General features: G+C 33.1%; 1 protein-coding gene across 1 annotated transcript; it reads right to left on the bottom strand.

Moving 5' to 3' along the window:
* Nucleotides 1–26747: 26747 nt before the first annotated feature.
* On the bottom strand, nucleotides 26748–37306 carry LOC132548958 (neuronal acetylcholine receptor subunit alpha-9-like). Its single transcript, XM_060212860.1, has 7 exons — nucleotides 37222–37306; nucleotides 29960–30099; nucleotides 29499–29543; nucleotides 29202–29311; nucleotides 28428–28963; nucleotides 27273–27475; nucleotides 26748–26987 (listed from the first exon to the last, which is right to left on the bottom strand). The coding sequence occupies exons 1-7, from the start codon at nucleotides 37304–37306 to the stop codon at nucleotides 26748–26750; spliced, it is 1359 nt and encodes a 452-aa protein (XP_060068843.1).
* Between the last annotated feature and the right edge of the window lie 34783 nt (nucleotides 37307–72089).

Here is a 72089-nt window from a genome sequence, read left to right as displayed (position 1 = left end):
AGGGGTAAGGATAGGGTAACGTCATTTACAATATTAGGTCTTAGGATGAGGGTAACGTCATTTACAATATAAGGGGTAAGGATGAGGGTAACGTCATTTACAATATAAGGTCTCAGGATGAGGGTAACGTCATTTACAATATAAGGGGTAAGGATGAGGGTAACGTCATTTACAATATAAGGTCTCAGGATGAGGGTAACGTCATTTACAATATAAGGGGTAAGGATGAGGGTAATGTCATTTACAATATAAGGGGTTAGGATGAAGTTTATGTCATTTAAAAAATTAGGTGTTAGGATGAGGGTAACGTCATTTAAGAGTTAGGATGAGGAAAATGCCATTTACAATATAAGGGGTAAGGATGAGGGTGACGATGAATGTGTTTTGTGCTCGTTTATTTACCTGTTGGTTCCATTGTTGTATACCTTGTTCTCATTTGTGAACGTGACAAAACTTATTTGGATTGGCCAGGGTTTACATAGCGAGTGATTTCAATGAACAGAAGACACTTATTCTTCCGGAACACCTGGTCATATTATCCTAATACTTTTCTCCGTGTAAGTAATATTTTGCCGTTTTTTCAACTAAGAACTGACATGCTGGAATTTTCTTGTTGTTTTCGATAGCGTATAAATTTTTTCACACTTAATATTCAAAACAAGTAGAGTATTGTTCAGAAATCATCTGAAATTTTATCTGATTGCCTTGCGTTTAAATTCGGATGGTCAGTAAATGAATTTCAAATAGGAATATTTGCATTGTTGGCTGATTTTGAACTGGTTTATCAACTTTCAAACATTGATACGATGTACTTAGTGATCCGAACTCGACAGTCAAACGGATACATGAAGTCAGTCTGAATAGAAACCCAGTTGACTATAATTAAGTTTTGACGTCGAACTATTGGAATCTAACAGTCAATATGATTATTTAAAAACGAATTATTTCCCCATGGTGTCATCACGGTGAGATCTAAATGACAAAATATAGACATTCAATATGTTTCTTCTTCACATTAAATACTGGTTAGAGACTGTTGCTTTGATCACTAGTCTCATCTTGTTTGAAATTAATCGCTACAATTCGGTCCTATTCATCGCTTACAAATTGTTTTATACTGATCAAAGACCAAACATATATATAATATTTATTTTCTATATTTATCGCACATTTAAATATATGAATTTTTCTATTAAGTCGGACTACATAAATTGATACATGCCGACAATCCCTGGAGCCCCTGGTACACAGGGCGTTTGTGTATGATAGAGTATAGGACAATACCAGTCCATCTTACAATCATAAAGCGTTATTGAGTACTGGAAGATGTCTTTATCGCCTTGTAATACCTATAAATCGACTACACCCGTTACCTATAATTTGACGTAAATGAGGAGATTCCCGGGCGCCACTTGCCCAATGTGTTGACTTTGTAAATCATCGCCCAGGCCAGCATGTAGTGATTTCTGTCCCTTATGACTGCAACTTGCTGGGTCAAACCGTGCATACGATTTTTCTCGTTTGATTGTTAATTGTGTGTGTGCTTCCATGTAACGTAATGGTTACAACGAACCGATATAATGAATTTAAATTTCCACCACTAGGATTTGTACCTAGTGTATGTAATATACACCCCGTGACCCGTTTTAGGACAATTTAATAGTTTCCAATGAATGTTGTTGATAAGAAAATTATTTCACAATAATACATCAATTTGCGTATATGATAAAAAGCCGATAAAATAATTTGATTGATCATCTTCTGAATAAAAGAATATTTAGAGTTAACGTATTTTTAATAATATAGTTTATTTAGATTTCCGTAGATATTGCTGACGTTGTAAAAAAACTAAAAGTATCTTAATTTTGGATTCTGTAAAAAAAGATACCACTAATTAAATTTTGAAATAATGATATGTCACATGACAAAGATATATGGGCGTAGAGCAACAAAAACGAATAAGACTAGGTTTATACTAAATTTAGGAAAGGAAATGTAAGCATATTAGGCATTATGATGTTTTGACAAAAATTGATTTCGAGACAACGAATGATTTTCCCTTGCTTTACAATTGAAGGGTCTGGAAAATCACTTCGTCCCAAATAAAATTCCGACTCAATGAAATTCGAGTCATCCGAATTAGTTACAAAGATATGGAAGGGGCAAATTCGGGACTTAAAGATTATTTTGATCTTAACGGAATTTCGACTCTACAAGATTCAGCTGCACATGTAATTCGAGATGCAATGACATTTTCATGGAATATTGCAAAGAGAATTATCGAATATCTTCGAATTGGCTTATCTATGTATATCTGGACCATGGGCCGGATTTGCAATGCAACCTAAGAAAATTTATACTTTAAAAACATATGAAAGAAATTGCAAAAAATAGACTATTAACGTATAACTTAAAAGGCTAATTCCATGATATACAGGGAAATTGAAGTTTCAGAACTAATTTCATTTGCGAGTACGATGTGGGAGGTGTACGTGATTAGATTATCTCACAGAACTAGGAGTACGATGTGGGAGGTGTACGTGATTAGATTATAGAACAGAACTAGCAGTATAAATACGATGTGGGAGGTGTACGTGATTAGATTATAGAACAGAACTAGCAGTATAAATACGATGTGGGAGGTGTACGTGATTAGATTATAGAACAGAACTAGGAGTATAAATACGATGTGGGAGGTGTACGTGATTAGATTATAGAACAGAACTAGGAGTACGATGTGGGAGGTGTACGTGATTAGATTATAGAACAGAACTAGGAGTATAAATACGATGTGGGAGGTGTACGTGATTAGATTATAGAACAGAACTAGCAGTATAAATACGATGTGGGAGGTGTACGTGATTAGATTATAGAACAGAACTAGCAGTATAAATACGATGTGGGAGGTGTACGTGATTAGATTATAGAACAGAACTAGCAGTATAAATACGATGTGGGAGGTGTACGTGATTAGATTATAGAACAGAACTAGCAGTATAAATACGATGTGGGAGGTGTACGTGATTAGATTATAGAACAGAACTAGCAGTATAAATACGACGATGTGGGAGGTGTACGTGATTAGATTATAGAACAGAACTAGCAGTATAAATACGATGTGGGAGGTGTACGTGATTAGATTATAGAACAGAACTAGCAGTATAAATACGATGTGGGAGGTGTACGTGATTAGATTATAGAACAGAACTAGCAGTATAAATACGATGTGGGAGGTGTACGTGATTAGATTATAGAACAGAACTAGGAGTACGATGTGGGAGGTGTACGTGATTAGATTATAGCAGTATAAATACGATGTGGGAGGTGTACGTGATTAGATTATAGAACAGAACTAGCAGTATAAATACGATGTGGGAGGTGTACGTGATTAGATTATAGAACAGAACTAGCAGTATAAATACGATGTGGGAGGTGTACGTGATTAGATTATAGAACAGAACTAGGGTATATGATAAAGTTGTTAACTACATGTGTAGCTCTCCGTTTCATTTCCTAATGTCAAAATCAAACGTCACGTTTGAAACAGATAACATGTTTCTCTTCTCCAAAGAGTAGGTATAGAGATAGTTGTAGCTTTAGCCCATTGTCAGAATGATAGGGAAGGTATGGCGAGCTCGTACCCAGTGACATTGACTGACTCGTACAAAGTGTGGACAAACTTGTACCCAGTGACAATGACTGACACGTACAAAGTGTGGATGAACTTGTACCCAGTGACAATGACTGACACGAACAAAGTGTGGATGAACTTGTACCCAGTGACAATGACTGACACGTACAAAGTGTGGACAAACTCCTACCCAGAGACATTGACTGACACGTACAAAGTGTGGATAAACTTGTACCCAGTGACAATGACTGACTCGTACAAAGTGTGGATGAACTTGTACCCAGTGACAATGACTGACTCGTACAAAGTGTGGATGAACTTGTACCCAGTGACAATGACTGACACGAACAAAGTGTGGATGAACTTGTACCCAGTGACAATGACTGACACGTACAAAGTGTGGACAAACTCCTACCCAGAGACATTGACTGACACGTACAAAGTGTGGATGAACTTGTACCCAGTGAAATTGACTGACATGTACAAGGTGTGGATGAACTTGTACCCAGTGATATTGACTGACATGTATAAGGTGTGGATGAACTTGTACCCAGTGACAATGACTGACACGTACAAAGTGTGGATGAACTTGTACCCAGTGATATTGACTGACATGTACAAGGTGTGGATGAACTTGTACCCAGTGATATTGACTGACATGTATAAGGTGTGGATGAACTTGTACCCAGTGATATTGACTGACATGTATAAGGTGTGGATGAACTTGTACCCAGTGATATTGACTGACATGTACAAGGTGTGGATGAACTTGTACCCAGTGACAATGACTGACACGTACAAAGTGTGGATGGACCCACTCACCATATAAAACTACAACTTTGTCATTAAGGAAATTTAAGTAAATTCAGACTTTTAAATCTACAAACTGACCGTACGCTTTCAAGTGACCGCTACAATTTTCCTTATTCTATGATTTAGTTTTGATTGCGATGTTTTGGTCAAGGGAGAGAACTCTAACATAAACCAGGTCATTTTAGATGGATACTCCGCACAAGTTCGGATTTTATAGCCTGCTCACGATGAAATCTGTACAAAATTTACATGTCTTCTTATGGGTAATTGTATACCTCAATTTGCTCAATAATCTGTGCAAAAAGCTAGGATAGAGTGTCCGTTCAATTACCGGATTTCCCGATGCGCTATATTTTGGCGGTTTGGCTGGAAACATTCCCAATATAATCGCTTGTCAAAACACACCGCAGGAAATATATTTTGATGTTAACAATAGTTTTAAAGGCATGAAGTGCAGGACAGTCAGAATTTTTGCAACTTGGACGGAATATCCATTTAACTGATAGCTTTTTCACGTGTTTTATTATATATATGATATCTGTTATCGGTCTGTATTGACTGGAAACAATGACAAATTCGTGAATAATTTCACCTATTTAATACTAAAATGTTTATTTTGGCAGCATAGTAAAAATTTAAGCCCGGTAAGTAGAAATTGTTAAAACATATTCCAATGTTCCAAGATTCTATGGAAACTCTGATTAGATTCCATCGAGGGCTGAACATTTCTTCGGGAGAGAGTAGCTATTCAATTGTCCACCTCCATACTCCTTTCAAAGGACGAGTATGAATCTGAAAGGAAAGAAGATGATATTAATACTAGATAGAATTGGCTAGTCTTAAACAAAACAAAAAAATCTTTTTAATGGATTTCATATATGCTCGATATTGCACTGAGATTTAACAACATGTCAAGGATATTCACCGAGTCTATTTGATCATCAAAAACGGACCTGTTTCTTCTGATGTCTACTCAGTTTCCCTCAGACACCAGTCGTCTCTGTAGAGGAAACAAGGGAAGTCCCCTGGCAAAGCAGGGGAGCAAGCTGGAAGGGAAAAGTTGAGAATGGTCAGCGACCTTTTCATTATCAATTATATACTGCTTATCACATTTTCCCATAGTCTAACAGTTATTTCACATTGACAGGATGTTCATTGATATTTTTATGTCTTAAATTAAAATATGTTTAATAAAATACCATGATTGTGCATGTTTTCGTTCTTCTATCTACAGGCTGCTTTATCGTTGAGCGGGCGATGCCACTCCTCCACGTCGTTGTTGGTACGTGTAGTCAACAAGGCAGGGTAAAGATGTCACTACTGATCCATCTACGTTCCGCGTAAGGCCCTTCGATGTGTCAACGTCAGTGTTGGCCTTCAGTCTGAAACGGAGAATATCGACTAAATGAAACGATTTAAAATTGCAACTATGCATCTTTTGAAACAATTCGGCAAAAATGAAAAATGCCAAAATTATTTCCAAATTATGTGTGAATACTGTTTTCTTTGAAGAACAGCTCACATACCTGTTGAAATCTACATGAGTGACAGTAACTGGCGCACGAACATATGTACCAATCCTCGCTGCCTTTAAAGTCCCTTTAAAAATCAAAGTAAGAATGTTTTTTTTATATAGGAAGTAATATTATCATACAGAATTGTCCTTCTATGTGAATGTACCCCCTGGTCTTGTCTTTGATGTTATAATTTGTAGAACTTTAAATGGTTTATTTACATTGCAACCTTGATGGCAAGCTCCAGGGACTTTCTGTAGAGAGCCCGTGTCTAGTGAAAGGAGCAGTCCTGTATCTGTGCTCCCGGAAATGCATCCCTGCAAGCTTTCCATATACTGCTCCCAAAATTCAGGATGATCTTTGTGATGGCTTGTGGTGTTTGTATCTTCTCCAGGAGAACAGGACGTATGATTTAAAATTTGTATTAAAGTAGAACCAGCTTGACGTATGGCTTCTGTTATCTGTATCAAAATGAATTCTGTTTGAAATATGACATTGTGATTTGTATTAAAGTGAAGTAAGTTTGACGTATAATCTTGTGATCTGTATTAAAATCAAGTCTGTTTTCCGTTTGGTGACATTGTTTTAACTACTTTAAATGTTACTGTAAAAACTGATATATTTAAAACAACTTAACAAGACACTGTATTATTTAAATGATTCTGATATAATTTCTACTTGAATTAGATTTAACCATTATTAACTGTTTGTGAGTTATACTTTGCAACAACAGAATTCTAATCGATTGGACGTCGAAAGCAAAGGAAGGGAGGCAATGTAAATAGGCTTAGATTATCATAAATTTTAAGGGGAGGTAACTTGTACATCCTTATTTTGTATACCTGTGTATTATGAGAGTTATCTCCCATTCGCAATAATTAAAAAAAAAAAAAAAAAACCAGACAGTAACAAATACAATTTCTGCCCTTAACCTTAAAATGTAAAATCCTTTAACTATCTATTTAAAGAGAGAAATAGTTGTATCGCTATTGGAATCACGTTGAAACAAAACAAACCTGTTAACAAGATTGATATATATATATATATATATGTAAATCTTTTGTCGTTGTTGTTATTACAATAATTCAGAACTTGTATGGAGTTTCAAACACCTTTTAATATGTGTATGAAATATGTCGAGAATATTTTCTGCAGAGTTCCTAAATAACAACAAACATACACGACATCACATTGGGAACTATCAGAGTTACTTCCCTGCATTTAACTCAAACAGATGGTATAGCGATAAACTTGATATCTAAGGCAGTTTAAGAATACAACGTAAAGATAAGCACAGTCCAGGAAAACAAAAACAAAAACACACACACAAATAAAAAAAAAAAGACAAAAAACAAAAGAAACAACAGTGGTATGTTTTATCACTGTTGTAAAATATCATAAATGTCATATATTTATATTATATTATATTATATTATATATCACAATATTATACAGCAATCCACATATGATAATGAGAAACTATTTATTATATATCATAATGTTACAGACCGGTCGTGTCATTTACACAGAATACTGTAACTATTCCATATACATAAATGTATATATCAGACTGGTTAAGGTATCATTATCAAACACGCGCCTTTTTAGAAGTCAGTATCACTATGGTAACGTATATAACCAGCGATTGACGGACGATATTTCGTTAACTTAGAATTAACTTTTCTATTTTGTTTCGGTAACTGGTGTATAACTACTATTTAACTAGGTAAATTGAATACATGTTAACTGTTCAAGTTCGGTTGCAGTTCAGCCCCGTGTGAACGTGTGTATGGTATATCTGTTCAGGCAGAAATGTGTATTTTGCATCCATTCGGATACATTTTATTTCTGAAACTATGACAGTTAATGTCATGATAAACGGTATGAGAACTGAAAATATATTTACACCTTAAGTTGTTATAAATACTATATATAGTGTTGTTTTCATAGCACACCGGATACGAAGGAGTGGCTGACCAGCACCTAAGGATATCCATACTGATATGGTAACAACACTAGACAATGATGTTCCTTCATATGCTACAGTGAAAAGGTGGGTGGCGGAATTTACGCGGGGCAGACAGAGCCTTGGGGATGATGCCCGTCCTGAAAGACGGTCACTGTTGCAACCCCAGAAATGGTCAATAGAGTCCATGATATTGTTATGCCTGACAGGCGAGTTACAGAAAGATATAAAGCCAGTTCAGTTGATATTTAACAAAAAAGTACATCCCATTCTTACGGAAAATCTTACAATGAGAAAGCTCTCATATCGTTGGTTACCAAGACTTATGACAGCTGATCAGAAGCACGCCAGGCAGATTAAATAATTATGAAAAAATTTATAATTTTCATATCAGTATTTTCTATTGCGATTGTAACGCAACAAGTGCGCTGTGGTGGCTACAAGTGTGTCCAAATGCTACTTTGATTTAAAATGTTTACATTGGAATTTAGAAAAGATGGGGGTAACAAAACCTAAAAATATGAGAGAGTACGGGAACCCAACAAAAGTAAGTCCTTACCAATTGGCTGATGGAGGAAAAACCCAGGGAGCCACACGTGGTCACACCAAAGGCCCCAGATGTCGCATCAAATTCCGCAGCAAAAGATGCGGAACGCACAAATGTATTGCACAATCCTATAAAACTGAGGCTTATATTATAAATCTGTAGTGCCTTGTATTTATTCAGATATATTTACGTGAAATCTATAATTGTCGTAACTAGTTTTAGTTCAACATATTCGATTGCTTCTAAAGCAAGCAACATGCTTGAACATACGTTATTACAGCTTATAGAATTCCCTCCCCCCTACACAATTTAATTCGACAATAGAAAGAATTTGGGATTCCGAAGAGTGAAAGAAGAAACGTGATGAAAGTACAAGGAAATTACTGGAATGTCATACAACAATTGCTATCATTTCAACCTGCGAATAATGCTAATCTGTCCAGGGCAATGCACCCAGGTTCTCTGTTACAAACCCACCCATGCAATACAGGCACGCGCGCGTAGAACTCTGACGTGTTCCTTCCCGATTGACGTCATCGCCTAACACAATGTATATACACGTGTGTACACACAGCTATTCGCAGTGACTGTTTGTATTTTGTTTAATTTTCTATGGAAAACTTTGTTTGTGAAGTCTAGGTACGCCGAGAATTAATTTTCTCTGGCAAGTTTACGTTTAATTGCATAGTGAAAATAAGATTTTCTTGTAATATGGCGTTGTTGGTAGTACAATGCCGACGTCTGCGCCTACCTTTTAGGGTATTTTAGAAAGAGATATGAGAGGAAGATATTCTGTATTAGGTGAAGGATGGGGCATTTCACCCTCAATGTCACAAAATGTTATAAAAACCTCTGAAAAGTCTCGGATTTTACGACATTTTGTGACCCTTCTGGTAGAACATCCCTATCCTACACCCCAATAGTTGAAATAGTTTTATAATATATTGCATAGTGATACATATTATGTAATTAGCAAAACCAAATAACATTGAGTGAAACTCTATATAACCCATGGTGGATGTGACTTCAGTAAATGGATATGTTTAATATCTATGGTGTCTCGTTAGTCTGATAAAGCTGGACATTTCAATAGATCATAAATATCATATTGATGTACTTAATATTTATAAAACGATTTACAATTTGATAAAACATTATTTATTTTATGAGATTGTTGATATCCTTACATTCAGCATATATGATATCGAAAGTCCAAACCTGACCTTTTTCAGTGTTCCTGTAAGGACTTGCTGAGGATATACAACGCAAACAGTTTATAAACCACACCTATTAATTAACGTGAATAAAGCCGTCGCTGTATTAACTGCTGGTGTGAATGAAATGTGTGAAACTAGGGAATGACATTCCATGTCTTCAACATTAGATATAAAATGAGAACTTTATTTTTTTGAAAATTTATCACTAATTATCCCTTATCACATTTCAAAATGGTCTCTTTTCTTTTTCTTCCTGTGTGGTACGTTTCATTTCCTGTTATAGTTGAGTCATACTGTACATTATTACAAGCATTGCTACATTAAAGCTGATATGACAGTTATGAAATATTTGACCATTTCTGTGTTTGAAGCAAGGAAATAAATCTTAACTTTACATTGATAAAGGCATGTGATATGATACGACGTAAACAAAACAAAATAATAAAAATTAATTAAAATGATAAAATTAGGGAAAAAATGAAATGAAATGACGTCAGCTGGTGAGACGTACCTTTTATTAACACGTGATGACGGCGACCATGGCTGGAGCAACACGACAGTCCTAATAACACAGAAAATTCTTTAATATGATATTAATTATATTGATATCCTAATAAATGTGATAAAGTCGGTTATACATTAACATAAAAATGTGATGGTGATAGATAGTATGTCTTTCAATCTCGTTTATTGATTCTACAAACCCCACGAGCTTTAGAATGTTTGTGTATTTAAAAAAAAAAATCGAGAATGAAATACGTACCATGCATAACAACATCGAGTTTGCGTGACCTGTTTCTACCACAATAGAAATATATTCCAATGATGACTTGACCTGTTCTGTGCCCAGGTGTTATTTGTTTACAATATAAATAGTTATATCACTTACAATAAAATGACACGAATTGACACGAAAAACTGACAATATTGGATAAATGTGGAAACATAATGATTCATCACAAATTTCAACAAGTAATCAACGGGGTGTGGTTCCTAAAGATCATTAAATTTATAAAAAAAAAAAAATGAAATTATTACAAACACAGTCACAAACGACCTTTTTGTACGGTTTAATTTCTGCGAGAGCATGAATCTTGAATGATGTCTTGAGAATTTAGTAACGTTCACCTGCCGTGGTCGAAATATATGCAAAAGAAAAACGTCAAGAAAATGCCAAAATAGCAACATAATCATAATCCAAACTCAAATTCCATAAAATTGGAGGAAAAATAAACAAAAAGAAGGATTTACAAGGAAAAAAGCACAAAGGGAATAAGACCAGGTGTTACGGAAAAGTAAGCGTCTTCTGCTTTATCGAACACACCCGCCATGTAAATCTTGGTCAATCCAAGTTAATAATTATACAACAGCGGAGCCAACAGGCAAACTAACGAGCGTCAAACAAGTCCAGCTCCATATCACACAAAGAATTAGAATAGTTTTCAATGAGATCACTTTGGCAACCATAAAACTTCCTCATAATTTTTACCAACCTGTACTATACCTAAGTTAACTAATGCATGAATACAAATATGCTTTTACATTCTGACACTTGATATCCTTCAGAAACCATCCAATTATACACTGTAAGTGGTGAGATTTGTCTTTTGGCACTCAAAATTTAAATGACATTTCGCATTTCCATAAGCTTGCCTGAAATTTCCTCTTATCTGCCCTTGAATACATTTGTGTTGTTGTTTGTCACATTTCATTATCGATATCCAAATCACATAATTATGCCCATGTGAGAGATATTATGTGTATGTACAGATGTACTGATATTCTATCACAAATAATTGCCCATCTTGTCAGTCTGATTTAAAACGAGATTTAAAAAATGGAAAAGATATTTTAAAAAATCAATCAATACAAATCACACAGTAAACATGTATATGTACAAAACAAAGGAATATGAAACATGATAAGTAAATAGATAAATGAATATCACAGCGTAGTATAAACATATCATGTTCACAAAACATCATCCAACAGAATAGATAAATAACATCATATAAAGATACACACGAATGCATACAGTTATAGAGAAATCACTGAATATACTAGTTTGTACAAAATTACAGGCTTATAGATAAAACGTGTCGTGTTAAAACACACACCTGAATTACAAAACATGAATTACAAAACATGAAACAATGATCAAATCGCAGAAAATAACAATAAACATAAATTAAGACATTAAAAAGTGTTACTAAAAAACAAATACACAAATTACAGCATAGGAAAGTGTATATAAGTCACATTATACAAACATATACACAAGTTATAGCAACCAAAAAATTACATCAGTATATAGAATACATACAGCCTTCAAATATATTAGTATGTAAAATACATACAGCCTTCAAATATATTAGTATGTAAAATACATACAGCCTTCAAATCTGAATATATATCATTATATAAGATACTTACAGCCTTCAAATATTAATATATATCATTATATAAGATACTTACAGCCTTCAAATATTAATATATATCAGTATATAAAAATACATACATAATATCAAGAATGAATTTGTGTTCACAGATTCTATTACAATAAATGTATACAGACATAGATGAATGTAAGATTTATTTAAGTTGCATCGTTTCGAAACGTCTCTTTCACCTTGAGGTGGTTTGATGATTTACTTTAAACATGCGTGAGCTATTCTTTTACATTCTGTGGTACATGTTGTATTTTGAAAGAAAAATCGCGCCTTTAATAATTCACTCCTTCCCAAACAGCATTGTGTTTTATGGAACTATATTGTCTGTCGATATGTTCCTTCCCATCGCTTGGTTCTAGGAAGAAACACAATACAATTTATGATATGTGGTTAACATGGTGCCGGAATTAGTTCTCTATATTTTCTGATTTTTAATGACTTTTTGATTTTATGTTATACTGGTCGCCTCACAATTTCTCACGATTAAACTCAATATTCACAATCCCACGGTTTTCCTTCCCGTTACCATGCAAACCAATCACTGCATTAAATACATGAAATATTAATACAATAATTCGTCATTAAATTATTTTTACAGATTTATACCACGGATATAATTCTCGTATCACAGTTTTTACTTTATCTGGTGATGAAATGAATGATCAGAATAGGCGCACGAACTCATTTCTCATTGCGCTGTCTGTGCTGGAGCTCGGTATTGCATGTCATTAATAAGGTATGAGGTGATATATCAGCCGCCCCTAAAACGCAATGCTCAAGTCATCGCCATGACAGTGATGGGTTAAAATGTTGATTTATCAATTAGCAAAGAAACAGTCACAGAGAAATATGATATACCGGAAAATTGCTACATGCAGGCCGAATCACAACCTTCACTCGTCACGGCATCCGAAATGTGTCACAAAGATCCTAAAATCATCAGCGTAAATATTTAATAGCCCGCTGCGAGAGTTTCCCGGTTTGATGACTCTAGTTGTGTTTAGGAAATATCATAGGGATTAATTTCTTTCATTACAAAGATTACTGAAATGTTATGACTCCAAGTAAGGATAGCGATCCGGCAAGCCACCCGGAAAGTAAATGACGTTTGTGTGTAAGGAGTCTGCTAGTGGCCCCGCCCTTAACCCCTATCACAGGATACTAGACATCATGGAGTTTTATTTTATCAATAAAAGTGCTGGTGGATGAAGCTCAAAAGAAAACATTATTTTTCCGTGTTACATATCCATTACTGTATGTCGTTGAGTATAGGGTTAATTCATCACACAAGCTGCAGACCAGGCCTCGTAAGCGCTATTGATTTTTGACTAGAAACACACACTACGAAGGCTGGTTTCTGACATATGCATTCTAAGAAAACAAAACAGACATTTATGATGTTAATTTGTCGACAGCAAACATACTTCTAATGCCATTAAATAATGATACAATCAAGATATGCGATATCATTAAATTAATCAGAAACGAAATCCACACATCGTGGAAGATATTTGTAAAAAAAAAAATACAAAAGACATTGTTTTTTACTTTGTAAGCGGTAAGAAAAATACGAATTGAAATCAAAGAGAAATTTTTAAAAGGAAAGAAAAATCAGGCAGTTTTTAATTTATAATTTGTTGTGATTGTCAGCGTATCCGTACCAACAGCAGTGGTTCTTACTATCACTACACATTTGTCTGGTAGACCCGCTCAATACCTGTAGCCGTTCTTAGTAATATGGATTACCAATTAATTTATCTCTTCAGAGATTCCAAACCTCCTTTTGTCTGGATCACCTATTCATTTGGTAGTCTTTATATATTGACCTCTCTAGCTGTAGGAGATAAAGTGGTGTTAGGAACATTGTTAACCTCGCCCCTAACCAGGATCTTGTTAGATATCGGTAACAAATCTACGTAGCAAGTGTGAGACAGAGTTACAACAAATACATCTAATCATACGTGATAAACATAGAATAACACAGTTTATGTAGAAAATGTTAGTTTTCACATGTGGTATCATCATGTACACAAATACATCATTTCCAACCAGTGGCGTAGCAAATGTTTTTTTAGGAGAGTATGTTTTCAAGAGGGTCCAGGGGCTAAGTCGCGGTGGAGGACCTGAATCTGTCGGATTTTATTTAATACGAAATATCTTTTCTATTTATACCGACACATTTTAATCAACAAAACATAACAAAATGCAGTAATGTTGAATCAATCGCCGTTTCGAGCACATCCTTAAGCATACAAGTATACAGTATTGCTACGCTACTGCCAACACTATGACAAGCTGATGGAGTTTATCAAACAGCTTTTTTAAGTGTAGCAAAAAAATCAGTCCAAAAGTTGCAGGAAACTTGTCTCTCATCTATGTATCTTTCAGCAATAAACTGCGTTTAAATCAGAAAAATGAAATAGTTTGACAAAATTTCACTTGTAACATATATTTTACAATAATAAAATTTAAGTCACTCACGGTTGAAAGATAATATTCTATTCTCTGTATGTATATATCCCGGCTCCCTTATACGTCAGTAAAAGCGAAAGATAATACACAGTTATTTCTTTTTTTATTTACAACGCTCCTGAAGTTGATAAAAAAATCTCATTCACTCTTTTCATGATACTTAAAACCGAAATTCTTTTTAACTTAAGATTTTATACTTTGTAATAACTTACTCATTTGTATGTATTTTACACTTTGTAATATTTTTCAATCGTATAGTTGACGAAGACACAGCACACACACACACACACACACACACACACACACACACACACACCCACACACACACACACACACACACACACCCACACACACACACACACACATATATATATAATATAGTTAATGACGATACGCAAGTAATAATATATAGAAAATTGTTTTAAAAAACACAAGAGAAAAAGTTAAGTTAGCATTTTGCAAAACAGCTAAGCTGTGAAAACGTTATGCAAAATGCTAACTGAACTTTTTCTTGTTTTTCTCTCTCTCTCTCTCTCTCTCTCTCTCTCTCTCTCTCTCTCTCTCTCTCTCTCTCTCTCTCTCTCTCTATATATATATATATATATATATGTTACAAGTAACTAACTTAATTATATATTTATACATACATGTGTGTGTAATTTTAAACCATAGACATGGTATATGATAATAATATTGGTGATGTTGGTGACGTGATTATGTAGTTGATATTGTTACAATTAATTTGATTTGATTTTATTTCATTTATTTTCTTGTATTTTTTTTAATTAATATTTTTATTTCCACATCTGCAGTTGAGAACACGTTCAAATTCAACATAATATTAATATATTGTGAAATGTATAATATGTTGTGTGCCACGCTTTAGCAATTATCATCTACAGCTACACAAAGTATATTTTAATTGCCATTTCTTTTAGTTATTTCATGATTTTTTAGGAGCTGTGGTGCCTGTAGGACGTGAGTTCTATGTCTCATACTTCTGCTGTTACAGGAGAAATATACATCTATATTTATAGTGCCTTAATATCAGAACAAATTGGCATATTGTTATTTTGTTATCGTAACCTAAAGTTAATTGGAAAATGTAAGTCAATTTTGAGGCATCTCTCTCTGTCTGTCTGTCTCTGTTTGTCTCTCTTTCTCTGTCTGTCTGTCTCTCTCTGTCTGTCTCTGTCTCTGTCTCTGTCTCTGTCTCTGTCTCTGTCTCTCTCTCTCTCCTGAAATCTATAAGAAAAAATAGAATAATCTGAGCTCACATTTACGAAACATACTGTTATTTATACTGTATTTGTTATATAAGATATTCATCATCATCGATAAACATTATTCCACACTGTTTATTTAGACATAAACTTATAAAGAAGAATATCCAATATTCGTTGCAGAATAATGCATGTTATAATGTGCAATATGTTGTAAGCAAATATATTTCGTTGTTACATGTTGTAGAAAAGTAATGTTATCATTATTACTTGTGTTGTGAACATAAAATGTTCTATACAGTATATGTACTGTTATAACAATATCTATTAATACTTTACAAAGCTCTTTACAAAAGATATAAATATAATTATTTTTTACTGCTTCTGTTGAATATGAATAATTATAACCCAATCCCTTTGAATAACTCAGTATTTCAGTCATTAGAACATGCAGTGCTTTGATGAAAGCAAATTAACAATGAGCACATTGACAATGCACGGATCAGTTTATTGTGAGCACAGACTGAATGGCCACAAAACGAAACAGGTTAAAATTAAATACAACTTGTACATCATTCTGACATCAATCTCTTCATACAAATATAACGTGTTGTACTAACTAGACGTTACGCTGTGGTCAAATGTTCGAGAAGAGGATTTTCTTTAACAAAAGGGAATTAGGGACAAGGCGCTTGCTGCTCATAAAGCGTAAATGGATGTTTTCCACGATAATGCTGTGACTCGGGGATTTATCCTTCTCATCTGAGGACAACCTAAACCGCTACATTCAGACAAAAAGAAGATGGATCCGACGGAAATTCGAGATCGAGCCGTGAATATGTCTCTTTTCTATATCAATTTAAGTCCAGCTTAAGATGTAGCGGTCACCAGCACACAAGTCAACGAAGCGAAAAGAAACCGCATTCAGTCTTAAATCTCGGCTAATTGTTTAAAAGCTGTATTCATTCACTCTATTAACTAGATTTTAGCGGACAAATGATACAGAAAATATAATATTCAAATCGAAAATACGGGCGTTAAAGACTTCCTGTAGGCGATCGCTATCCTAGTGAACAAAATAGGACATTTTTGTACAAAGGACACCAAGGAATCAAAGAGAAATTGGCCATTATATTGGTGCTTGTTGTCCGCACGTGTTTTAAGTTGCACACGTGCAGTTAATATAAACTTCCTATCCTCACGAGGTCAATTATCAAGATCAAAACAAGCGTAAATATAATGAAAATATTGAGAATTCGGACAATATCGGTTAAATATGAAACAGTTTCATTGTCTGTTTTGATCATCAAAACTCGGTATGGAATCACAGAAAACCCAGGTGTGTTCATCAATTTAAAGAAATAATATTACAAAAAAAAATCCAATTTCTATTTTATCCGTGATGGGACCCAATTTATGATACCCTAATGTAAAGTTCTATAGAAATACTGGCCTTGGGTATCTTAATTGGGTTTTCTATATTCCTATTAGTGCTAGATCTCAATAGATTGTTCTACGGAAAATTCGCCTATATTTAAAGTTCATTACAACCTGATCAATACAATAAACTGACACTAAATCAGAACCACGGGAGTACTTTTAACGTTGCGCCATGTTTTCATTTTGAGTATCAAAACACTTTTTTGTTTGTTTTGTTTTGTTCTTTTTTTACAAAAAACGAATAAACCAGTCACATTGTGACTGACTTATCTCCTTACCAAAACGTCATATACATCTATACATCATCTACATATGTAATAGATAAAGCTATATAGTGTTTCATAAGCCAATCGTAGCTGAATGTCAATGTTTTCATGACCCTGAAATGTTTTACATTATAATGTTTTTATATAATACATACAATCTTGTATTAAACTGATAGAAATGTGACACTTCAATAAAGAATAGGTATTGTTCTGTATTGTATTGTACCGAATTTTATTGTATTTTATTAATGGTTTTGTTTCTTTTGTTATGTGTTAAGTATCGGTTTTATTGCTATCGCTGACCTAGATTCCTTATACAGTCGCCACAAACACCTTGCCTTTGTTAATAGTATTGCCCTAAACTTATTTATGTATTTATGTATTTATTTTCCATTTGGAAAGTGACTTATATTTTTGTATACTGATTTAAGACAAAATAAGTATTATATAACGGACCTATGTGTACAGTATACAAAAGTAATGGTACCATAAGAACAGATGTATTTTAATGTCAGTTGATCCATATATCAAAAATTCAATCAAACACTGATGATACACCAGAAGTGGGTTTTTAATCTAAAGATACAGGTACCCAGTGCAGATTAACAGCAGGTTTATCATTATAATAAAATTGATTCAAATATTTAGAATATGTACATGAACTATAACTATAACAGATACATAATATACTATAATTACAATTTACTATAACAGATACATAATATACTATAATTACAATTTACTATAACAGATACATAATATACTATAATTACAATTTACTATAACAGATACATAATATACTATAATTACAATTTACTATAACAGATACATAATATACTATAATTACAATTTACTATAACAGATACATAATATACTATAATTACAATTTACTATAACAGATACATAATATACTATAATTACAATTTACTATAACAGATACATAATATACTATAATAACAATTTACTATAACAGATACATAATATACTTAATTACAATTTACTATAACAGATACATAATATACTATAAAAACAATTTACTATAATAGATACATAATATACTATAATTACAATTTACTATAACAGATACATAACATACTATAATTACAATTTACTATAACAGATTCATAATATACTATAATAACAATTTACTATAACAGATACATAACATACTATAATTACAATTTACTATAACAGATACATAATATACTATAATTACAATTTACTATAACAGTACATAATATACTTAATTACAATTTACTATAACAGATACATAATATACTACAATTACAATTTACTATAACAGATACATAATATACTATAATAACAATTTACTATAACAGATACATAACATACTATAATTACAATTTACTATAACAGATACATAATATACTATAATTACAATTTACTATAACAGATACATAATATACTTAATTACAATTTACTATAACAGATACATAACATACTATAATTACAATTTACTATAACAGATACATAATATACTATAATAACAATTTACTATAACAGATACATAATATACTTAATTACAATTTACTATAACAGATACATAATATACTATAATTACAATTTACTATAACAGATACATAATATACTATAATAACAATTTACTATAACAGATACATAATATACTTAATTACAATTTACTATAACAGATACATAACATACTATAATTACAATTTACTATAACAAGGACTTATATACCTTATTACAATTTACTATAACAGATACATAATATACCATGATTACAGTTTACTTTACCAGGTATAAAATATACTATAAATGCAATATTATGAAATCATCCTTATCTAGTATGACATCGCTTATAGTATCTATGACAGGTATGTTGTTTGCATTATTTTGTAGAATAACCTAGTATGACATTCGTTATAGAATGTATATTGTACATGTATAGTGTCTACGTTGCTAACCTAGTGTTATATAATACTTTATTTGATGTCTATGTTGATGGTATAATCTAATATTGAACAAGAACAAAAATGTTCTATAAATAGGTAATTCATGTTTGATTCCTCATTATACAGGTATTTTTTTTATTGTTAACTAGTATGTGATCCCCTACATATCGACGGTATGGTCCAATATTGACACCAGATCCTACCAAATGAATGTTCGTTGGATGCGTATTACTGGAATAGATATATAATCGATATCGATGAAGCAATAACGACAGTGCAGACAAGTCAATCTGTCCCTCCCCCCCCCCCCCCTATTTTTTATCAAGATACAAAATAATACACAAAATATTTTGTATGTGAACATAGTGCAAATAAATACAATTGTTTTATATTCTATGCATGTAATGTAACTTATATATAGATGTATCTTAATGATGCTTTGTGTATCGATAAGATATTTGAAAAGAATGAAATGCACACGGCAATTGTATTCCGCTAACGTTTTCAAGCCTAACGGACATGTTCAGGCGATACATTTATATATATTATATATACATAAATGTGAGATATTATACTTATGTATCACTATGTCTGCTTGTATTTCTATAGACATAGCGTTGTTTTAGTTGTTTGTATGAACAATATTCCTATTTATTGGTACAAAATCGTAAAAAAATGTGTACCAGTATTGTATTAGGTGTAGGTTGGATGTCATCACCGGTTGTTAAACAAACATCAATGTATCAAGTCATCAAACCCGTGTAATGTGTTCCTTGCCTCTTATTTTTGTCCCTAGAGGCACGTACTAAAATCGTTTTGCTATCTCAGCATCTGATGAGTAGGGGGACAAGAAGGTCTCAATATTTGCCGCACAGATTGAAAATCAAATGGCACCTTTCAATAAAAAAATTAGAAATAAATACGTTATAGCTAAATAATGAATCAAACTGAATCATATAGTTGTTCGTCCTTCTAGGACACGTCAGTGAAACTAAGTTCCTATATTTTGAAGTGGAGACAACTGCCGGACACTGTGACGCTAGGTTATATAAAAAAAAAACTACGTTACAGGGTCATTAATTAAATAATGTTTTGCTGACACAAGAGTTTGTTTGATTTTTCCTTCGGTATGAAAAAAATTATGGACCTTTGGATAATAAACCTTTCTCGCCAACTACGGACAAGCATTTATAATATCACCTGGCAATATCCTCGATCAAACATAAGGAAACTGTCAGTATGTCAACATAATCATAATGCAAACTCAAATTCCATAAAACTATGGCAAAATATTAACAAAAAATATTTACCCTAAGCAAAATGTACATTGAGAATAAGACCAGGCGTTCCGGAATGGTACGGGTCTTCTACTTCATCGTTGACACCCGCAATGTAAACCTTGGCCAATACAGGTAAGTAATGTCACGTTCTCAAATTACAACAAGGTATACAACAACGGAACCAATAGGCAAGCTAACGAGCTCCAAACACGTCTAGCTTCATATCACACAAAAAATAGAAGATTTCTCAATGAGATCACTAGGGCGACCATGAAATTTCCCTATAATTTTCATCAACCTGCATATATTGAAACCCTGTGTTACGGGTTTGTCCATCAGTTGACGACTTCTTGAACGAAAATCTTGAACATGGGAATAGGTCCTTGAATATCGAACAAATGTGACATTTAAATACCATGTAAAATAGGTTGAGTATACAGGGTACTTGCTATCCAGAAATGGAAATTTCACGATAGGGAAAGAAATCATCATGTTTATCATAAAGCTTGGTGGAAAGCTGTCCACGTTGGTTTCGTTGTAGGAAAAGAATGAGATAAGAAACAAATGTAGAAGAGTCTGTCTTGCCTTTGGTTTTCAATTCTGGTGGGTATATAATGATGTAGAAGAGACTGTCGTGACCATGGTGTCCAATTCTGGTGGGTATATAATGATGTAGACGAGACTGTCGTGACCATGGTGTCCAATTCTGGTGGGTATATAATGATGTAGACGAGACTGTCGTGTCCTTGGTGTCCAATTCTGGTGGGTATATAATGATGTAGACGAGACTGTCGTGTCCTTGATGTCCAATTCTGGTGGGTATATAATGATGTAGACGAGACTGTCGTGTCCTTGATGTCCAATTCTGGTCGGTATATAATGATGTAGACGAGACTGTCGTGTCCTTGAGATCCAATTCTGGTGGGTATATAATGATGTAGACGAGACTGTCGTGTCCTTGGTGTCCAATTCTGATGGGTATATAATGATGTAGACGAGACTGTCGTGTCCTTGGTGTCCAATTCTGGTGGGTATATAATGATGTAGACGAGACTGTCGTGACCATGGTGTCCAATTCTGGTCGGTATATAATGATGTAGACGAGACTGTCGTGACCATGGTGTCCAATTCTGATGGGTATATAATGATGTAGACGAGACTGTCGTGTCCTTGATGTCCAATTCTGGTGGGTATATAATGATGTAGACGAGACTGTCGTGTCCTTGATGTCCAATTCTGGTGGGTATATAATGATGTAGACGAGACTGTCGTGTCCTTGGTGTCCAATTCTGGTGGGTATATAATGATGTAGACGAGACTGTCGTGTCCTTGGTGTCCAATTCTGGTGGGTATATAATGATGTAGACGAGACTGTCGTGACCATGGTGTCCAATTCTGATCGGTATATAATGATGTAGAAGAGTCTGTAGTGTCCTTGGTTTTCAATTCTGATGGGTGTATACGATAGACGTGGTTTCTTATCATTTAAAGACAAGACGTCATTGAAATATTTGAAGGTGAAATCAAACAACTTAGCAAGGTCTTTGTGACCTGTTTTGATAAGCTCGTCAATAAATTCAGTCTCATATGAAAGTAGAAACAACTTAGCAAACAGAGGGGTCTAAGTTAGTTCTCATGGGTATGCCAATATTCTGTTGGAAGATCTTACAAAACAGTCGGAAATAATAGCAACAACAAGTAATATCCAATAGTGACATCAATCATTATCATTCAACCTCAGCTTTCTAACAGTGTCACTGATTGTTTAAATGTATCATTTGACAAAGAATAAAACATATTTCCCTGTCAGAGTTGTCGCCCTTCCATTTATCTATATAAACGGCGGGAGAATAAATACTGAGAACTAACTCTATGTCATGCAGTTAGGAAAATGAAGACCACAACATACCAAAAATGACAGATGTTTCAGTAAAGTCAGAGAATTTCTTACAGGAAAGAACCAGATTTTTCATTTACAAAAGCGGACATATTTAGTATACCTACTTTGATTTTTTTCAGTATGATCAACAGATTGCAGGAAAAGATTGTTGTTTATCTATACCTAGATGTTATATTTCCCACAGGTAAACATTCTAACCAACCATGATCATAAATGTGTAATATCATCCGAAAATAGCGGCAACAACGTATCATATAACAAGGTCATAAAAGAACCAACACATCATATCACAAGGTCATAACAGTCACAATTCATCACCTAACAAGGTCAAAGCAGCAACAGCACATAATATCACAAGGTCATAGCAACAACACATCATATCACAAGGTCATAACAACACCACATCATATCACAAGGTCATAACAACACCACATCATATCACAAGGTCATAACAACAACACATCATATCACAAGGTCATAACAGTCACTATTCATTCACCTAACAAGGTCAAAGCAGCAACAGCACATAATATCACAAGGTCATAGCAACAACACATCATATCACAAGGTCATAACAACACCACATCATATCACAAGGTCATAACAGCAACAACACAACGCATCACAAGGTCATAGCAACAACACATACTATCACAAGGTCATAATAGCAACAACACATAATCATAGCAGCAATAACACATAATATCACAAGGTCATAGCAACACGGACAATATCATACCTTTACGGATGAAGCTAAGTCTTGCCTTTGACCTGGCCCGCTCTACTGTATTGAAACAGGGGTAACTATTTATTGCATTGCCTCTGCTACGACTTCTAGCTCACTAGCCTGACGCTCAACAGATCGAGCTAAAGAGAAGTTATCCCTTTCCGACAAGTGTATTGTGGTTACTACTTTACAAGTATTAAGGTATAACAGAATTGTTTGTCTAAAAACATTTGTAAGCAAGTCTGATAATTATTTCACTAACACTCAAATCTTGAATCCACAACAGCATTTTTAGCATACAATACGAAACATTATCCTATATGTATCAAAGTACTTTCGGATACAATTCTAAATTTTTGAAACACATCACTAAGTGACACATTAAAATCATATTAACACTTCCGCCCAAGTCGTCCGTCGTTTTAAGCCATGTTTGTTTCGGAGACGTAATATTGATCATAGCTATATAAGATATGAGACGACACAAGCCATAACATCCGGATTTTATTACATCAATATTGATAACGCATTTGCCATTTACGGTGGAGTTCTGAAGGGAAAGATCGTTTGGGGGAGATTGCGTCAGTATGTGTCTCCTATTGGTGGAGATTCCTTAGTCCTGAATCAAGAAGACAGCCACTACATGATGTTAAGATTGATGTACAGTAAAGACATTGCATCCATGTGGACATTCCTGAAAACCATTTGATCTTTGTTTGTTTGTTTTTTTTTTTAAATAAATGAATGCATAATATTCTTTTAGACATTTTATGTATCATTGGAATATTTGCTAAACCTTCGCATATTTACTTAAAGGAATATATATATATTAAGTTTGTATGCCAGTCGTGCAGGAAACAATTATGAGGTACCAAATTTATAATAACTTCAGTTTGTCATGTTCTAAATTCATTGTGTAAGCTTTACCATTAGGGTAATGGGAGCTATAAAATTCAAAACAAATTATAATTTCACATTAACAGAGCACACACTCACATTCACACACAGAGACACACACCCTCATACCTCATTCCCACAGCACAAAGGATTTCTCAGGAACATAACAAATAATAGAACCTTATAAACATATAAAAACAAATTTATTATCTAAAATAATGTACTATATTCAAGACAAAGACACATTTCTCATCAACTCTGTCAGTGCTGTCTCATGAAATCACACAATATATTCTCATGAACAATGTAATATACTCTCACCAACAATTCATTATACTCTCACCAACAATATAATATACTCTCACAAACAATATGATATACTCTCACCAACAATATGATATACTCTCACCAACAATATCTTATACTTTCACCAACAATTAATTATATTCTCACCAACAATATAATATACTCTCACCAACAATTAATTATACTCTCACCAACAACATAATATATTCTCACCAACAATATAATATACTCTCACCAACAATTTGATAAACTCTCACAAACAATATATTATACTCTCACCAACAATATAATATACTCTCACAAACAATATAATATACTCTCACCAACAATGAATTATATTCTCACCAACAATATCATATACTCTCATCAACAATATCATATACTCTCATCAACAATATGATATACTCTCACCAACAATATATTATACTCTCACCAACAATATAATATACTCTCATCAACTATATGATATTCTCTCACCAACAATTGATTATACTCTCACCAACAATATGATATACTCTCACCAGCAATATAATATACTCTCAACAACAATATGATATACTCTCACCAACACCAACAATATGATATACTCTCACCAACAATGAATTATACTCTTACCAACAATATATTATACTCTCAACAACAATATGATATACTCTCACCAACAATATGATATAATCTCACCAACAATATGATATACTCTCACCAACAATATGATATACTCTCACCAACAATATGATATATACCAACAATATAATATACTCTCACCAACAATATAATATACTCTCAACAACAATATGATATACTCTCACCAACAATATGATATACTCTCACCAACAATATGATATACTCTCACCAACAATGAATTATACTCTTACCAACAATATTATATACTCTCACCAACAATATGATATACTCTCACCAACAATATATTATACTCTCACCAGCAATATAGTATACTCTCACCAACAATGAATTACACTCTCACTAATAATATAATATAATCTCATTAATATATGTTCATAATTAACATTATATACTCCAATCAATATACTCTCATCATCAACATCATATGATCTCATCATCAACATGATATACTCTCATCGACATACTCTTGTCAAAAATATAATAGTAATATCAATAATATATGAACATATATATGATTTCCACATTGGCACAGGCGGCATGCTATTATCTAAATACATTTTGTGTAGGTTTGGATGGGATGTTGGGGAATATAGCTATAACAACTTCAATATCCCAAAGAATTGAGACGTGATTCACGTATATTTTATGATAAAATGCCTTATGTTTGGAAACAACATGGCACTTATTTGAGACATAACACTGATGAAAGAAACATTTATTAAATTTCAATGATAGAAAACACATGTATATTTCAATGTCGATCAGAGTTGTGCGATGTCATTTTCAGAAAAAAATATTTACATTTACATGACAATTCCTCAGGATGCTCCGGTTTGACAATAGTACCCTGGTATATAAGGTATTGTTAAAGAATACAAAGATCGAGGCCCTTACAACGTCATTATGGTTGACATGACAACGGTGACGCTCCACCGTCTCACAATTTCACTGGATGATAATACACTTGGGGATAAATGTTTATTCTGGTGTAAATCATGTTATCAGAGTTTGTGTAGAATGTAAATCTATAGTGATCTGATTGCGGCAAATACTATATAATGCACCAATGTCGCTTTTGTACCTTAAGATGTCTTTAGATAAATATTCACACTCCCACAATAAGCACGCAGCACATGTTGTTGTATCTATATACATTGGAATAAACTTCTATGTCAGTAATGAAATACTGATCGTCTTTATAACAGAAATTGTAATTTGCGTAACATACAGGGTGTCTGTAGCCCATTGCGTTCACACCACCGTAAACGTAATAAAATGTTATAGGCAATATTTCAATGTATACGCTTATTACACACTTATATGACATCAAAGAGGAATGTGAAGTGTTTGGTTTTGTTTTAAAGATCGGTATTAATTAACTTATACTTTCAGGGAAAGATGAATACCTTTACTACCGAAGACATTCCTGAATGAACAATAAATTATTGGTGTTATTTTTATGGAAGCATATTGAAAAAATACACCATTCAGTTGACAATGACTGATGTGTAGTTTATATTTAATCGCTATTAAATTTACTAAACACAATACCGGTACCACAAAAGGCCATGAGAACAAATGTAATACAAGCAAGCCTGTCTACCACTTTCGCCAAGGCTATCCAATGGTCTTCTGTGACGTCTATGAACGGTTTCATCTTACTTTTGCATACCTCTGTGCCAATTTTCGAAGAAACTGGCCTCACCGTTACTCTTGTTGTAGTCACTCCATTGACTTGTGTAAGCGAAGAGGCATCATTCTGAAAAATCGAGAAAAAATGTTCGTAATGGTGCAGTTTATACATGAAGGATTTGAATTCTGTAATGTTTCCTGTATGGGTTTTAATTTGTATTTGCAAACAATTCACGACTTTGATGTACATTATATTAATTATTTATCTAATACTGGAATTTGTTTCATTGTGTAATATAAATTGCATTGAAAATATGGTTTGAAAATAAAGCTGTTGCCGCATCATAAAAAACGACTTTAGATGAATGCGTGTTCTTACATAATATATTTTTTGTAAGTTTAGTTAAATTACCTGAGTCGTCGATTCGTCCTCTTCCTTGGAATCTTCCTGTAGTTCCGGCACATACACCCACGTGAATTTAGATAAAACTCGGAGGAATATCTTGTCTACCCAGCGTCGCATGGTTTGTTGTTGCTGATAGTGGATGGTCAAGGTGACAACGGACATAACACAGGCAAACCCAACGAGGAACAGACAAAAGTTGAAGTAAATCGCTGTTGAAAAAGGAGTAAAATTCATATGATGCTTAATGAACGAAAACAAGTTAATCTGATGTAAATGTTTTCAGTTTGAAGGAGACGGCGATATATCAGTTAGACACAAATGCCAAATTCATGGCACTTTTGGTGAGAAAAACGAATAATGAAATCATACAAACGTTTCGGCCATTTAGGACTTATCTGTGATGCTCTGTTCTGTTGAAACAGGCCCTTTCAAATATTTCATACACGATTACGACTTAAATGTAGTAATCTAAAACAACATTTTTTTTATTAGAAACATAGAGGATAGTCCATTATGTAGTTGCGATGTCGTTGAAAGTAGTTTCCATTCTGTATTATAATCTAGCAATTATACCGCAACCAGACAAAATACAATATTGCAACTAGACAAAAATCTTACTGAAGGAAGTTATCTATGGGGAACCGATAGTAATATCAAGTTAAGTAAGCGTTTTGATTAACATGCTCTTATACTTATTACTTGTGTGGAATTAATATAACCTCGTAGCTTGTTTTCCTGTCCCAAAATGCAAAGATTTCCTCGTTTCCTTTGTTGTTTTATTGAATAAAAATATTGATTCAACTAACTGTTTAAACGGCGGATATGGGATTAAATTTGCTCAATAATTGAATATATTTCTTATGATTTTAAACATCCGCAATTCAATATCGTGTCAGTAGTGACAATCCGGGGCATCAAGGACTGAAGACTTCTAGCAGAGCTAAGGCTAACGGAGACCAGTTGAGTTTAAAGTAAAGACCACCAGTAGAACTGGAACTAAAGGTCACAATTGCCACTACAAGTGCTGGGATGAAAAGCTAGGAAGTTGGGACCGATAATGAAAGGGCGTCTTATGATGGTAAGATATTTTTTTATAATTGAATTGTTTGTTCAAGAGGTAAACAACATAGATGTTCGTCTGATGAAAGAGTATATACATACCGATTAATGGAGTAGCATCCGCTGAAGGTGGGAGGGAGTCTGCCACCAGGAGCTGAAACACTGCTAAGGCAAGCATCACGGTGATCTGTAAGGACACTTTCTCACCAGATTCAACGGGTAAGAAGAAACCAATTATTGCCATCCCGGTGATCAGAAAGGATGGGATAATGATATTTACAACATAGAAGGCTGGTTTCCGCTTCATTTTTAGATAATACGTAACGTCGGGATAGGGCTCAGGGCAGCAACCATAATACACGACGTTACGTTCAGCAGTGAAACCAGTAATGTTCCATTCAACGTTTACAACGGAAGACGTGAGGTCTCCATATGGGTTCTTGTAGACGAGATCCATCTCAAGACCATGGTGTGACCATGATCCGAACGTCATTCCACACGTCTGAGTGTCATAGGGAAAACTTTCCACGTCCACCAGGCATCTACTTTGTGTGATAGTAGGGAAATTGTAATAAACTGAACCGTCTGAATAGATATTTAACCTGTAATCATCGTAGCCAGGAAAGTCATCCGCTGTGCTGTTTGAATACACAAACACGAATTTCAATGGATCTTAAATTCCTCCATTTCGTTTTTAGATTTGATTTTTTTATTCATATTTGAGAGCATACTAGTGAGCATTTCTGTTAATGAAATAGGCGATTTGGGTCCACTTCATGCGACAGACCATTTTAAATCAGATCTCAAGCCAGGGTCTAGAATCAACATATGTGTTGGCATTATATACATCTAAAACACCAACATAAACAGCCTTACCTATCATACAGAGTCAGATCAGGAACCCACACGTATTTGAATGGTACCACGATATTTCCTAGGCCACCGTAAGCAGTCGGATCCCAAGTCAGCTGACAATCTGTCCAAAACTACAAAATAAGTCCTGGTTAATGCCAATAAATATATGTAAATCGTGAGAGAAAATGTTTTGTTTATGGGTGATAAATATTAAGTATTATCGAGAGGTATTTGTCATGATGACAAATGAACATGATAGGTATACGCACTTACATAGATTTATCTGAAACAATGTAATAATGTATGACCAATACGTACCATTCTTACCCAAAGATTTAGGGTTAAAATCTGTGATGGCTCATCCTGTAATCAACAGAAACAACATATCTTTAATTATATCTATAACCAAATACCTGTGTTCACAGAGGATGTCCGACTCAATTATAACAAAAAAGCAGCTATTTTGGTGTAAAACAAGACGGCCAGCATCTCCTAATATACAAGAAAGAAAGAAAGAAGAAAGAAAGAAAGAAAGGAAAAAGAAAGAATGAAAGAAAATGAAATCTGAAAGGACATTTCAAAACTTTACCGCTATACTCCTTATTAGACGCTGCCCTTTGTTCAGATCAAGCCATGCGTTTTTACAAAATAGACGCCATTTTCGTACTCAGAATTTAACTCTGTATTTATCCGTATAGTTCACCGATTACATATTTCAATCAAGAAAAAAATGCCGTGAGTTTCTGTGAATTGTTATATCAAAAGAGAGAGTTACTTACCAAATCAACTATTTGTCTGAGAGCAAGATCTAGCCGTACGCTGGTGGCATTGTTGTTACCACAATAAGGACGAACCCCACTTTGGTAGTTCGTAAAGAGTTGATCAAACAGCAAGGTCGCATGGGTGGAAGCATCGACGCCTGGAACGACGATATAAATTACTTATTTGATTGCTTTTGTGAACAAATACAAATGTTAATCTGTATTTCCCAAGAACGCTTTTGTTAGCTATGAAATGTATATACAATTTTACCTATGTTGATATTGTGTAATGGGTCATTTATCATTTATTATATCATAAATTATTTACCCGTGCAGTTGATAATGACATTTCATCAAGCATGCTTATCATCTTTGCTTTATAATACTATTACAAAATATTTAAGAATATAAGAAATTTGACCTTGACCTTTAACATATTGACCTTGACTATAAGTCAAAAGTCGTGTCCATCGATTTTAATGCTCTGCTGCGCAAGAAAACACTAATACAGGATAGATATTCTGAAGCATAAGATATTGACTACAAGAAACATCAAGGATTTACCAACATGTTAACACCATCATAATCCGAACTCAAAATATGAACAAACGAAAGATTTACACGGCGACTCCTGAAAAAGTACAAGGAGAATAAGATCAGGTGTTCCGGAAGAGTAAGCGTCTTCTGCTTCATCGACGACCCCAGCCATGTGAACCTTTGTCAACCCAAGTAAGGTATACAACAACGAACCAACAGGCAAACTAACTAGCATCAAACACATCAAGCTTTACGTCGCACGAATTAAAAACACGACAGATATTGAGTTAGTTGGTAATATTTTAACATAACATCCTCAGAAGACAAAAGATAAATATAGTACCTAACCTGCTGGGTAGGTGGGGGGGGGGGGGGGGGGGGGGGGGGGGGGGGGGGGGAAATAACACAATTAAACAAGGGTGTCCTAGAATAACGATTACGGATATCATCAAGACATGTTGAATTCTGATTATAAAATATCATCATATCAAATCACGAAGATGTAAATGTAATGTAATCCAAATCCAAATCAAGCTAACTAACAATGGAAGTCATAGCCAATGAAATTGAAAGTGACTTGTCCTCAAATTTAACCGGAAAATGATGTAGGACGTTAATCTAAGATAAACATTCGCTTCGAATGTTCGTACCATCTTCTGATGGGAGTTTATGTTGCATATACATATACCATCTATTGAATCGTTTTGACCTTACATTCATTATATTTATTGGCTTGAAACTAAAACATGCGACTAGAGAAAGCTGTCTTTTACCCATTCCCACGTCTCGCTATACCAACACATAATCAGATTACCAGAACTGTTTTATATTGACAAAGCCGAAGGCAGTGATTTTGTTACACAATCAAATATTGTTCAGGTTTTTATTCAATATTCTGTTATCCTTTATACTCCAGTGTTTTATATTATCACGTACACTTAAATGATTAGCCTATTTTTGACAAAAGGTTCCTTCATATGGCACATATTGAAGTCGTTCCACGGTTTGGCTCGACAAGAGTTCAGACGGCATTTTCTTAAACAAGGTCAATGATATCGACATACGCAGATAGTTATATCTGATAAAAAATATTCTTGTCACGTCAGATAACAACTGTTAGAAGAAAAGCAAAGAATTATATATGCCGAGAGCACCTGCTTGAATACTCCACTAGTATGTGTTTCTGCTATAGGTGCACCCTATGTAGAGATGAAATGAATTTAACGGTATCTACATCACAAACAAAACTACGATTATCAAAAGGTATTTAACATAGATAAAGGATACGACAAACCAGTCTTCAAAACATATAAATAAAATACTGTGTAATCGTGTTTTAGGAAAATACTCCTTCAGATTGTCTGTTAATAACTCGGATACGGACCTTCCTCGTTTATATTAGATTTTTTAACTTCACATGGTTCAACATAAACGAGTTTTACTGCTTGTAAGAGACTTGTAATAGTGTAATTGTGCGGGTGTCACATTCATTGCCGAGATATACAAAACCCCAAACGAGGCTTGCACATGTCAACCCTTGATTTAATTTAGAGGTAGGAAGTTAATCATATTAAATGCAAAATGAAGACGCCAGTTTAGAAATTTCAACTATAAATAGTTCCGACAGTTCACACTGAAACTATGGAAATTGTTCATAAAGTAAGTATTGTTTAAGTTTCAATAAAAACGATATTTTAACTATACACATTGATTGCGAAATTTAGGGATATATCCCTTTGACGTTTGCGTTTGACCGGAAATAAGACATAATTCAATATAAAGCGGATTTCAACATTATGTCTTAGACTGTGTTCTTATACACTTTGTTATCGATAGATGCTTGTAAACAAAAACAAAAAAATAAAAAAAAATATGTAAAATTTCATTTACTTGTGGATATTTTTTGATGGCATACTTGACGGTGTGGTTCGGTTAAAACTGCCTACAAATTCAACGTTAACTGGTAGCTTAGGTATTCTCTTGAGTAAAACTCCGGAAGTCTTGTGTAAATTTCAACTAAATTTTGTAACTATTATCACCACATATCACAGATTTTAAATTCGTAAATTCTGACTTTCACTTTCCCAGATTCTTTGTACCCAAGAGCAAATACTTAAGCTTGTTTCTTGGTCTTGGAATAAGCGGCCATTTGAGCGAAAATTGCGAAGTTTAAAACATGGATACCCCTTCTTTTTCATCAAAAAAAAAAAATTATTCTCGAAAATGTCTTTATCCAAACATACAGTCTTAGAAATAACAATATCTATAAGATGGTCAAATAAGGGCCTTTAGTTTATTTGGAACATTTTCATTTTTGGTTGCTATGTAGTGTAAAGCTCGTTAACTCGAAAATTAGGAAAAGAATGGTTTTCATTATTTGTAACGGTGTACAGACTAGAGATTGGTACTCTGGGAGGAAGAAGATTGTTTAAATAGAAAACAGATATATTATGAAGTTTATATTTAAGTGAGAGTGTTTTTAAGTTTTCTTCTTTCCGAAAATGGTTGGAGTTGGGGTTCTTTATATAAGGGTTGTTTACATGAGCAAGAATGCATGTCGGTAATAATTCTAGCTACTTCAAGGAACACTTTTTCCAGCTTGTTAACATCTGTCAGAAAACAACATCCCATAAGTCATAAGAATTTTCTAATATCGGTAACACAGGTACTTTGTATATTTTCAGTAACGTTTTTCACTCAACAAAAATGATAATTATCTGAATACCGATAGTTTGTCCTACCTTCTTTTGTTTAATTTATGTAAAATGTTGAGACCACTTTGCATCTGAACTGAAATATGCCTTTCAATATGATTTAAAATTTCTTTTCCAAAAGAAAGTTGCATAAGTGGTACACCTTTTGAATTTGTTATGAATAATATTTCGCTTTTTATGGATTAAATCTAGAAGCTAGTCTTGGGACCATTTTTCAAATTACTGTAAATCGATATTTTAAGATTTTGTTTTATATCTACACAAGATGATGTTTAATACATCAAAGAAATATAATTACCATATAAGCGTGTAATACTGTTTAGACTATCAACGATATCATCAATATATTTTAAGACCATCTTCTAGTAACGTAATTCGTATTACGTACATTGTCTAATCATGTGGTTTGTCTACTTTATTTTTTCAATGTTAATGAGCGTTTTATTATATTTTTCTTAATTTTGCGCCAATAAAAATATTAATTTTCATTGTCTATATGTGTTAATTATTTTCTATTGTTAAGACGTTCATACATGTTTAGAAACCTACAGGTATAGAGAAATTTCTTAGGTCCACAATTAATTAAAACAATATTTCGTAAAGCCCGGATTATTGAGTTGTACATCTGTTTAAAGCGACTATAATTTTAAAAACACTACGAGAAAACGATATAAAACGTTTTATTTTCCAATAGTATGTTACAAAACTAAGAATTTCTGTTAATTACTAAAATTAAAAGTCACATTTTTATTGATATCTAATAAAATAAAGAAAGTTAACAGTGCGGTCTTGATCTAATTCATACATTACCGCTCGTAACCCTGATGCCGTGCATACGTATAAGTCTAGAAAGAAGCAATATGGCGGACGCAAATACGAAAAAGCGACGAGGAACTAAAAGTTACCTTACAGAAAGTGTCTGAAAGCGTAAGAGGAAGGGGTCAGGCCAGAAAAGAGGACAGGCAAGAATTTATATCAGAGATCGATAGATGGCGAAAGATGAAGGAGGATCTTGGACTGAATACGGATTGGGAATTTGCGAAGCTGCTACTTGACTGGTTAGCTTAACGTTAGCCCTATAATGATAACGTATCCGCCTGTCATTGATTATAACCCAATATCCAGTGTTTGACGCGTGAACATGTTATGAACAACACTACTAAAAGTGTTATTTGATAAATGTTGAATGAAAATAGTTGAGTTATTCGCTTGAATTTACTATCGACAACGTGTGTTTGTTGTTGACTGCAAGGTGGGCCCGATTGGGGGTATTCGTTCTAAGTGTAAAAATATGTCGGTATTGTTGTTACTGTAAGAATTACAACCGTGATGATAAACATAGCCTTCATAATAAACAATGAAATATATATTTATGTGTACAGACAAAGTATCAATTCCTGTGCACTTCTGAACAATGCGGTTTTTTTTCTTTTCCGGTTGTATTTACCCCTTTAGTTTAGCGCTCGGGATTGACATAGATAATTCTCGCACGTGACAAGCCATGTGACACACTCGCCTTTCTTCTTAATAAACCCAACGTGAACATGTCCATAAACAACAGGCAAGATAAACAATGTTCCGACGCCGAAAACATGTACAAAAACAACAAATTTGACGTTAAATGCGCGTGTATTGCTTTATTATGGATATATATTTTTTATTCATAAGTCGAATTCTCAATTTCCCGATGTTGAAATATAAGGTAATAGTCGCTTTAAGCAGATCGCGAACAATAGCCTCCTTTGATGAGAAGTCTTAGGCTTGGTTTAATAGGAAAATTGTCAAGTAACAATACTTTCATTAGTCAGCTTGGTTACCTGAGTGTTGACGGTTTGCTGTTGTCGTGCAAAATATAGATACGTCAATCGTGACCATCATTAAGCAATTTTTTGGGTGTGAGGACTCCCTGTGTGGCGGAAGAAGAAGGGTGATCGCGTGGGCATGGCTTTCACAACCTCCTGGCCACATCACATAAATGTTGACGAATTTGAACATCTGTTATTGTCTTTATCGTTATAAAGATAACAAAAATAGGGTATGCTAAGATATCAAATCAGGGAAATGATAAATATATCAAATCAGGGACATGCTAAATATAACAAGTGAAGGACACGATGAAGATAACAAGTGTAAGACACGATAAAGATAACAAGTGAAGGACACGATAAAGATAACAAGGTTAAGACACGATAAAGATAACAAGTGTAAGACACGATAAAGATAACAAGGTTAAGACACGATAAAGATAACAAGTGTAAGACACGATAAAGATAACAAGTGTAAGACACGATAAGGATAACAAGTGTAAGACACGATAAAGATAGCAAGTGAAAGACACGATGAAGATAACAAGGTTAAGACACGATAAAGATAACAAGTGTAAGAAACGATAAAGATAACAAGTGAAGGACACGATAAAGATAACAAGTGTAAGACACGATAAAGATAGCAAGTGAAGGACACGATAAGGATAACAAGGTTAAGACACGATAAAGATAACAAGTGTAAGACACGATAAAGATAGCAAGTGAAGGACACGATAAGGATAACAAGGTTAAGACACGATAAAGATAACAAGTGTAAGACACGATAAAGATAACAAGTGAAGGACACGATAAAGATAACAAGTGTAAGACACGATAAAGATAACAAGTGAAGGACACGATAAAGATAACAAGTGTAAGACACGATAAAGATAGCAAGTGAAGGACACGATGAAGATAACAAGGTTAAGACACGATAAAGATAACAAGTGTAAGACACGATAAAGATAAGACGTGTAGAGTACGATATAGACAAAGAACCAGTGTACGATTAAGATCAAATCAATCATTATTATCATATTGACGAGACTGATGTCTCCAGGTAAGACACAATATTTATTATCATATTGACGTGTTGGTGTCGTGCAAATTATAGGTACGTCAAGCGTGACCAAAATTAAGGAAGTTTTTTTTTGGTGTGAGGACTTCCTGTGTAACGGAAAAAGAAGGGTGATCGCGTGGGCATGGCTTTCACAACCTCCTGACCACATCAGATTAATGTTGACGAATTTGAACATCTGTTATTGTTTTCATCGTTATAAATTTCTAAATAAAATCAGATAAAATGACACCGATCTCGTCAGATTATAACAAGCAGTTCCAGACAAGAGAAGAGTTGTCATCTACATGTAATTTTGACTTAAAACCATACATACATAACTAATGGAAACATCCTCGATTATTGTTGACCCACCTAACTATTTAATCAATCAGAGTTCAAAATATTTATCATTCTCAAATCTCTAAAAAAAAAAAAAAAAAAACAAACAAACCAATAAATGATCGTGTAGACTGATGATATATGTAGCATTTTGATGAAGTGAATTTGATTTCATGGAATCGACGTTATTTTGATATCAAGGAGATTTAGCATCGTGAACAAATTACTTCAGTAATTTAGATAAAATGCTATTTTTCTTGCACCGGTTACAAAAAGGCTATATAAAGGTAACCAGTAGTGGGTTAAAAAATCAAATTCAAATATTCTAATTTGTTAAAACAAATCAATTAATCTGTGAAAAGATGAAAATGTTCCTAATTTTGTATGATTCAAGTTTTAGAATTTCACTAAACACTGGTTATCTTAACTAGTCATTGAACAACCAGGATCAGACGGAGTTAACGCTTTATTTTTCTAATTTGTTATTGCTATCAATCTTTATTTTCCAAAACTATGGACTTGGCAGGCAATGTATAAGTATGTTAACATAACGCTTAAATTGTTATGACATCACAGTAAAATCATCATCTGGTCTTAAAGGTGAAATTAGTTTGTTATCACAATCAAAGGATTTTAAGTTTGTCATTTTAGAACCATATACAAACTCCTGTGATTTTTCGGTTTATCTTCCCCTATTTTCACTCAGATTTCGCGTCTATTTTTTCATTTTACTTTATGAAAATTATTGTTTGAATTTCCTTTACACAATGTCCGTTTTAATGTATTGTTCCCGGATATCAACACTAATAGTTAACATATACATACCTTGTAAGACTAGCAAAGTCACCACCATCACTACACGTGCTGCAGTAATTCCTGCAGGGGCAGATTTGTCATTAAATTTCCGCATATTCTCAATAATTGTATTTTCTTTAACAAAAGTTGCTTTGTCACCTTTACCCGGTCAATTGAACTCTTTCTATTTCACCTGTAGCTCGATGGGGCACACTGACAGAATGTGTGGTCGCTCAAATTAAGGTGAACTTTAAATGGTTTACGATATGCCTATATATCTCTACCTGTCTATCCCCTATCTGAAATATCAACATTTGCTGTAAGTATTGCCAGGTCTGTTCATGACAATATCAGCGGAAACTTTATATAATACGGATACAATGGCCTTAATGATGAATGGTGTCCTCACCTACAGATACGTGGGACTGATTCTTTATCAAATACTTAATCGTTTATGTCAATCTACAACAGAACAAACACATAATACTTGGCATTACAAAACGTTAACCAATTCACAGCTTGTTCACAAGCGTGTAGTATTGCTTGTTGATATTTAGAAAAGGTTTAATTATTTAGCGAGGACATTTACTGAACAAAGGAGACATCGTTTATAGTAGTTACAGACTTTGAAGTACATGTACTGAGATAATAAGTCTTGTTTGTTTTATCATTGGCAGAGGATATAACTGTCGAGTCCTAATTTGTATATATAGTTTTTTTAAAAAAAATATGTCGAGAACTTAAAAATACCCTCGTTGATAATGAATGTTGTATCGGGGGCGCCATTGAAAAAAAAGCATCATGAACAGGTTATACATTTGTATATATCTGGCTGCCTATTCCTGTGTAAAACCGTTTACTTGTTATCTTCTAACGGACCAATCCTGTGGCAGATCGATAGTAAATCCGGACAGTGATTGATCCAATCCCCAAATTTTAACATGTGGAATACCAAATTATAATTCTGAACAATAGTGGAATGGCTTCAGAAAATATGTGATGATTATTTGTTCTTAATTAAAATCCAAGTTATTAATCGAAAAAATACATGTAAGTGTTAAGGAACAAAGGCATTCGCATTTCACCTAGCCGACCGGGGTTCGATTCCCGGAACGGACGTGGCTTTTCCCTGGGTGCTCCGGTTTCCTCCCACAATAGGACCCCTCGCGCGCTTACATCCGGGCCAACAAGAGTGATTAGTATAAGTTGACATAACTTTTTTCGCAATTGTTGTAAAATAAATAAAGTTTATATTAACTTTGAGTATTTACTGCCTTAGTTTAAGATTTCTCCATCTTTCCTGCTGAATTTCTACACTGCATTTTCTATCAAAAACGTCAACAATAAAACATTATAACCACTGCGGAATGGTTGTTTTCTTTCTTTGAATCTTGCGTGCCGGAATTGGAAAAATATATATAAAGCGCGAGATTTCGGGAAGATATGATTTAGTGAATTCTCGTCCAACAAAGACTTGGTATTTGCTAACAGAGAGACAGGTCAAAGTATTTGATGTGGTTTTGATATGTCGTAACAAGGCGTGCCAGAGACCTGGTAAACAGTTTTTTAGTCAACCGTACACACGACTCATCAAGATGTCTGAACTCTGTTGTAACCACTTCTACGAAATCCTGTATTTCACATTCCCGTTTTCTGTTGATTCGTTTAATGACCCTCTTCTCTAGCTTGTGCTGATATATTCATTTGTTAATATATATTTGTGCTGCTTTGAAGCTATCTAAACTAAACACGCATTTATATACGAACAACCATGGTACACACGTACTGCTTTTTTCTACTCTGTTGAAATAGCGACTAAATCTAAAGTATCACCGACCATTGTAAGTGACAAATTCATATTACTGCGTTTGACAAATCTCTTGAGTTATGAAGTAATAAAGCGACTGGGTAAAAAAGACTAGACTTAATATAAAAGTTGGAAACGTGTCTGAAAAAGATTTTTTTTTCTTACATTTTTCAACTTTTACAATTTTTGATAACGAAATGACCAGAATTAAGGTTAGTTTAAACATTTTATTGCCAAAATAAATTTGAACAAGGGAATTGGGCACAATTTATTACAATTTATTGGAGCCCTCTCCCATAATACATTTTCAAATACATGCTTATAAAGATGTAGGCTTAAACATAAATTATGCATATTAAGCATTCACACACAGACATAAATACATGTATAAAAATCTTTTAAAACCTTTTGCTGGATTTAATGAAATTTTTCACATGTCTAAAGACAAAATAGTTTAGGTCCTCAGAAAGATCAATACTACCAAATAAAAGAAGCTCTAAATTCAAATCTACGTCTAATTCAGCCAGATTATGAAACAAAGTGCGTCTTTCATTTCTGAAAGTTTGACACTGAAGTGAAAGGCATTCTCACAAGGATGTCCACAGAAGCAAACTGGATTTTCGACAAGATTTACTCGATAAAGATCGTATTTAAGGGAACTACAACGGTATCTAAGATGTATTATGTTTAACTTCCGTTCTCACATAACTAAAATATATAGGTGTGGATTGTTGTGTATATAAAGTGAGATTTTAAACAAATTTATGGAAGTCGATGACCGTACGGAGAAATCTAACAAGTTCAAGCTACGAAGCGGAGAAGGTATAAAAAAGAGGTTTGTCAGAGAATAGACAACAACGCCTCATCTTCCAACAGCTGTCGACGGCTATCACGTTTTTTTTCTCAAAATAACAAACACTAGAATGTCTAATTAACTCTGTCATATAAACAACAATGGCTTTTTTAAATCTCTTATTTGTTACTTATTTGTGAAATCGAAATTATGTTTACATACAGATAAGAGAATGCCGCGTCCTTTATATAAGATTCAACAGCTTGTTCCATATGAACATATTCATTATAGTTTATGTATTGCATAAATTTATGCTTTGCGAAATTAATACCAAACAGATGAGGGATACTTTTGCATGGAATTCTAATATACTATAGATGCCATTATCTGTTACTTGTCTTTTTCATTTAATCCTTGCTAAACCAATTATGGTATACGGTGTAATACCAAGAGATAAAGGATTCACGACATGGTATAATGGGAATATGTATAACGGTATTATGGTATCTTACTGCAACGACGGGAGGTAAAACGAACAGCAGGGTTAATGGTGTTTCTTAATTCAACGATGTAAAGTCAAACGGAACGGTGGGATGTAAAATGAACGAAGGGGGGGTTGGGGGTTGGGGGGGGGGGGGGGGGGGGGTTGGGGGGGGGGGGGGGGGGGTTGGGGGGGAGTTGATCTACTTTAATGATAGGAGTTAAAACTCGCCTCGCGGCGTGGTTTCAAATACAGACAGTCAGTCGTAAATTTATTGATATACCTAAATCATTTGTCTCACACTTCTTTCATCTAAAACCATTGCCAATTTATTTAACATGTTAAGAGATATTCGATTACGTCGGACACGGTCTGTAGGTGTAATTGTTTGTCCAAAAAATAGATCAGAAGCTAGATCAAATACGTCACAGATTACACGTGTCATTACGTTATAATTATGACTGTGGTTTTAAACAGTTTAAAACTGTTACCAGATGGAGTATAAAATTGATATGAAGCCAATCCGGGTAAATATAGATAGAGTGGCGCCCGTTATAAAGGCCTTGAATATTTATCTTCCACCGGGATTTGATTCATATCAACTGCATATCCCATCTGATAACGGTTAATTATCAATATTTTTTTTCATTATTATGACATGTCTATAAAAACTGAAACAAAACAAAATCAAAAATACGTCTTTTGAATTTCCCGCTTAACCAAATACTGAAGTCAGCACGTTCAAATCCATGAACAGACGTAGTAATATGGTTCATCGAGTCACATTAAATTGTATCAAATAGTATGGTCATACATCTAACTTGATCATTGATTTAAAAGTGTAAACTATCGCATCTTTTTTTTCTTTTTTATAATTTAAGTATTTTATCTTTTTCGTTCATTTGAAATAAAAACAGTTTATTGCGCATTGATGTATCACTAAAACGTGATGCGGCTCTCAGTCAAATTGCACAAAAAGACGTGTCTTTGTTTCTTCGAGAATTAATTACGTTTTTATGCCATGGAGTGGATTGATGTTTTTTTTTCAGAATAAAATTATAAACGGATGTTGCTCCTTTCAGTAAATGACATAATTTCGAGGACGTCTAGCAGACGATGATAATAAACTGGGTAGTCTCGTATGATATGGCGATGGGAATGATTTTGTGGTAAAATTACATGATTGTCAATAAATTTAGTCTGTTATCATTTGATAGCTTTGTAAAGTTACTTATTTTCGTGAAGGTCTTACTTAAGTCCAACAACTTGGGATATGTCAGTACAATGTATATTGATACCAAAGTGAAAGTGACCGGCGGCCAGTTTTGGTTACCTAGGAGATGTCTAGATTTGTTCCTAAACCGACCGAATCACTTTAAATTGTAGTCTTATATGCTACAATTTGGCATATTAATGATATGTAGGCGAATATAACATACGATGTAAATATTACACTTATATCTGTCGGTATTACCTTTCAGTGGAATTCTCATCTTGACCACCGAAAATGTATTCATATGCTTGACCAGCGTGAATAGCAAGATACTCCAATCATGATAACATAGAATTTACCGGGAAACATATTGTAAAAACAAGACAAAAATCTTCTAAGGAACAGTATCAACTGGTATAGGGCTGAAACGTATGTCATAAGGTAAGGATAGGATGTATATTGTAATAAGTTAAATTGACTAAATATAGAAGAAGGAAAAGACATCAAGTGTTAGAATGATAAAATGTATAGAGTATGCTAAATTGGCAAGTGTAGGTTATGGTAAATATAACAAGTGTTTGGTATGATGAATATAACAAAAATAGGGTATGATAAATATATCAAATGAAGGACATGCTAGATATAACAAGTAAAGGACACGATAAAGATAACAAAGCATAACACGATAAAGATAACAAGTGAAGGACACGATAATGATAACCAGTGCAAGACACGATAAAGATAACAAGTGTAAGACACGATAAAGATAACAAGTGTAGGACACGATAAACATAACAAGTGTAAGACACGATAAAGATAACAAGTGTAGGACACGATAAACATAACAAGTGTAAGACACGATAAACATAACAAGTGGAGGACGTGATAAACATAAGTGTAAGACACGATAAAGATAACAAATGTAAGACACGATAAAGATAACCAGTGTAAGACACGACAAAGATAACAAATGTTAGACACGATAAAGATAACAAGTGTAAGACACGATAAAGATAACAAGTGTAAGACACGATAAAGATAACAAGTGTAGGACACGATAAAGATAACAAGGTTAAGACACGATAAAGATAACAAGTGTAAGACACGATAAAGATAACAAGTGTAAGACACGATAAAGATAACAAGGTTAAGACACGATAAAGATAACAAGTGAAGGACATGATAAAGATAACAAGTGTAAGACACGATAAAGATAACAAGTGTAAGACACGATAAAGATAACAAGTGTAGGACACGATAAAGATAACAAGGTTAAGACACGATAAAGATAACAAGTGAAGGACATGATAAAGATAACAAGTGTTAGACATGATAAAGATAACAAGTGTAAGACACGATGAAGATAACAAGTGTAGGACACGATAAAAATAACACGATAAAGATAACAAGTGTAGGACACGATAAAGATAACAAGTGTAAGACACGATAAAGATAACAAGTGTAAGACACGATAAAGATAACAAGTGTAAGACACGATAAAGATAACAAGTGTAGGACACGATAAAGATAACAAGTGTAAGACACGATAAAGATAACAAGTGTAAGACACGATAAAGATAACAAGTGTAAGACACGATAAACATAACAAGTGAAGGACGTGATAAACATAACAAGTGTAAGACACGATAAAGATAACAAGTGTAAGACACGATAAACATAACAAGTGTAAGACACGAAAAAGAAAACAAGTGTAAGACACGATAAAGATAACAAGTGTAAGACACGATAAAGATAACAAGTGTAGGACACGATAAAAATAACAAGTGTAAGACACGATAAACATAACAAGTGTAAGACACGATAAAGATAACAAGTGTAAGACACGATAAACATAACAAGTGTAAGACACGAAAAAGAAAACAAGTGTAAGACACGATAAAGATAACAAGTGTAAGACACGATAAAGATAACAAGTGAAAAACGTGATAAAGATAACAAGTGAAGGACACGATAAAGATAACAAGTGTAAGACACGATAAAGATAACAAGTGTAAGACACGATAAAGATAACAAGTGTAAGACACGATAAAGATAACAAATGAAGGAAGCGATAAAGATAACAAATGTAAAACACGATAAAGATAACAAGTGAAAAACGTGATAAAGATAACAAGTGAAGGACACGATAAAGATAACAAGTGAAGGACACGATAAAAATAACAAGTGTAAGACACGATGAAGATAACAAGTGAAGGACACGATAAAGATAACAAGTGAAGGACGTGATAAAGATAACAAGTGTAAGACAAGATGAAGATAACAAGTGTAAGACACGATGAAGATAACAAGTGAAGGACACGATAAAGATAACAAGTGTAGGACACGATAAAGATAACAAGTGTAGGACACGATAAAGATAACAAGTGTAAGACACGAAAAAGAAAACAAGTGTAAGACACGATAAACATAACAAGTGTAAGACACGATAAACATAACAAGTGTAAGACACGAAAAAGAAAACAAGTGTAAGACACGATAAAGATAACAAGTGAAGGACGTGATAAAGATAACAAGTGTAAGACACGATAAAGATAACAAGTGAGACACAATAAAGATAACAAGTGTAGGACACGATAAAGATAGCAAGTGTAAGACACGATAAAGATAACAAGTGTAAGACACGATAAAGATAGCAAGTGTAAGACACGATAAAGATAACAAGTGTAAGACACGATAAAGATAACAAGTGTAAGACACGATAAAGATAAGACGTGTAGAGTACGATACAGACAAAGTACGCAGTGTACGATTAAGATCAAATCAATCATTATTATCATGATGACGAGACTGACGTCTCCAGTTAAGACACAATATTTATCATTATATTGACGAAACACAGTATGTGCTATTATAATGACAAGGCAGCCATCGCCCCCAGACACACTATGTATTATCATGATGACGAGATAGACATCTCAAGTTTAGACACAATATTTATCAAATGTTAGCGAGACTTACGTTTCTAGTTTAGACACAATATTTATCAAATGTTAGCGAGACTGACGTCTCCAGTTTAGACACACTTTTTAGTTTAATGTCTTATTTTGTTAAGAAGACTGATATCCCTTATGTAGACACATCATTAGGCTGGTTCCTGTGCACATTACGCTGATATTGCTGGTACTGCTACCCACACTGACACCAAACGTGATTAATACATTTGATAATGATTGTGATTTTGGTATAATCTGTATATCTCTTCGATGCCCAGGCCGCCTGCGTGTCGGCTAGTGTGAGGTATATTCAATACCAGTTGATTTTCACATACGTCTTGTTTATCATGTCCATCGACTGAGGAATGATTTACTGGGCTCTAATGATCATTGCTATTAAAGGTTTTAATTAATTAACTTCTCGGCTATATATATCTTGTCTCGTACCTGTAATAAAAGATTTTAAACGTCTAGAACACCCCGACGCGCCAATACCTTGTTCACAACCTGGCAGAGTTAAATGCCAGCCAAATGTTGGGGTCAACAGGGTTAGTGCGGGTATACCTCCGGAGCGTTCTTCTTGTCATATGTAATTTTGGACGAAGTACAATGTTTATCTCGCCAAGTACGATAAACACATAGATAAATAAAATTGTTCTTTGACATCTGATTTATACGAGTGACCTATTTGGATTCTTTGATTTTTTTTAAAATTTTATATCTGTGCACGTGTTACCTGACAAAGCAATATTTATATGTAATGAATGTAATTTTTTCTTCAATCTATAATGGGGTGCAAATACCTTAAAGTTTACACTGTTTTACAAACTTTGTTTTGGGTGAGGTATGCGACATTGTGGTATGATATCTTCTCTAATACAAAGACGGTGGCAATTAATTACAACTACATCACCACAGGGTCACTTAAAAGCACCTCCCATTACATATGTTAAAGTACACGTTATGTGCTTCAACTTCGTCGACGAAACCTGCTTTATAAAGCTAACCAAACTAATTTCTAAGATGAGAAAGGTATTGCCTAAGAGTGAGCTCTCTATTGTCAATAATAAAGTATATTGTTACATTGTAGCATATACTTAACACGTGTTAACACATATGTTTGTTGTTACTCTCACTCAGTGTCACTTAAGCCTATGACGTTTTATTAATTTATCGTAACGTTATAACGACACTATTGCTGATGATAATGTGTTTAAAAATTAATTTCTGGTTACACAAAGTCTGGTTCCTGGGACATTTGTGAGACGGCGTTCTAGTTTACGAAACGTATGGGAAAAGCATGTCGTGGAAATCATTAATGCGTTAGTTCGTTGTCTTAAAGAGTGGAGAGAATGAATGTGGACACTTTTGCTGTCCATATACTCAATCCATTCATCACTTCTCGGCCGATTCCGTTACTACATCAACATGATGAATGTTACCGAAATCAGCAGAATTTGATGAAACCCAGCCGTGAACTTCCGGAAATTTCCGTAAACGTAAACGTAAAAGACTGAATGCCGTTAACCGGAAATCAGGTAAACAGGAAAATCATATCGGACTTTTTAACTGGTTGGTTAAAATTTTGTTATTTAAAGACATTTCATCCAATTAATAGATCAGAACTTTAGAAACTTTTCATCCTATGTTAACAGCAATCCAACTGTTCAATGTCAATCACATAAAGTTATTCTTACCAACTCATGGATAAACTCGTTACAGGATTTCAAAAGATGCTGGCTGATGAAAATGTTCAGGAATTTTGAAGGTAGTAATAGTGATATCATTGATATTCTATTTCTTTGTGCGATTTGAAGTTGTATGTGTGTGATACTGCCTGTTTGCCTGTTGGTTCCGATGGTTGTTTATCACATTCTCATGTGAGAACGTGACAATACTTAATTGGATTGACCAAGACTAACCCTTCCGGCACACCTGGTCTTATACTCCTTGTACTTTTTCAGCAATCACCGAGTAAATCTTTCATTTTTTTTATAATTTGCCCTAGTTTTATTGCATTTAAGTTGGATTATAATTATGTTAACCTGTTAGTATTTTCTTGTTCAATTTTGAATTCTGAATTATACAAACGGAGTTCAGAATTGGTTCAACACAACTCTACTATCTTGTATGTCTTTTTATTCTAATATCGTTTTTATATCTATTGTATATATATAAATTACACACAAGTAAATTACGTCTCTCATTACAGATTGAATTGATGTCAAATTATTAATTAAACTCTATTTCGGTAAGTGTACAGACTTCTAGAAGACGAATTTGGCACAACGTACACTTTGAATATAGATTGGGAAATGCAATAACGCTATATATATCCATATAGAACTAATCGGGACATGTAGAACTACGATTTCAAAATGGGGTTCAGGTACTTCCAAGGTCATTCGAGTCAATACTTTTTAGCATCTTCAAAGTTACACCGAGACTTCAATAGTCAACATTGAAATTGAAATTTAAGACAATGTTAAGGTGTGTTCAACCCAAAATCTCTTTGTTAACATTAGGTGTCGGCGTGTTGATGAAGAATTGCCAAAACAAGAGAAAATGTTGTTCCCTAAGGTATGCCATGGTTTTATCAAAGTAGGCAAAGACAACAAAATTGTTATAAGCAGAAATTCATTAATTTACACTATTTAATTATAAGCATATATCCTATTGATTTTAGTCATCTGCAGTCTCGCCAAGAAATGCTTCAGTATCATAGGTTGGAGAAATCCAAATCAGCAGTACATAGTGTTTATATAGTAACCAGCACTAACGAGTGTCATAAACAAAATTTTAACTAAATCATTTTCGTTTGTACAACTCTCCATCTACATTTCTTTCAGTCTGTTTTGATTTTTCTCAGTTGCCTCCCAGGATTTAAAATTTAGCCCTTTTGCTTCAATGACGAGTCCCAGGGAGACGAAAAGTTGTATGATTTTCAGAGAGAAGTTTTGGTTAAACAAACATGTCAATCTATCTATAAGGCATTTTTATAATGAGTATTGTTGCTTAACGAATCCTGATCATTAACCGGATTTCCAATTGACTGAATTACACAACAATATATTTCTACATAGATATAAAAATAAATAGGTCACATATCTGGATACGCATTAGTTTGTCTGTTGATTTAGTGGGTGTATACCTTGTTTTTGAGAAGGTGACATTACTTACTTGGATTGACCAAAATTTACATAGCGGGTGTCGTCAGTGTAGCAGAATACGCTTACTATTCCAGAACATCTGGTCTTATTATGCTTGTCCTTTTTCAGGGGTCCCTGTGTCCTCTGTATATGGTTTGCCCTGGTATTGTTGACTTTTGTGTAGATTATGATTATGTTGACATGTTGGTATTTTTCTTATTGTATTTTGTCTGCTTTCTCTGAGTCGTTGCAAAATCGTGCATTGCAATAATTACATATATACTGCCAACAGATGCGGAATACGGTGATACAAATGATCGAGAGGTCAGTAGAAATATGTTCTATTTCCTGAACAGGTATTGGTTTGATTGTTCTACCTGTTTACACAACAAAATATTGCTTTATAAATATAAAAATACTAACTTTGGTTATATGTTTGACAATACGTACTTGGATCTGAATTACTATATATAAAAGCAAAAAGCAAATTATTTCTTATTTACTTATCCAAGGAATGAACAATATACATGTTTCTTTGTTTAAACGATTTACACCGAAAAAAACCCACTAAGCGCTCGGCAGGTTTAAGCAAAGTGAACAGTTGCTTACGGTATAAACCCTATCTTGGCCATTTTTATCCTTAAGTGTCAATAGACAAATAATTGTATTCTAAAAACAGGTCATTTTTTGTTTTGTTTTACAGTTTGTGGTATATTGATGTTTCAATGTCGCAGTAGATTCGACATTCCTTTAACAAAATTACGATTTTCGTACAAGTTGTCAGGAACTGACAGGCTACCTCACAATACAGTGTTTCGAGAGATGAAGGTTGAAGGAGATGAGGATAAAATTTACTGTCATCATGATGACAGACTACATGACAGACTACCTCACAACACAGTGTTTCGAGAGATGAAGGTTGAAGGAAATGGTGGTAAGATTTACGGTCATCATGATGATAAATTACATGACAGACTACCTCACAACACAGTGTTTCGAGAGATGAAACTTGGAGGAGATGATGGTAAGATTTACGGTCATCATGATGATAAATCACATGACAGACTACCTCACAACACAGTGTTTCGAGAGATGAAGGTTGAAGGAGATGATGGTAAGATTTATGGTCATCATGATGACAGATTACCTCATAGACTACCTCACAACACAGTGTTTCGAGAGATGAAGGTTAAAAGAGATTTTTTCTAGATTTACCGTCGTCATGATGGCCACATGCCTTGTGCGATATGCGATATGAATTTTGACGTGTTTATTGGTCTTTAGCGTGCCTGCTATTTCAGTTGTTGTTAACCTTGTTCTTATTCGGGAACGTGACATTACTTACATGGAATGACCAAGATTTACTTATCGGATGTCAAGTATATTGTAAGTGCTTTTTGCAAAATAGAAATCTTCAAACAAATATCTTTACAAGAATAAAATATATTTTCACTTACAATGATACCATCGCTTTTAGAGCATTGATTGTTTAACTCGAAAAATCTGTCATTGGAGACAAAAAAGCGAACATGATGTTTCACGTAAAATACAAATTACTACCGATGTTATATATAATACCAATGTACGTTTCCATTAACAAAACTAAGAAAATATATATTTATCTCATTATAAATTTAAACCGAAATGAGTGGTTGTGCTACGTAACATGTTACATAATTTTCGACGGTGTGAATTTCAATAATTATAATTTTCAAAATGAGAAACATTTAAAAATGTATATATAAACAAACATGCTACTGTTCTTTTCACAAATGATAATTTGTTATATTGTAATTATTATGTAGATACGATTGATACTTTATGAAATCAATCATTGTTGTAAACACTAATAAGTAAACCTTTTATACAGAAGTCTGTTAATATACTTATAATAAGATTTTAATTCAGATAAAGACAAAAGTATTCACTTAAGGACTGTTATGGGAAATGTAATTATGTGATGGTAATACCGTCCCAATGTGCAAATACAGAGAGTGATGTTATGACAGAAGAATCCTCTTCTTGGTATCTTCCTCCTCGTTGACATATGGAAAAAGATAAAAGAAATTCTAGTGTCACCGTTGCTTCTGAAATACATGCCCATTAAAGTGTATCAGCAAATCACCTCCTAGGATCGACATGAATACATTCATTACTATGGAATGTCAACGTAGGATGAAAATATTTGTATATCATCAAGGATCTCACTAATTACTACAAAATGACTTCATACTTCCTGAAATATTTTGTGCATCAATGAATAAACAATTGCTTTTTTAAGTTATGATCAATACCTTACAAGGACAATTACGATTAAACTGATTATTATATACAAGTAAATAAAAATGAAAAAAAGAAATTTCGAGCCTATACATGTTGATAATATCCAACATATAGACCAGAAGTCTAACAGAAGCACAGTCTAATGTGTAAAAATGTATAATATCACACCATTTTGTCGGTAATTAAAACGAATGCTTCGTCAAAGACAAAAGTTGTCGGTCTTAATGGGAAAATCTATCCTGTATTTGTCTGCCTATATCAGTCTGAATATTTGTCGAGTAAAGTAAACAGAATGATATCACGTGTGATTTTTTACTGATTGTGTTACACTCATCCAGTGGTATCTCGTGCCATAAAAATGACAAAAATGACATTTGTGCTCGGGTACAATGATCTCCGTTATCTTATCGACAGTCAATTAATTCAATTTCAACTTTTTACAATAAGAACAGAAACACAGCCATTACATACTTACATGTATATATGTATCTATTAGAGTCACAGAAGGATGAAACTTTTATATGCTGTAGTTTATTACTAGACTCTACTCTACCTAATTGTAAAGGATTATCCACTTATGTGTCTTTTGTACATGTATAAATTTAAGTTTCTTTTTCAATTAATTTAGAAACCGTGTTTTTAATATTTTTTTTTAAAATTTAATTGTATCTATCTACTTGTATGGATGTTTTATTATTGTATCACATTCTATAGAATGAGTTTTCTCGTTATCAACACGAAAGTAAATGGTATCACAAAGCATCAGCTGAAATTCGGGAAAAGGATCAATTAAGGTATCGTTAGAATCCATAAAATCTGATTAAGGGTATAAAGACAGCTGTTGATAACTCATTCTGTCGGTTAATATTTTAACTATGAATTTTTCATCTTTGTCTAACTACTTTTAAATAAAAGGTACATTTTTAAATGGAAAAAAATAACATGATTATATCGTGAGTGTTTGAAATAATTTCCAAGATGTGTCATCAGAGAATATTCTTAATAACTTCAACGTACATAAGGATTCCTAAGAACATTTTATGTAGGTATCTTTCTGTTAAATTTCTAATTTTCTGATGATAGCATTCCTGAATTAATTGAGATGTAAGCAGGCACATGTTTAACCTAAACCTTGCACACCTTAGATTGATTCATACTATAAAAATCCCTTAACATTTTCTACTATTGATAATATCTTAATTAGTACGGTGTGGTGTTATATCAGAACTATTTATTTATTTATATTCTGAACTTATTTAGATCGTCCTAATCACACTCTAGATATCGACACTTTCAGCGCTTACCATCACGGAATAGTCTTCTGAGACATAAACACAAGTTTCAGACTTCATTTGATATACAGGGACATTGTATAGATAGTATAAATATATTAATACATTTTCGAAGCTTACATCTTGAAAAAATGAGTAGTAAGTCATATCTTATTTTATCTTAGTTCATATTTCAGCTTTGCTATCTTACATTAAGTTATATTTATAGTTATTTTAGTAAGTGCATGAATGTTGGAATATAACTCGCTATATATAACACCCTACGAACAAACAATTTATAATTCGATATAAAAATATCTTTCATAGTTTTTTATATTTCGGCTGAATAAAACTTTCCTTAATTTCTCATTACCAGCGACTAAGGATCCAAATTGTTGCATGATGTTGTTATATTTTCATAATTTTCATCTCTTTAAGTGCTACTTACACACACGTGTCTTTTTTAACCATCTTTTGAATAATTTTCATTAAGATTTCCAAGTAATGAAAAAGATGGACACGGAAGACCCTTCATCCCAAAAAACTGGGCGAAATCCATTTGTCCTCATTTCTTCATTGAGTATTGATAGAGGGTATTTGCGCATCGAGAAATATCTTTATTACAGAAAAATCCTAGTCCCATAATATATGTATGATGCTCCAAACCGATAATATATCTTAATTCCATAAATGCTAAGACAAGAGAAGAAGCTATTTGTATGGTTTGTATCTTCTGCCAACAAAACCATAAGATAAATGTGCTATCTTATAGTATCGGCGTTCTAGAAATATGGATATAAATTCTAACACCAGCCATCGCCACTCAGTACAAGGCTTTATGAACATTAAACGCATATAAATTCTTGTAATTAGGTTTAGGGAGAAATATTTTGTGCTGCCAAAACTCATTACTAAGCTTCGGCTTCTCATCAATAACCCCGTCAAACAAAGGCGGGTTGACATTGTTGAATTGCGATTTTCCGTTCTCCCTCATCGCTACAGAGAAACACTTAACGACTCGGCATCTGTAAACAAGTAGAGACGTGCAATGCCTTTCATAATGGATTGTCTCAGATAGAGTGTTACTCTGCGGGGTTCCACACGGGTGTGACAACACACAAGTCAGCTCTAGTTCGAAATCATACATAACAAAAAGAAAACGTACTAAGGGAATTTTATAATTAATGTATAATCGGGAAATTTTTGTTGGATTTTTTGTAACTGTCGTAGCCTTGTCGGGGTGATCTTTAGCTTCTGAACACTATTCTATTACCATAGTCCCCAGTAGAGAAAGTTACGCCGGAAATGAGGCTTTAAAGGTAACTACTGAAAAGTATTCTGACTCGAAAATACATTTGGAAAACTCTTATCCAATTATCTCCGGCGACATTTGGGGATCCGACTTAAATTGGCGATATCATTTTCCATGAACGAACAGACAGGCTGAAAGGCAAAACAGTAATGAGGTCGATAATTGAAAATATCCTCTCATAAAAATCCGATAGGGAGGATCACGTGACACGCTCCAATCAAACACCGACTTTAAAAGGGGTTTATGGTAAAAGTAGCGTGATTGATCCGCCGTGGTAACATTTTTGCGGTTCCTTGTTATCGTGCTAAATAAACGCTTTGGACATTTATTGACAATATCATTTGTCGACACACGGTAGAACCGGCGGTTAGACTCCTGAGCTGCTCGGACTCGTGTGCAGAATAGTATTAAAGAAAGGTAATGATCTCTTGAACGCAATACGTCTGGCGATGTAGGTTGTTAAACAATTTTAAACAAAATTGATTCAATGGACATATCTAATTTATATGTAAAAATGAAAATAGGAAGCCAGTTAAGAGATATAAATCTGAAAGAGGCCCAAAATAGAAAACAAGTGTCACCAAAATAAAAATGTGACATTAAATTTTCTTTTATATAATAAAAAATAAAGCCATCATCATTTGAAATGGGTGTTTAAGATTTTATATGAGGAAAAACATATTTTGGTCATTGCTCATTACAAATAACTTTGCATAATTGCATGAACACAGTAAAGTAACTATTTATGTAACACAAATGGTCGCCATCAACCCTTATAACGAAAAACTTGTAAGATTAATTAATGATAATGCAATTTGTACATGAATTTGAAATATTTTTTTTCAAGATACAAGTACATATATGATTCAACTTAATATTCATAGATTATAGATACTCCCATTTAAAAGATGCTTGAACAGAATAGGGTGAATTATAAAACTTTAAAACAGTTCTGATGGTATATCTCAACCGTTTATTTATTGAATTGATGAAGCAAAAACATCACAAAAATATCTGAAAATGCTGATCTTAATCGAATATATGGTAATATTCAGAAAACACTGTCATCGTAATTTTTATTATACATACATTACTAATATACCAGTTATTTATTATTTATAACAACCATTTATACAGCATTATCAATGTTACAAATACTTATAGCCATATAAATATACAAAAATAAAATATTTCTGTAATAGAAATTGCATTAATTGTCCATGAAATACTAAAATGATTAAAATGTAAATAAGTCGTTTTTATACTATTTATGTTTTTTATACTCGTTGAACATATTTATAGATATGAATAAAAAAAAAGAAAATTTCGGTTTTTTTTTGTGTTTTTTTCTTTTTGTTGTTTTTTTTTTTTTTTAATTTACTGCTACCAAGATAGACTTACCATCTGTTCAGAGAACCGGCTATCCCAATTGTTATTGAGAGGTGGTAGTTACTTGATTTTGCGTTCAATCATGGAATGTATAACTATTTCAATGCATGTTAATTTAAATAGTTAAAACATATTTTTATGAATTAGCATGCATTAAATACGGAAATGGATGTAAAAACATGCTTTGGTTGTAATAATGAACTGTTGAACTGTTAATGTAGATGAATTTGTATGCCCCAGCCGAGGTACACACGTTTTTATGTATGATATAAAAACTTGCTTTGGAGATGATATCAATAGACGTTATGTAAATAGATGTATCCGTGTTTTTAATACAATGGAAAATTATTTTTTGTGTAATAATAACCTGCTGTCTGTTTATATGTGTATTAGTTATATGTAAGTACCTATATCATATTTCTGTTTGAGTTCATTGATTTGTAAATAAATGAAACGGAAAATCAAAAGGATATTTTTTAATTACATCAATATAATATTTCCTCTAACAAACATAATATATTTTTAACATACATTGTTCCCTCCTTTTAATGAATGTCTCAGTATATCCTTATTAGCTTGCTAGGTTAATTTAGATATTGTGTTGTGTGGAATGAGTTAATTTAGATATTGTGTTGTGTGGAATGAATTGATTAAGATATTGTGTTGTGTGGAATGAATTGATTAAGATATTGTGTTGTGTGGAATGATTTGATTTAGATATTATGTTGTATGGAATGAGTTAATTTTGATATTGTGTTGTGTGGAATGACTTAATTTTGATATTGTGTTGTATGGAATGAGTTAATTTTGATATTGTGTTGTATGGAATGAGTTTATTTTGATATTGTGTTGTATGGAATGAGTTAATTTTGATATTGTGTTGTGTGGAATGAGTTAATTTAGATATTGTGTTGTGTGGAATGAGTTAATTTTGATATTGTGTTGTGTGGAATGAGTTAATTTTGATATTGTGTTGTGTGGAATGAGTTAATTTTGATATTGTGTTGTGTGGAATGAGTTAATTTAGATATTGTGTTGTATGGAATGAGTTAATTTTGATATTGTGCTGTGTGGAATGAGTTAATTTAGATATTGTGCTGTGTGGAATGAGTTAATTTAGATATTGTGTTGTGTGGAATGAGTTAATTTTGATATTGTGTTGTGTGGAATGAGTTAATTTTGATATTGTGTTGTGTGGAATGAGTTAATTTTGATATTGTGTTGTATGGAATGAGTTAATTTTGATATTGTGTTGTATGGAATGAGTTAATTTTGATATTGTGCTGTATGGAATGAGTTAATTTTGATATTGTGTTGTGTGGAATGAGTTAATTTTGATATTGTGTTGTGTGGAATGAGTTAATTTTGATATTGTGTTGTATGGAATGAGTTAAGTTTGATATTGTGTTGTGTGGAATGAGTTAATTTTGATATTGTGTTGTGTGGAATGAGTTAATTTTGATATTGTGTTGTGTGGAATGAGTTAATTTTGATATTGTGTTGTGTGGAATGTGTTGATTTAGATACTGTGTTATGAAAATAGTAGATATGCTGTAGATATACCAGATATACGAATGAACATAGCACATTTTAACAACTATTTATAAGTATTAGTGTTGTTTAATGTTAATTAATTTTCTTCAATCCTTGTATTTGTGGAGATATTTACCGAAGTAGGATCAAGTTTCAAGCAAGTATTTGTTTTGACTCAGGTCATACTTACAAAGTATTGCTGCATTTTTATCAGTTAATTACAAGGAGAAAAATCACCAATAAGAAGCAAAACAACAACAAGAAATCAAAACAAACAAACAAAAAAGCATCAAACAAACACCAAAATAATCATTCTTACATTTTTTTACCTTTCTAGCACGGTTCCACATTTGGTTTCTATTTACAATCAATACTAGAATTCTAATACATGTTCTGTTTCTTTCCCAATGAATATTTTCAAACTTTCGTCCTCTGCGAAAAGAAAGCACATTTATGTTTTTGCCAAGAATGTTTCTTGTGAATAAATATAGCGGATGTAAATATATTTTTTAGCAATTAAAAACGGTTAGTGCAAACTTTGCAATATTCGCCGGATATAATTTCGTTATAACCGCGGTCACAACAGATAGTGCGAAACTAAACGCAAAATGTATGTTATCAGACTTGTGCGAAATTGGATCCTCGTTAACCATCTCCGTGAAAACCGCGAGATATTAGCACCGCGAAACAGTTATATAGTTTCTCCTCAGAACTTTATTTAAATTGTTTGTACTTAATTTAGATCCTACAATGGTCATAATGTACATACCTGTGATATTTTAGTAAAACAGTAGCAATATCGGAACGGAAATGGACATTTGCTAATATTTTATATTATATTTAATTGCTTTGGTATGAGAGAACGTAATACTATGTGCATCTGTAAATCGTACACGCATTCCCATTCTTATTCGCATACATTGTATACAGAAGTCTCCAACAATCGAAAAGATCATTTTTAAGAATATTATAACTGTTCTGAATATACATATACGTTTAACGTAATTTCACAAACCATACATTATTTAAAGATTATTAAATTCATAAAACCATAGGGAAAATAAACGTTCCCACTTAAATCTTAATCTTCGTTTCGGCCATTTCTTATTTCTTAATTCGCTATTTAGATTCCTCATGATTAGTCCTAGAAAGACGAAACGGTTGTATGGTGCTGTTTATCTGTATATACTCTATCAATATCAAAACTAGTATTGAACCGTGACCATTTAACATCTACCACCGTGTAATCCCAAACATGTCCATGTATTGCAAGATGGATCACATAATCAGAAGGATTATATAGCCACTAATTTGCCCATTATTTCCTACTCTGCCACTTTAGATACTTCGTCGAAGACATTATATTCCGTGAGTATGGCTACAAGATGTTTCCACGTGCTATTGACATATCTTTGGATCTGAACAAATGCCTTTATACGAATATTGTATATATAACACATATGTGAATAACACCTTACAAACATTGTGCAAAAGACACACAGTTGAATATGACCTTTCAAAACAAATTAGGAATTTGGAACATGAGAGCTATGTAATGAATTAAACCGCATCATGCAGCTATTTCGTCCTTCTACAACTCGTAAGTAATGTTAAGGGCTTACATTTCGAAGTCTAGGAGGCAAGTGAGGAAAATCTAAAGTGGTTGAAAGAAAAGTTAAAATCTAGATGGAAGGTGCACTTAACCATATTTAAATAAAATTTCGTGATTTTCATGTATCTAATAATTTCAACAAAAAAGCAACTACATGTGTATGTTATGAACCTTGACATTTGCATGCAGTTTACGGCAAACCTCGGAAACTGCAAACATCCACCAGCCGTGTCTACCATCTGCAGTCTGGAAAATTATATAAAAATAAACACAAGTAAACATCACCTTTCAATAAAAATTTATACTTTCTTTGATCATTTGGTTACACGAGTCCTTTCTCTCACTTCTGGGTAAACCTACTACATGCTGAACGAATAACCAGATTCCACTGACCACACCATTGGTATAGCGCATCGTAAACTTTGGATCCAGGACAAAATTCACTCTACTATATTAGCTTATTATGATCTCTACGAACACAAAACCAACATGGACGACATATCACTGAATTTAACAAAAAAATTACTTTCATTTCTGGATAACAGGTCGCACTGATTCTACAATGAATGACTTGGTTCCAGTGCCCTGATTTCCATGACAAGAGTCAACAGAAAAACAATACAATGATTCAAGGGGAGCTTTGTAAATAAAAAAAACCCTCAAATTGAATATTGAATTTGATGAGTTTATCGTTTGGAGTTGACGATGGTCACAAATAAGCCTATTGTAGTAAGAAACACTGGCCGTGTTGAAAAAGGATTATGCGGTCAATTTCTTCTCATTGAGAAAGGACTTCTGTTTTGATGTATGGTTAATTAACGCCTCTATAGACTGTTTAAAAATATCCAAAATTTCAGATTTCACAAGCAGAAAGGTCAATATAAATAGAAAAAAACATTACTGAGGTCTTAATTATCACCTTCATTTCATAATATCAAAACAGAACGAATCTAAAAGAGGAGGATCCTAAAGTGTACAAAATAGGACGATTCAAAATGACACAAAATAGGACGATTCAAAATGACACAAAATAGGACGATTCAAAATGACACAAAATAGGACGATTCAAAATGACACAAAATAGGACGATTCAAAATGACACAAAATAGGACGATTCAAAATGACACAAAATAGGACGATTCAAAATGACACAAAATAGGACGATTCAAAATGACACAAAATAGGACGATTCAAAATGACGCAAAATAGGACGATTCAAAATGACACAAAATAGGACGATTCAAAATGACACAAAATAGGACGATTCAAAATGACACAAAATAGGACGATTCAAAATGACACAAAATAGGACGATTCAAAATGACACAAAATAGGACGATTCAAAATGACACAAAATAGGACGATTCAAAATGACACAAAATAGGACGATTCAAAATGACACAAAATAGGACGATTCAAAATGACACAAAATAGGACGATTCAAAATGACACAAAATAGGACGATTCAAAATGACACAAAATAGGACGATTCAAAATGACACAAAATAGGACGATTCAAAATGACACAAAATAGGACGATTCAAAATGACACAAAATAGGACGATTCAAAATGACACAAAATAGGACGATTCAAAATGACACAAAATAGGACGATTCAAAATGACACAAAATAGGACGATTCAAAATGACACAAAATAGGACGATTCAAAATGACACAAAATAGGACGATTCAAAATGACACAAAATAGGACGATTCAAAATGACACAAAATAGGACGATTCAAAATGACACAAAATAGGACGATTCAAAATGACACAAAATAGGACGATTCAAAATGACACAAAATAGGACGATTCAAAATGACACAAAATAGGACGATTCAAAATGACACAAAATAGGACGATTCAAAATGACACAAAATAGGACGATTCTTGATGGTACAAAAAAAGGAACATTATAAACGATACAAAATAGGAACATTCTAAACGATACGAAACAGAAAATTCTAAAAATACAAAATAGGGAAATTCTAAACGGTATAGAACAGGTAGATTTTTAAGGATACAAAATAGAAAAATTCTTCATGGTACAAAATAGGCAGACTTTAAAAGTAAGAACTGGAAATATTCCAAGCAGCATGAATCAGAAATATCTAAACGGTACAAAAGGGAAAGATTTAAACATTACTAAATAGGAAAATTCTTAACTGCAGAAAATATGAAGATTCTAAAAATAAAAAAAAATACCAGCTTGTCAAAATGATCATAATCCGAATAATTTAATAAAACTAGGTCAATATATTAAAAAAAGAAATATCTACACAGAGATTCCTGAAAAAAGTACAAGGAGATTAAAATCAGGTATTCCGAAAGATGAAGCGTCTTCTACTTCATTGACAATATTTTGCTATCCAGAAATGGACATTTCACAATAGGGAAATTGAAATCATCACGTTCATCATAGAACTTGGGGAAAGCTTTCCATGTTGCTTTCGTTTTAGGAAATGGTCGAGATATGCAGTGGATAGAGAAGAGTCTATCGTGCCCTTGAAATTCAATTCTATTGGGTATATATGAATACCATTGACGTGGCCAATGAATTTCTTGTTACTTAAAGACAAGACGTCAACAATATATGATGATTGTAAACAGAGAGGAACAAAATACTAAGCAGTAAGCAAGAGAACATATCAAATGGTGAGCAACAGAACCAGTACAAAGGCATTGATTCAGTATGAACATTATCCAATGTAAGATACTAGATCATGTTTAAACGAGAATGATATTAACTTACAGCACGGTACGTACAATCGTTATCTCAGAAAATGTATGGATTACTATCTATTGAAGAAAAAGCAACAGAGAATCAAGATCTAACACGTAGGTAGTATTCGCAGTCAACATTACAGAAAATCGTTGTTTTGAAATAATAATAAACTTCATTTTACAACAATTGCGAAATAAGTTTTTCCAACTTATGTTAATCACTCTTGTTGGCCCGGATGTAAGCGCGCGAGCGGTCTTACCTTGGGAGGAAACCGGAGTGCCTGGGTAAAACCCACGTAGTCGGGCAAGTGACCCCATACATTTGTTATGTGAGGATGTAGTCTGATAAAGCAATGTACATTTGTTCATTTTCTAAATTTCATGAACACAACAGTCCCATCAATAATACTAATTATTCATACAGCTACCTTCCGCAGGTATTACACAAATTTTGTGATTCATTTCTCGCAGCTAAATTTTGTTCGTGACAAACCATGAAGTGCCAAACATACAGATGTTGTTACATGTGTGTTGTAGCCCAAAAGTGTAGTATATCCCGTGTTAAACACTAGTACACAAACCTATAAAAGGACATTTCTTTCAGCCCCATAGTGTCCCAAATCTTCTTTTAATAGAAGTCAACAAACCCTCCTCTGCAATGACATTTCTTCAGACCTGATATTGTGTATTGTATTTTGTTTTGATAGAAGTTTGCTAAACCTCCTCTTGAATAACATTTCTTCAAACCTGATACTGTGTACTGTATTTTGTTTTACGAGAAGTTTACTAAACTTCCTCTTGAATAACATTTCTTCTCTTCAAACCTGATACTGTGGACTGTATTTTGTTTTACTAGAAGTTTACTAAACCTCATCTTGAATGACATTTCTTCAAACTTGATATTATGTACTGTATTTTGTTTCATGAAGTTTACTAAACTTCCTCTTGAATGACATTTCATCTATTCAAACCTGATAATGTGTACTGTATTTTGTTTTACTAGACGTTTACTAAACCTCCTTTTGGATGACATTTCTTCTTTTCAAACTTGAAAACTTATATTGCATTTTTTACATGAAGTTTACTAACCCTCCTCTTGAATGACATTTCTTCAAACCTGATACTGTGTATGGTATTTTGTTTTACTAGAATCAGATTGAGGGACCATTGTTAATGTGTAATGTTATACATAAGATTGAGGGACCCTTGTTAATGTGTAATGATATTAGATTGAGGGACTGTTGTTAATGTGTAATGATATACATAAGATTGAGGGACCATTGTTAATGTGTAATGGTATACATAAGATTGAGGGACCATTGTTAATGTGTAATGGTATACATAAGATTGAGGGACTGTTGTTAATGTGTAATGATATACATAAGATTGAGGGACCATTGTTGATGTGTAATGATATTAGATTGAGGGACTGTTGTTAATGTGTAATGATATACATAAGATTGAGGGACCATTGTTAATGTGTAATGATATACATAAGATTGAGGGACTGTTGTTAATGTGTAATGATATTAGATTGAGGGACTGTTGTTAATGTGTAATGATATACATAAGATTGAGGGACCATTGTTAATGTGTAATGGTATACATAAGATTGAGGGACCATTGTTAATGTGTAATGGTATACATAAGATTGAGGGACCATTGTTAATGTGTAATGGTATACATAAGATTGAGGGACTGTTGTTAATGTGTAATGATATACATAAGATTGAGGGACCATTGTTGATGTGTAATGATATACATAAGATTGAGGGACCATTGTTAATGTGTAATGATATACATAAGATTGAGGGACCATTGTTAATGTGTAATGATATACATAAGATTGAGGGACCATTGTTAATGTGTAATGATATACATAAGATTGAGGGACCATTGTTTATGTGTAATGTTATACATAAGATTGAGGGACCATTGTTAATGTGTAATGGTATACATAAGATTGAGGGACCATTGTTAATGTGTAATGATATACATAAGATTGAGGGACCATTGTTAATGTGTAATGGTATACATAAGATTGAGGGACCATTGTTAATGTGTAATGATATACATAAGATTGAGGGACTGTTGTTAATGTGTAATGATATACATAAGATTGAGGGACTGTTGTTAATGTGTAATGATACACATAAGATTGAGGGACCATTGTTAATGTGTAATGATATACATAAGATTGAGGGACTGTTGTTGATGTGTAATGATATACATAAGATTGAGGGACTGTTGTTGATGTGTAATGATATTAGATTGAGGGACCATTGTTGATGTGTAATGATATACATAAGATTGAGGGACCATTGTTGATGTGTAATGATATACATAAGATTGAGGGACTGTTGTTGATGTGTAATGATATACATAAGATTGAGGGACCATTGTTAATGTGTAATGATACACATAAGATTGAGGGACTGTTGTTGATGTGTAATGATATACATAAGTTTGAGGGACCATTGTTAATGTGTAATGATATACATAAGTTTGAGGGACCATTGTTAATGTGTAATGATATACATAAGATTGAGGGACTGTTGTTGATGTGTAATGATATTAGATTGAGGGACTGTTGTTAATGTGTAATGATATACATAAGTTTGAGGGACCATTGTTAATGTGTAATGATATACATAAGATTGAGGGACTGTTGTTGATGTGTAATGATATTAGATTGAGGGACCATTGTTAATGTGTAATGATATACATAAGATTGAGGGACTGTTGTTAATGTGTAATGATATACATAAGATTGAGGGACCATTGTTAATGTGTAATGATATACATAAGATTGAGGGACTGTTGTTAATGTGTAATGATATACATAAGATTGAGGGACTGTTGTTGATGTGTAATGATATTAGATTGAGGGACCATTGTTGATGTGTAATGATATACATAAGATTGAGGGACTGTTGTTAATGTGTAATGATATACATAAGATTGAGGGACCATTGTTGATGTGTAATGATATACATAAGTTTGAGGGACCATTGTTAATGTGTAATGATATACATAAGATTGAGGGACTGTTGTTGATGTGTAATGATATACATAAGTTTGAGGGACCATTGTTAATGTGTAATGGTATACATAAGATTGAGGGACTGTTGTTAATGTGTAATGATATACATAAGATTGAGGGACTGTTGTTAATGTGTAATGATATACATAAGATTGAGGGACCATTGTTAATGTGTCATGTTATACATAAGATTGAGGGACCATTGTTAATGTGTAATGTTATACATAAGATTGAGGGACTGTTGTTAATGTGTAATGATATACATAAGATTGAGGGACCATTGTTAATGTGTCATGTTATACATAAGATTGAGGGACCATTGTTAATGTGTAATGATATACATAAGATTGAGGGACCATTGTTAATGTGTAATGGTATACATAAGATTGAGGGACCATTGTTGATGTGTAATGATATACATAAGATTGAGGGACCATTGTTAATGTGTAATGATATACATAAGATTGAGGGACCATTGTTAATGTGTAATGATATACATAAGATTGAGGGACTGATGTTAATGTGTAATGATATACATAAGATTGAGGGACCATTGTTAATGTCTAATGATATTAGATTGAGGGACCATTGTTAATGTGTAATGATATACATAAGATTGAGGGACTGTTGTTAATGTGTAATGATATACATAAGATTGAGGGACCATTGTTAATGTGTAATGATATACATAAGATTGAGGGACTGATGTTAATGTGTAATGATATACATAAGATTGAGGGACCATTGTTAATGTGTAATGATATACATAAGATTGAGGGACTGATGTTAATGTGTAATGATATACATAAGATTGAGGGACTGTTGTTAATGTGTAATGATATACATAAGATTGAGGGACCATTGTTAATGTGTAATGATATACATAAGATTGAGGGACTGATGTTAATGTGTAATGATATACATAAGATTGAGGGACTGATGTTAATGTGTAATGATATACATAAGATTGAGGGACCATTGTTAATGTGTAATGATATACATAAGATTGAGGGACTGATGTTAATGTGTAATGATATACATAAGATTGAGGGACCATTGTTAATGTGTAATGATATTAGATTGAGGGACTGTTGTTAATGTGTAATGATATACATAAGATTGAGGGACTGTTGTTAATGTGTAATGATATACATAAGATTGAGGGACCATTGTTAATGTGTAATGATATTAGATTGAGGGACCATTGTTAATGTGTAATGATATACATAAGATTGAGGGACTGTTGTTAATGTGTAATGATATACATAAGATTGAGGGACCATTGTTAATGTGTAATGATATACATAAGATTGAGGGACTGATGTTAATGTGTAATGATATACATAAGATTGAGGGACCATTGTTAATGTGTAATGATATACATAAGATTGAGGGACTGATGTTAATGTGTAATGATATACATAAGATTGAGGGACCATTGTTAATGTGTAATGATATACATAAGATTGAGGGACTGTTGTTAATGTGTAATGATATACATAAGATTGAGGGACCATTGTTAATGTGTAATGGTATACATAAGATTGAGGGACTGTTGTTAATGTGTAATGATATACATAAGATTGAGGGACTGATGTTAATGTGTAATGATATACATAAGATTGAGGGACTGATGTTAATGTGTAATGATATACATAAGATTGAGGGACTGATGTTAATGTGTAATGATATACATAAGATTGAGGGACTGATGTTAATGTGTAATGATATACATAAGATTGAGGGACCATTGTTAATGTGTAATGATATACATAAGATTGAGGGACTGATGTTAATGTGTAATGATATACATAAGATTGAGGGACTGATGTTAATGTGTAATGATATACATAAGATTGAGGGACTGATGTTAATGTGTAATGATATACATAAGATTGAGGGACCATTGTTAATGTGTAATGATATACATAAGATTGAGGGACTGATGTTAATGTGTAATGATATACATAAGATTGAGGGACCATTGTTAATGTGTAATGATATACATAAGATTGAGGGACCATTGTTAATGTCTAATGATATACATAAGATTGAGGGACTGTTGTTAATGTGTAATGATATACATAAGATTGAGGGACTGTTGTTAATGTGTAATGATACACATAAGATTGAGGGACTGATGTTAATGTGTAATGATATACATAAGATTGAGGGACTGATGTTAATGTGTAATGATATACATAAGATTGAGGGACCATTGTTAATGTGTAATGATATACATAAGATTGAGGGACTGTTGTTAATGTGTAATGATATACATAAGATTGAGGGACCATTGTTAATGTGTAATGATATACATAAGATTGAGGGACTGTTGTTAATGTGTAATGATATACATAAGATTGAGGGACCATTGTTAATGTGTAATGATATACATAAGATTGAGGGACTGTTGTTAATGTGTAATGATATACATAAGATTGAGGGACCATTGTTAATGTGTAATGATATTAGATTGAGGGACCATTGTTGATGTGTAATGATATACATAAGATTGAGGGACCATTGTTAATGTGTAATGATATACATAAGATTGAGGGACCATTGTTAATGTGTAATGATATACATAAGATTGAGGGACTGATGTTAATGTGTAATGATATACATAAGATTGAGGGACCATTGTTAATGTGTAATGATATACATAAGATTGAGGGACTGTTGTTAATGTGTAATGATATACATAAGATTGAGGGACTGATGTTAATGTGTAATGGTATACATAAGATTGAGGGACTGATGTTAATGTGTAATGATATACATAAGATTGAGGGACCATTGTTAATGTGTAATGATATTAGATTGAGGGACCATTGTTAATGTGTAATGGTATACATAAGATTGAGGGACTGTTGTTAATGTGTAATGATATACATAAGATTGAGGGACTGTTGTTAATGTGTAATGATATACATAAGATTGAGGGACTGTTGTTAATGTGTAATGGTATACATAAGATTGAGGGACTGTTGTTAATGTGTAATGGTATACATAAGATTGAGGGACTGTTGTTGATGTGTAATGATATACATAAGATTGAGGGACTGTTGTTGATGTGTAATGATATTAGATTGAGGGACCATTGTTGATGTGTAATGATATACATAAGATTGAGGGACCATTGTTGATGTGTAATGATATACATAAGATTGAGGGACTGTTGTTGATGTGTAATGATATTAGATTGAGGGACCATTGTTGATGTGTAATGATATACATAAGATTGAGGGACTGTTGTTAATGTGTAATGATATACATAAGATTGAGGGACCATTGTTGATGTGTAATGATATACATAAGATTGAGGGACTGTTGTTAATGTGTAATGATATACATAAGATTGAGGGACTGTTGTTGATGTGTAATGATATACATAAGATTGAGGGACCATTGTTAATGTGTAATGATATTAGATTGAGGGACCATTGTTGATGTGTAATGATATACATAAGATTGAGGGACTGTTGTTAATGTGTAATGATATACATAAGATTGAGGGACCATTGTTAATGTGTAATGATATTAGATTGAGGGACCATTGTTGATGTGTAATGATATACATAAGATTGAGGGACTGTTGTTAATGTGTAATGATATACATAAGATTGAGGGACCATTGTTAATGTGTAATGATATACATAAGATTGAGGGACCATTGTTAATGTCTAATGATATACATAAGATTGAGGGACTGTTGTTAATGTGTAATGATACACATAAGATTGAGGGACTGATGTTAATGTGTAATGATATACATAAGATTGAGGGACTGATGTTGATGTGTAATGATATACATAAGATTGAGGGACCATTGTTAATGTGTAATGATATACATAAGATTGAGGGACCATTGTTAATGTCTAATGATATACATAAGATTGAGGGACTGTTGTTAATGTGTAATGATACACATAAGATTGAGGGACTGATGTTAATGTGTAATGATATACATAAGATTGAGGGACTGTTGTTAATGTGTAATGATACACATAAGATTGAGGGACTGTTGTTAATGTGTAATGATACACATAAGATTGAGGGACCATTGTTAATGTGTAATCATTGATGCAAAATTGATGAATTATTGTTATTTTTAATGACAAACTGAAGATGGGGAGCTGAATATTAGCGTGTGAAGACTGCAAAATCTACAACAGTTTTCCTTTTGAGAAACATGACGGTAACGTTAATTTTAATACTGATGTCTCCCTCTCAGTTGTAAATCATCTGTGTTATATATGTACTATTGATTTCACAAAGTGTTTGAACTCTCAATAGAGCCAAGAGTAAAGGGAAGCAAACTTAGATAGTAGAATATGGTACTAATCTCGCAGAAAATCAGAATACTCAAATATTTTGAGCAACAACTTTTCTGTATAACATAATAACATGATGAGTATAATATCGCCCTCATTTTGTAATCAGCATTTTGATATCGCCCAAAATATAATGATTTGCGTTAAAATCATAACGAAAATGTTGTATTAATACATACTTAATGATAAAAACTAGTTGGATGGCAATCTGACTGACAAATCATGGAACCCAGATATTGTATAATCTGTATTTCTTTCAGAGGATAAGATAAAATCCGAAAGAATTTCTTATTGTCATTATCTTCATAGTATTCCGTAGAAGAACCACTTTTCTTATATCACTAATATGCAAATGAATGATAATAAAATCTGTGAATGTTTTATTACAAAAATGTTAATACATGTATGAGCAAATATGATAACGAAAAACGCGTGTATTGTTAATAGATTACAAAAATAAAAATTAGTTTGAAGACAATGTGAGAAATCATGATTTGGTATAATTTGTATTTCATTGAGAAGACAAGATAAAACCATGAAATGTTGTTGATATCTCTCGATATATTTCAATAAAAGAATAGAATTAACAGGATCATGTATGCTCCGGTTGGTACCGTCATCCGGCCACGTGTTCTATTAACTTTGTGCTGTCGGTTGAATCGGCACTCGGTCGTACTCTGCCGGGTACTTTGTGGATTTTCTTCCTCACGTGTGAAAATTATATGTTTGCACGGCGCCGTATTATCGGATCTGAAAGGCCGTGTGCTTAATTAACCATCCAATTTTACCATCCCATTAAGACGAAGTACTTCCGGTTTAATGACAGACAAATCATACTCTCGATCCCAGAGTAAATTGATGGCAAACAAACGATAGCTATTAACAGGGCGAATTATTAAAACCGTATAACATTACTCTGGGCTGGAACCTAGCCTCACAGATCCTATACAGTGAGATAATTTTCATGATATTTGCGGGATTTGTCAGAGAATTCGAATTGACAGAGAAGCTAGTTTAGAAATAGCCTTTCCGTTGTCATAGACCACAGATTTCCCGAAATGGGGATTAAAAGTATTTTCCGAGCAGGTTGATGGAATCGTTTGCAAACCCCTTTATAAGACCGAATGATGTATTTTTAAATCGTTCAATCTAAATGAGATTACACATACAAGAGTCCATTACTGCTGTTCTACTGTTTATTGGTGGTCAATAGTGACACTGCAATTCGCAGTTTTAACAGCATCGTTCAGGATTCACGATGTCGATGTCAGAAATTGGATCGTTTTTACATTAATTTTTCTAGGTTTCTTTTGACAACGAATTTCAGCATTCTCATTTCATTATAACCGTGTCTTCTCATTATCCTACATGCAAACTCTGCCATTGTCGCAGGCATTTTTCAGACATTGAGAATCACTAGCACTGCCACTAATCTATTGTTTGGATATTGATTACACTATCTCCTAAACCTGCTTCTGTATACATGTTATAGATGTGTTCTCTGTGTATATCTTTCTTTCATTCCTATTCCCCATAGTTTTCATTAAGATTTTTCGTTATTTATTTTTCTAGATCTTCCATATACAAGATATATTTTAACTTGTATTTCTGTTGTTTATGTTAACACATTCCTAACGCAATTCCATTCATAAAAAACAATAATGTTCTTGGTGATCATGTTTAACATAAGTATTGCTGCTGGAAAATTAACAGATTTAATAACTGTATCATATGATACAAATGACGACATGACATTAAAGTAACATGATATACATACATCATACAATGCTGTGACGCAGTAAACAAAAACGTGCTTCTCAGTTGCCCTTTGACGTATTGAATTGAAAGGTCACTTCTTGCCATTCGTTTGGTGATCGATACTGTTTCTGTGATTTACCGTATTTATTCTATTGAACTCATTAAATCATGATATAATTTTGGAGTAATAAGCACACGATGTCCATTATCTATGTTTTGAATACTCTTTTACGACCAGAATAAATTGAAACATGATTTATTTTCACATCATCGATCACTTTACACTATAGTAATCCTCGATACCTTCGACATCTATAGTCAATAGTACACTGTCACACTTAGCTCATTGCTATTTCATTATTATGTTTTTTGCATCAGTGCGTTGTGAAATCTATTGTGCAGAACGATTCATAACTGTCGTCATATGTAATAGAGGACAGGAGCTAATATAAGCGTCTTATTTGTTTTACATGCCTCTTTTCATAGTCTGTACTTGTAATTCAACTTGTGATCTTTAAAATTAGGAAATAATATTATGTAAACTAAGACTTAAACGGTCGAGAAGTTGCTGTTATTGTACTACACCATAAAGTCTCGGTGGTTCTAAAACCAACTGTTAAATATTCTGAATGTTCTCAGCGTTTCGTTTTATTTTGAATCTTGTCATTATTTATATCTGTATACAAAAGCATGACCATAGCAACACAAGTTTAAAGGTACTTCTAGATTTACATAAGGAAGGGTGTTACAGGCTGCTAAATCTGAGTCCGAAAGCAGTATGGTACACTATTGTTTCTCGTTGTACTGTTATCTGTTATTTTCTATATATCTTAGGTTTGTAGTAAATAGTATCTTTTAATGTTGTCATCATGTTAGACTACAGCATGTGATGGAATTATATCTCCTACTTCGGGATTACTCCCAACACGGCATTTATAGGTAGAAAAATTTACCACCAAACTATGTCAAACGAATATCGATACTCTTCTACTTTGCAAATGAATATGCAAAATCTAAAACAAAAATTAGATAGATAAATAAATTAACTAATTACTCAATCAATTAATTAAAGATACAAGAATAAAGCCAGAATGATAAAATCTGCGCGATTGAAAACACTAATTTCTCATCGTGTTCCGCTAAACCGTATACAATGTGCCCGAGATATCCACCTGAGGTTACGGACACCAACTCTACAATGATAATTAATGATTCAATCTTTAAGGTTAGTAAAATATATTTTGATTGTCGATAAGAAAAAAAATGACAAGTAGGAAACAAAACAAAGTCTAAAAATGCACAATTGAAGCACGAGAGTAAATAGAAAATAAAATATAATGATAACTAGAAAATGAAAAAGGCATTTTATTATTTCGATTTATTTGTGCATGATGTGTAAATGTAAGCACATTTGAATAAAAAAAAGTATCACGTGCCTTTTGACCTTATCATGAACGATTGCATGTTTTATTTACAAACTGCATGTAGACATTTACTGTATCAATGTTATTTATTCATTATGTAAAAGTATGTCATGTACACACACATGGCGTCCTTCATGGCTACATGTACGTGTTCTAAACATTACGGGAAAAAGTAATTTGAATATTAATACTGATCAACTGAAGACACCTCATGTACGATAAACCACCGGGAATAAATTACCCTTAACTAGAACGGCATTTTTGTTTCCAATTTTTGTATGTTAATTAATTTTCTATCACAAATACTATGCGGATTGTAAAACGACAAACTATTTATGCATGGTGTTGTGAATATTTAGAAAATGTCAACGTAACCACGGCATAATTGGTTAATTAAGACATATTCAAAGTCAATTAAGTACAATATTAAGAGATATTTAGATTAATATAATTAACTTCTGTTTCCTTCTTGTTATACAAAACGGTGTCAAGGTCGACCCCTGAGATGTGTCAGTTTTCCTATATGCAGAAAATATTATATAAATTATAACATTTTAAATTTCCTATGCAACAAATATCACGACTTGGTAATTGGTGCAAAAGGTGGAAGTCAAACATCAACCAGAAAAAAAACATATATTGTACATTTCAGAAATCCTTTGTACCTGTGAAAATTGCATTTTTTTTCATAATCCAAAGATATTTTAAGTATTCACATATAAGTATTTGGTTGCGGAAGTTTTTGAATTTAAAGTTCATTGTTCAAGAAATGTGTACATCTGCAAGCAAAGCACTGTCAGCTCAATTTCCAAATATATACATATTGGATAAATGTATTTCCAAGTTTATTTTTAATAATATACCGCTGTAGTTGAATCAGTATTATTGTACGGTGCTGGAAGTTGAAAACTTAGTAGATGTAGAGAAGTGATCATGATTCAAAACAAGTCTATGGATATTTCCTTAAAGCTGTGAGAAATGTCAGTAAAGTTGCTTTCGGGGTAAAGGGGTGAAATTCATGTGAAGTTAGACAACTAACTGCTTTTTAGAATATTTCTACTTATTAAGAATTAAACTGATGGTAGATTATTGTATTAAATTATTATATATAGATTCTAAGTCCATGCCTTAATTCATTAGTGAACCTGTAACATTAGTGATATATAACATTAGTGATCCTGTAACATTAGTGATCCTGTAACATTACTGATTCTATAACATTAGTGATCCTGTAACATTAGTGATCCTGTAACATTAGTGATCCTGTAACATTAGTGATCCTGTAACATCAGTGATTCTATAACATTAGTGATCCTATAACATTAGTGATTCTATAACATTAGTGATCCTGTAACATTACTGATTCTATAACATTAGTGATCCTGTAACATTACTGATTCTATAACATTAGTGATTCTATAACATTAGTGATCCTGTAACATTAGTGATTCTATAACATTAGTGATCCTGTAACATTAGTGATCCTGTAACATTACTGATTCTATAACATTAGTGATCCTATAACATTAGTGATCCTATAACATTAGTGATCCTATAACATTAGTGATTCTATAACATTAGTGATCCTATAACATTAGTGATTCTATAACATCAGTGATCCTATAACATTAGTGATCCTATAACATTAGTGTCATTAACATTGTGTTGTAAACGTATCGTATATCAATGTGTTAAGAATCTTTAAAAACCATTAATAATGTCAGATAATAAGTGGCCAGTAGCTAGCGATTATGTTAATTCTGTTTCCGTTAAAGGTAAGAGAAACAAAGTATATGCCCACAAGGATAAACCA

The sequence above is a fragment of the Ylistrum balloti genome, unplaced genomic scaffold, assembly GCF_031769215.1.
Source record: "Ylistrum balloti isolate Yb309-2 unplaced genomic scaffold, AGI_CSIRO_Ybal_v1 Utg370038, whole genome shotgun sequence".
Classification (NCBI taxonomy): domain Eukaryota; kingdom Metazoa; phylum Mollusca; class Bivalvia; order Pectinida; family Pectinidae; genus Ylistrum; species Ylistrum balloti.
The sequence above is the reverse complement of the archived record's forward strand: the minus strand, read 5'-3'. Positions and strand labels throughout refer to the sequence as shown.

Bases quoted from the DNA above. Each gene is read 5' to 3' on its own strand.
- LOC132548958 (XM_060212860.1), bottom strand. From the start codon at position 37,306: ATGCGGAAATTTAATGACAAATCTGCCCCTGCAGGAATTACTGCAGCA. The intron at 30,100-37,221 runs GTATGTATATGT...TCGTCGTTCCAG, and splicing joins GACTTTGCTAGTCTTACAAG to GCGTCGATGCTTCCACCCAT. The intron at 29,544-29,959 runs GTAAGTAACTCT...TGTTGATTACAG, and splicing joins TCAGACAAATAGTTGATTTG to GATGAGCCATCACAGATTTT.